This window comes from Pteronotus mesoamericanus, unplaced genomic scaffold (genome assembly GCF_021234165.1).
Source record: "Pteronotus mesoamericanus isolate MK-2021 breed Mesoamerican mustached bat unplaced genomic scaffold, CSHL_Meso_final contig_1201, whole genome shotgun sequence".
Taxonomy (NCBI): Eukaryota; Metazoa; Chordata; class Mammalia; order Chiroptera; family Mormoopidae; genus Pteronotus; species Pteronotus mesoamericanus.
Window position 1 is genome coordinate 56,865 of NW_026555042.1, and position 65,586 is coordinate 122,450.

The 65,586-nt window shown below is 63.5% G+C and overlaps 6 protein-coding genes across 8 annotated transcripts in view; 2 read left to right on the forward strand and 4 right to left on the reverse strand.

Annotated features, from left to right (window-relative positions):
• Nucleotides 1-79: 79 nt before the first annotated feature.
• Nucleotides 80-2,378, reverse strand: LOC129079804 (cytochrome P450 2E1). The gene is given in 6 exon segments (XM_054585055.1): nucleotides 80-184; nucleotides 388-482; nucleotides 485-572; nucleotides 1,321-1,488; nucleotides 1,931-2,118; nucleotides 2,192-2,378. Coding segments are annotated over 6 exon segments (831 nt in total).
• Nucleotides 2,379-13,513: 11,135 nt separating this feature from the next.
• On the reverse strand, nucleotides 13,514-20,999 carry SCART1 (scavenger receptor family member expressed on T cells 1). Its single transcript, XM_054585057.1, has 13 exons — nucleotides 20,933-20,999; nucleotides 19,950-20,267; nucleotides 18,885-19,178; nucleotides 18,280-18,588; nucleotides 17,625-17,930; nucleotides 17,185-17,502; nucleotides 16,791-17,108; nucleotides 15,806-16,120; nucleotides 15,565-15,633; nucleotides 15,164-15,492; nucleotides 14,879-14,914; nucleotides 14,192-14,408; nucleotides 13,514-13,788 (listed from the first exon to the last, which is right to left on the reverse strand). The coding sequence occupies exons 1-13, from the start codon at nucleotides 20,997-20,999 to the stop codon at nucleotides 13,514-13,516; spliced, it is 3,171 nt and encodes a 1,056-aa protein (XP_054441032.1).
• Nucleotides 21,000-29,929: 8,930 nt separating this feature from the next.
• Nucleotides 29,930-31,855, forward strand: SPRN (shadow of prion protein). Of its 2 annotated transcripts, none has more exons than XM_054584782.1 (2): nucleotides 29,930-30,318; nucleotides 31,411-31,855. In XM_054584782.1, exon 2 carries the CDS (start codon nucleotides 31,427-31,429, stop codon nucleotides 31,853-31,855), a length of 429 nt encoding a protein of 142 aa, XP_054440757.1. In that variant the 5' UTR covers nucleotides 29,930-30,318; nucleotides 31,411-31,426. The 2 variants fall into 2 exon arrangements, with proteins under 2 accessions (XP_054440757.1, XP_054440749.1); XM_054584774.1 differs by lacking the exon at nucleotides 29,930-30,318 and adding an exon at nucleotides 30,577-30,696.
• Nucleotides 31,856-34,208: 2,353 nt separating this feature from the next.
• On the reverse strand, nucleotides 34,209-45,405 carry MTG1 (mitochondrial ribosome associated GTPase 1). Of its 2 annotated transcripts, XM_054584964.1 has the most exons (11): nucleotides 45,234-45,405; nucleotides 44,142-44,208; nucleotides 41,845-41,947; nucleotides 39,838-39,918; nucleotides 39,328-39,384; nucleotides 38,977-39,067; nucleotides 38,492-38,553; nucleotides 38,010-38,106; nucleotides 37,773-37,854; nucleotides 34,940-35,052; nucleotides 34,209-34,635 (listed from the first exon to the last, which is right to left on the reverse strand). In XM_054584964.1, exons 1-11 carry the CDS (start codon nucleotides 45,343-45,345, stop codon nucleotides 34,511-34,513), a joined length of 990 nt encoding a protein of 329 aa, XP_054440939.1. In that variant the 5' UTR covers nucleotides 45,346-45,405; the 3' UTR covers nucleotides 34,209-34,510. The 2 variants fall into 2 exon arrangements, with proteins under 2 accessions (XP_054440939.1, XP_054440948.1); XM_054584973.1 differs by lacking the exon at nucleotides 44,142-44,208 and having other exon boundaries at nucleotides 41,845-41,936.
• Nucleotides 45,406-46,742: 1,337 nt separating this feature from the next.
• Nucleotides 46,743-55,401, reverse strand: PAOX (polyamine oxidase). The gene is made up of 7 exons (XM_054584792.1): nucleotides 55,163-55,401; nucleotides 54,182-54,668; nucleotides 53,461-53,660; nucleotides 51,484-51,736; nucleotides 50,289-50,401; nucleotides 49,619-49,776; nucleotides 46,743-47,116 (listed from the first exon to the last, which is right to left on the reverse strand). The coding sequence occupies exons 1-7, from the start codon at nucleotides 55,344-55,346 to the stop codon at nucleotides 46,973-46,975; spliced, it is 1,539 nt and encodes a 512-aa protein (XP_054440767.1). The 5' UTR covers nucleotides 55,347-55,401; the 3' UTR covers nucleotides 46,743-46,972.
• A 4,244-nt stretch (nucleotides 55,402-59,645) lies between these two features.
• ECHS1 (enoyl-CoA hydratase, short chain 1) overlaps nucleotides 59,646-65,586 on the forward strand; it is a 6,355-nt gene continuing 414 nt past the window's right edge. The window contains exons 1-7 of the mRNA XM_054584804.1: nucleotides 59,646-59,765; nucleotides 60,287-60,484; nucleotides 60,908-61,035; nucleotides 61,792-61,891; nucleotides 63,032-63,136; nucleotides 63,578-63,697; nucleotides 64,985-65,052. Coding sequence (XP_054440779.1) covers nucleotides 59,678-59,765; nucleotides 60,287-60,484; nucleotides 60,908-61,035; nucleotides 61,792-61,891; nucleotides 63,032-63,136; nucleotides 63,578-63,697; nucleotides 64,985-65,052 — 807 coding nt within the window. The 5' untranslated portion in view covers nucleotides 59,646-59,677. The remainder of the gene's footprint in view (nucleotides 59,766-60,286; nucleotides 60,485-60,907; nucleotides 61,036-61,791; nucleotides 61,892-63,031; nucleotides 63,137-63,577; nucleotides 63,698-64,984; nucleotides 65,053-65,586) is intronic.

Genomic DNA, 65,586 nt, shown 5'->3' on the forward strand with positions numbered 1-65,586 from the left:
GTTGCCAGTTTGCCACACTGGGGTTTGGGTCGCACCCCGTGGCGGATGAGGTGGCCGAACACTGGGCCCCGTGGCACCCTCATCCCAGGACTTGGGAATACGGCACCGGACTCGGCACATGGGCCTCGGAGCGTGTGACGAGGGCCCTGAGGAGGGGCCCGTCCCGGGTTGTCTGGGAGGATCCCTGCGAGAGGGGGCAGGACGGGCAGTCAGAGCAGCTGGGAGCCGCTGCGGCCGCTGGCCCTGAAGCAAGACGCGCCCCGTCAAGGACGGGGTGTGGGCGGCACGTGGGGGCTTTGCCTCGCTCCCCATCCCACCCCCCCGCACAGCTGACCGGCAGAGAGCGGCTGCTCCCGTGCCCGTCTGCCACCTCCGGAGGGCACGCACCTCACGCTGGCGGGCGGGGGAGGGCCAGAGTCGGCCACGGGGCGCGATGCCAGCAAACCCGCTCACGGTGGGGGTGAGGCCGATGTCCTCGGGCCAACGGGAGACTCCAGGCTGAGGGGCTGCAAGATGGCAGCGAGGAGGAGAAACAGCCCCGTGCGAGCCAGGCCTTCTCCCACACACGCCCGCTTGCCCCAGAATACACGAGACGTTAAGGCAAGAGCCAGGTCGGGGAGGCTGGGGTGAGCCGCTGCCCCCCAGCACGAAGGAGCCCTTTCCACCATGGAAAGGGAGCGCAGAATGGATTTCGGGGTAAGAGCATCGGTGACTCACATTCAGGGACCAGCCTCACACACCTCGGCCACCAGGGCTCAGCCGCGTGGATCCCCGGTGGGTTGGAGAGCGGTGTCCCCCACCCCGTGGTCCCCCTTGCGCCCTACGGGAAAGAAGCCAGCGCCACAGCATGCGGTGCCGAAGCACCGAGCTGGTTATGTGACCTTCCCTCACACCGACGTCTGAGGAGAGGCCCCGGGAAAGAGACCAGGCCCACGAGCTGAGAGCCCCGAAAGGCCGGAAGGTCCCGTGACGAACCCAGGGAACCGAGCGTTGTGTTTTGTTTAGTGACCCCATATACAGAATGAGGTGATGTCGTTGTCAAAGATTTTTTTTTTTTACTAAGTCCTAGTAAGTAAAGAGTTCTAGCTCTGAATGAGGTAAAATACCTACGTATGGAAAAGTAATTCATCCTCAACACCTCCTTTCCAGGAATTCTGGTGAAAAGACGTCACTACCTTCTCTGAACAGGGGAGAGCACATTTGGGTCACGTTACAAATACAAATAAGGGGCATGATGCAGGCCTGGGATGATGGCAGAGGTACACGGAGCGGAGGGCAGGGATTCGGGACAAATCCCTGGGAAGGGCACCTCCTCTGGACTCTTCCTGTCTGCGGAAACGCCCGGACATAGGCCCTGTACTGGAACTTCTCGTTTTCATTCCAAAAGTGCTCTGGCTTAACCTTCTCTGGGTCTGGGAATTCTTGGCCGTCCTACAAGAGAGAGTCCAGTGCAGGGGTTACGGGCGCACCCCGAAGAATAAAGGCCGTCTCAGTCACGTTAGGAAAACCCCCGCTCGGATCTGGAAGCCCCCGTGGAGAAGGGCGTTTTGCATTTCACCTCATACAGACGAGTATGCGCTCGGTGGGTCGAGGAAGCTGCTTCAGGACCAGATGGAGAGCGGTGGGAGCTCCAGGCGCCTCCGAGGAGTGGCGGGCTGCGTGCTCCCTCTGCTGCGTGTCTTCAGCTGTCGGAATGCACCGCCCCCCCCCCGGGGGGGCTGTCTGAGGGGTCCCTTTTCCGTATCTCCCTTGTCCCTGTGGGCACGCGGTCCTTGTGAGGACTGCTGGGAAGCAGCCTCAGGACGGCAGGGTGGGGATGTGGCCCAGCCACCTCTGCCGGAAGGAGGCGTCCCCCACCCTGTCCCCAGGCGGGAACAGCCACGGGACTGCTAGGATGGCCCTGGGGCGGGGACTGCAGCGCACGCCTGACCTTGGGGATGACGCACCCTCTGAGCACTGTGTCCTGGGTTGCTTCCTGCGCCCTGTGGGAGGGCAGGAGGTTGATGAAGCGCTGGATCTCATGCCCCACAGCGTCCACGTCGGGCACCTCTGGCCTGTCTCTGAAGGCAGGGGTTTGGCTTGGCCCGATCACCCTGTCAATTTCTTCATGAAGTTTCTCTGCAGCACATGGATGGGCAGGAGGAACGGACTGGCCCTAGGCCGGCTCGCTTCCGGCCGGCCGGCCGGCCACCCCGGAGGTGCCTGCGGAGCACTCCCAGCGGCGGGCGCTTCGGAGTGCCCAGCAGGCTCCTGTTGTCGAACACCGCAGCCTCCCGCCGTCGGGGAGAGCTGAGCTCGCCGGGGGCAGTCTGCAGCTCAGGGAGGCAACCGTCGCTTTTAAATTTTCTATTGCGGTAACAGTGGATTCTATGTTTCATGTGTGCGGCACCGTAATTCTGCATCTGTATGTACTATGGCATGCGCACCGTCCAGACTCTATCCCCACCTGTCGCTCCGCAATTGACCCCCTTTAACTGGGTCTCTCTCCCTCTCCCCTCTGACAACCACCCATCTGTTGTCTGTGTCTATGAGATTGGTTGGGTTTTGTTTTTTATATTCCACGTCTGGGTGAAGTCATACAGCATTTGTCCTTTTCTGTTTGACGTATTTCTCTTCGTGCAGTAACCGCAAGGTCCATCCGTGCTGCCGCACATGGCGGGATTGCACTTTTTATTGATATTGATATATTTGCTATTAAAAAAACACCTTTCTCTATTAACTCGTCGACGCACACTTAGGCTGCTCCAGGATCTCGGCTGTTGTAAATAACGCTGCAGCCAGCCCTGGCTGGCGTGGCTCAGGGGACTGGGTGCCGGCCTGCAAACCAAACGGTCGCCGGTTCAGTCCCCAGGCACGGCACAGGCCTGGGTAGTGTGCCAGGTCCCCAGCAGGGGGCGCGGGAGAGGCAACCACACAGGGATGTTTCTCTCCCTCTCTTTCTCCCTCCCTTCTCTTCTCTCTGAAAATAAATAAAGTCTTTTTAAAAATAATGCTGCAGTGAATGTAGAGGTGCATATATTTTTTAAATTAGCAGCTTTAGAGTCTTTGGATAACTACTCAAAAGTTAAGTAGCTAGATTATATGGTTATTCTACTTTTACCTTTTTAAGGAACCTCCATACAGCTTTCCGCAGTGGCTGCACCAGTCTGCATTCCCACCAACAGTGCATGAGAGCTCCCTTTTCTCCACATCCTCACCAATACTTACATATTTCTTGTCTTTTTTATGCTACCATCCTAACAGGCATGAGGTGGTGTCTCACTGTGGTGTGGATCTGCATTTCCCTGATGATTAGTGGTGCTGAGCATCTTTTCCTGTGCCTGTTCACCACTTGTAAGTTTCTTTGGAAAACTGTCTTTTCAGGTCCTCCGTCCATTTTTAAATCAGGTTGTTTGGTTTTTCAGGTGGTGGTTGTTGTTGAGTGGTATTAGTTCTTTATACATTTCGGATATTAACTCCTCATCACATACATGGTTTGCAAATGCCCTTTCCCATTTTGTAGGTTGCCCCTCACTTTGTTGGTAGTTCCCCGTATTGTGCAGAAGCTTCTTAGTTCGACGTAGTCCTATTTGTTTCTTTTCACTTTTCTTTCCCTTGCTCTTAGAGTCAAATCTATTAAAACGTCACTAAGTCTAATGTCAAGGAGCTTGGCACATGTTCCCTTCTGCATATTCTGTGGTTTCAGGTCTCCCCTTCCGGTCTTCCACCCGCTGGCGTTCATTCGTGTGTGCGCAGCGACGCCGCGGTCCGGCCTCCTCATCCCGCACGTGGCCGGGCCGCGCGCCGAACGCCGTCCAGGCAGACCGTGCCCTTTGCCTCCTCTCCCTTTATATTTCTGTTGTCACGAACTATCCCTTTTATGTTGTGAGCTTGTTACCAAATTAAAATAGTTATAGTTATTTTTAATGCTTCTTTTCCACTTCATTTTTATTCTGTAATTTAATGTTAAACACCCTGTTCTGCAACAGCTTTCAATTTTCTGATTCTACCTGTCTGTTTATCACCTTACTCGAAATTTTGTGTAGTTTCGCCTTTTTGTTTGGGGAGAAGAGCTCCTTTCAGCATTTTGTATCAAGCAGGTCTGGTGGCGGTGAACTGCCTCAGCTTCTGGCTGTCCGGGGAAGCCTTTGTTTCTCCTTCACGTCTGAAGAGTGGCTTTGCTGTATAGGATCTTCCTGGCCGGCAGTTTTTATTTTGCAAATTCTGAACATGTCTTCACTCTCTCCTGGCCCGCAGGGTTCTGCTGAGAGATCTGCCGACAGCCTCATAGAGGTCTCTTTGCGGGTTAGTGTCTTTTTTCCCCACCTGCCTTTAAATTCTTTCCGTATCATTGACTTCGGAGTTTTAAAACAACGCGCTGGAGAACGTGTTCCCACACGGCGGTAATTACTGCGTAGGAGCTCCCTGTGCCCGCACGCCCGGCGCCCCCGGCTTTGGGAAGTTCTCAGGCATCACTCCTCGGAGGAAGCCCTCTGCTGCCTTCCCCACTTCTCGTTCCGGGATGCCCATCGTCCTGTGTTGCCTTTTTTTTAAGGAATCAAATAGTCCTCTGAGAGCGCCTTCATTTTTAAAAACCTTAGGTCTCTCCTCGCCCTCTCGAATCGTCCCTAGGTTTCCGTCCCCTCCCCCGCTCTGTGTCCAGTGCGTTCTGACAGGCTTCGTCTCGCTCACGGAGTTCTTCGGCCCCAGCATTTCTGTCTGGTTCTTTCTTAGAGTTTCGGTCTCTTTTGTAAAATGCTGCTTCCGTTCACTAATTTCACTTCCGAGTGCACGGAATGCTCTTCCTGAGTGCTCTTGTAGCTTGTTGAGCTATTTTGCATTTGCTATCAGTTAGATCGCACCCTTCTGGGACTTGCAGTTTGTTTTCTGGAGAACTGTCTGCCATGTCAGCGTGATTTTTCATGGTGTGTGACGAGCTGTTCCTCTACCACCGCGTTGGAAACAGCAAACACTTTCCTCCGTTAGGTAAGGCGTTTACTTCAATTTGGAGAGTTCGAAAGGTTTGTAACTGGAGGTCTTTCTCTTGTCTTCCAGTAGATGGCGAGACAGTCCACATTTTTTGTTTCTCCTACCAAATTGCCTCCAGTTGTTGGGAGGGGCCGTCTTCCCCCTCCACTGCCTCCCCCCGAGGTGTGGCCCGGCCGTGCTGACCCCAACGCCTCTGAGGCTGCTGCTGCTGCTGGCGTCACTGTGCTGCGCGCACCGCTGCCAGGGTCACGGGCATCTGCTGCGTCAGGGGCTGTCGGGTCTGAAGACACCGCCACAGCCACAGGCTCGGGGCTGAGGTCTCAAGGCTGAGGTCACGGGGCGGCAGACCCTCCGCCCCTCCTGCCCAGTTCCCTGCGGCCTCCATGATCTCAGCTGATCGTGACGCATCAGCTCCTGTCCTTACGGCAGAGACAGAAAATAGCAACAGGGCCTTGGAAACTTTTATTAGGAGAGAAATCTCTGATTAATGGCTGCCTCGGCCTGCTTTACCGCTGCTTCCAAGAAGCGTGAAGGCGAGTGGCAGTGAAAACAAACGTGCGTGTCGGCTGCTGGGAGAACCCCAGGACAGGAGCCCGGAAGTCCCCATCTTCCGGCAGAGGAAAGGCAACCTTCAGCGAGGTGCTCGGCCTCTCTGGGTGTCTGGTTTCCTGTGGGCCTTCACCGTATGTGGAGTGAACCGCAGAGTTACGTGCAGTATGGCAGCCGGGAAAATCTCACACACATGCAACAGGGTCGATTGTATGCTGATACTTAGTAAAAGTAAACGCCCAGGCAGAATCTGGGACCAGCCGGGACAGGCCCCAGGAGCCAGCCGCAGGCACAGTGAGGGGCAACTTCTGGCCGGCAGATGGAGTCCGGCTTTGCCGGCGGCAGCGTGTGAGGGCTCGGGCCAGGCGACCATGTGCCAAGGGAGGGGCCGTGGGCACAGACTCGGGGGTCCGTGTGGTGGGGGGCGGGGAGCGCAGATGGAGGGAGAGCTGGGGCGTGTGATGCCACAGCCATGGGAGGGCGGGGTCCAGAGAGGCTTGGGGGCAGCTTGGGGGTCATTCAGGAGGGTCACCCAGGGGCATTGCAAGCAGAGCACCCCCTCAGCCGGGTCCAGGGCCCGGCTCTGCGGCTGTGGCGTTGGTGGGCGCACAGGGCGCAGGGCTCAGGCACACGCCAGCCCACCTGGCCGCACCCCCCGCCCCGGAGCGAGTGCGGGGGAGGGGGAGCCCCGGCTGGAGGAGGGGCTTGCACAGGCGAGTGCCCGCAGGGTGCGCTGGACCGCCTGCTCCTCAGAGCCGCTGAGGGGGTCAGCGCGCGGCTCGGCCCCTGCACCCCGCCCGGCCCCTGCACCCCGCCCGGCGCCTCACCTCTCCGGGCGCCGCGGGCGGCCAGGCTGACGCGGCAGCACAGCGAGCACCGCGGGGCCACAGGCACCCGGAGGCCAGGGAACAGGTGGAGGAGGGGCACCAGGCCAGCGGGACGCTGGCGGCCCCGGAACAAACGTCTGCACAGTGGAGCCGCGCGGCTCAGGTCGCGGGACCGGGGTCTGTGGGGCCCGTGTGCGGACGTGCTGACCACAGCGGCGCCCCGGCCCGCGGTGCGGGGCCTGCCCCCGGCCTGGGCAGCAGCAGCAGCTCGGCTGTGCGGAGACCCTGCAGCCCAGGGCCCTGCGAGGCCTCCCTGCAGCTGCCGACTGCTGTTCGGCAGGCGAGCCCCTCTGGTCCCTGGGACAGAGTCCCCTCTGGCAGGGGGGACACAGGCAACGGGACAGGAGCTGGAAATGCTGGCTGTTGGCAACTTTGCTGTGAAAAGCACACGATCGAGGCATCAGACAAGGCCCCTGCATCTGTAAAGACAGAATAACTCTCCGCGCTGGACCCCGGGGGCCTCCTGGCCCGGCAGACGCCCCTCCCATGACAGGCGGGCCTGAGGGACGCAGAAAGCACAGGGCAGAGCTTCCCTCCCCCTGACCGTGACCATTCCCTACACTAGCAGGGACAAGGAAGCTCGCTGCCCGGCCAGCCGGTAGGCCAGGCGCGGAACCCCAGATTCCCAGAAGGGAGACCCAGCAGCCGGGGCCGAGCCCGCTGACAGGGTGGGATTTTCATGGTGGGGGCCGCAAGGCGGGCCCTCAGCGGAGAACAGGGTCTGCGGGGCAGCCTGGGCACGGCTGGGCGCCGGGGGCTCCAGCGCCCTGGGGCGGGTGTGCCCGGCCACAGCTGCCCAGCCCTGCCTGGCCCACACAGGCCGCTCTCCCGGGAAGGGCCGGCCCCCGCGAGGCAGGAAGAGGGTGAGTCGCCCGGCTCCCGGTTCTAACCATGTGCTTTGCGCCGGCCGAGGTGGGGAGCCGGTCTGTCCCTTGCATGAGAGCCAGGCTGGGCCAGGGGCTCGGGTCCGGGAACAAAGGCGCAGGCTCCGCTCCGTGCAGCCCTGGGCCCTGGGCCGCCGCCGCCACCCGCCTCCCAGGTGTACGGCGCCCCTGCTGCCGTGCACACCCTCCTGGGGCCCCGCTCAGCCCACCCAGGCCTCGGGGCATGAGGGGGCCTGGCCCAGCCGCAGCCGCCCCCAACTGCAGGGCCAGGCTTCTTTTGAGGGTCTGACCTACTTCGGGGCCACGCCGCGCTGCCGGGTCGTCCCTCCTGCTGATCTGTGGCACAGATAGGGCGCAGATCAGCAACCGCCGGAGGTTCCTGGGGGCTCTACCTTTCAAACTGAAGTAAAACACACAGCACAGCAATTTAGGTGTCGTTTTTTCCACAGTAAAATAGGTCAGGGCAGAAATAAATCCGTCTTTTCAGAAACATCAAGAACAAATGAGGGTAGATTGTCCGAAAGGCACGGCTGGGAACGGCGCCCCCGTGCGCGTGGGCGGGCGCCATCCAGGCTCACATTTTCGTGAAAAGACAGGACACTCCTGCTCCAGTGGAAAACAAGATGCTGTGTGAGCGTCTTCTCAGGCTGGTGACCTGCCTTCGCTGCTGAGCTTGAAGCCCAGTCCGCCTCCTCGGGGCACATGGGGTGCTCGGAGCAGTGACGCCCTCCTAGAGGGGGGCGGGCCCCCCGCGGGGCAGCCGCAGGCGAAGGGCTGCCAGGTCCCTAGAGGCCCAGAGACGGTCCCGGCACCTGGGGCCCCGGGGACAGTGTGAGCTGACCGACCGCCGGCCTGCCAGCGTCTCTCCCTGGACAGACCTCACGCCAGAGCCGCACACACCCCACCCTGCAGGGAAGATAGGGTTCATTTAAACAGACCATCTTTTAGGATGTTTCTAAATTTACATAAAAGTTGAAGAGACCTTCCGCACTGAGAGGTCCTGTGAGGCCACACCCCGGTCCCCTTACCCAGGACACCGGACATCGGTGTGGGGCTTGGTGGTCCTTCATGAACAAATAGCGACATGTTTCCATCAGCTGAAGGCCACAGTTTGCTCAGATGGCCCCAGGGTTGGCCAGCGTCCTTTTACTGACTCAGGAGCCCACCTGGGACAGCACGCGACATTTGGGGTCCTGTGGGCCGACAGTTTCTCAGACTTTCCTGGGCTCTGACGGCCTTGTTGCCACACGCAGGCCCAGCTGCCTGCACTGCGAGCGCCGACGCTCCAGAGGCAGGTGCTGCCGGGAAGGGAAGCGGTTTGTTCGCAGGTGCCGGCCACCTGGGGGGGGGCCACATCGCAGAGCCCGTCTCCCTGCTCAGTGGGGGCAGCGGCTCTCGTGGAGGGAGAGGGGACGGAGCACAGAGATCCGGGGGCGCGGCAGGTTCTCCACGTGCAGGCAGCGCCGTCCGTTCTGACGCGGCCGGTGACGGTCCCAGCTTCACGTCGTCCTGGCTGCAGCGCTGGAGGTCATCAAGCCTCCCGGAGCCGGGAAGCCTGAAGGTCAGGGTCCAGGATCCTATACAAACAGGCCACGTTCTACAAGCCCCGTGTCGTTCAGAGTCGGCACTCACAGCGACAATGTCCAAACAGTGGTGGGGCAGGTCCCACGTTCCCACCGTCACCACCGGCGCTGGGACAGCCTTGGCGGCTCCGAGACAGGCCGGCCAGGCGCCTCACCGAGGGCTCCCCTGTGGACTCGCCGGTGTGTTTCTCCTGGTCAGACTGGGCGACAGGCCCCGGGAGGGGCCGCGGAGGAAGGTGCCGGCCTCGCCCGTCGCGTCAGGGGACGAGCGCCCGCCGGCTGGACTCCGACCCCGATGCCGGCCCCCCCCGCGGGCGTCCCCTCCCATTTCTAGGTGCCCCGTCTCACAAGGGGCGCTCGGTGTCAGGGGACAGGCCGTCCTGCCCTTGAGGATGGAGTCGGAGGGAGAGTCTGCGCGGGCAGGCCCCCCGCCCGCACCTCAGCGGGGTCCTGGCAGCGAGCGCCACAGCGGGCGCCCGCCCGAGCGGCCTGAGGCCCCGCGTCCGTTCCCAACATGCCGAGCGCACAGGGCTGAGGTGGCCAAATGCACAAGGAAACTCTGGCAAATTAACTCCGTGGCCAAGTTCAGGAAAAAAGACATATAGAAACTGGTCATTGCAAAGGCTCCACAGAAGAGGCTGTTGTTAATTTAAAGTGGTTCTTAACAAAACAAATTAACGACCGCTCCCAAGCTGCCTAATGTCCTTCAACTCAATCCATCAGCACTTTTTTAAAAGGTTTTATTTATTTATTTATTTATTTATTTAGAGGGGCAAAGGGGGGGAGGGAGAGAGGGAGAGAAACATCACTGTGTGGTTGCCCCTCGCGCGCCCCCTGCTGGGGACCTGGCCCACAGCCCAGGCCTGCGCCCTGACTGGGAATCGAACCGGCGACCCTTTGGGTCGCAGGCCGGCGCTCAGTCCCCTGAGCCACTCCAGCCTGGGCGTCGGCACATATTTTTAATACTTAACCAATAAGTATCTACTTCATGTGATAGTAAATGCAATAGTTTCAACAACCCAAGATTTAAACAATTCTTCTAATTTACATATATGCACTGTAACCCTCAGCTGTGTCTGATTTTTGTAACTGACACACAACACATTCCTTTTTCTTTTTCTTTACGATTTTATTTATTTTTAGAGAAGGGAAGGGGGGAAAGAGAAGAGAAACATCAATGGCTGAAAAAAGAAATATCTCCAATAAATAACTTAAATTACACCTTACGAAACTAAAAAAAGAATAAACTAGATTTGACTATGGAAGGAAGGAAATAATAAAGGTCAGGTTGGAAATAAATGAAACATAGAATAAAAACAACAGAGAGAATAATGAAAATAAAAGTTTGTTCTTTGAAAAGGTGAACAAAATTCCCATTTAGCAGGACTGGCCAAGAAAAGGCAGGAACGAAGGTGGAGGCTTCACTGCGGAATTTGCGGGGGTCCCTACCAATGTGCACCCCAACACATTACATGGCGCAGGTGAGATGGACACATTTCTAGAAACACACTTAGGACCAAAACTCACTGAGTAAGAAATAGAAAACATGAGCAGACAGATAAGAAGCAACGAGAACGAGCTGGCAAACAAAAGTTTCTAAACAAGGAAACGTGCAGCCGCGTGTCTTCCCTCCTCGGGCGAATGAAGGAGAAACTTAAACCAAACATGAGAATCCCAACTGACGCAAAAAAGCATTTGACAAAATCCAAGAAATTCTCATGAAAAAAACAGTCAACAAACTAGGAGAAGGAAGGAACACTCCTCTGTGTGACAACGAGTATTTGTGAAACGTCACCGTGGTGCTACTCCCATTGCCCTGCAGGTTCTAGAACAATCAGGCGAGAAAAGATCCGAAGGGCCTCCAACTGCACCTGAGGAAGTAAAACCCTCCGCATTCAGAGACAGACCTACGTAGAACACCCTCCTGATGCACACAGGGCTGTTTAAGTTAATACATTCAGGAAAGTAGAGGTCGGTGCACACAGATTACTTGTATTTCCTAAATAAACAACCCCAAAGGACAGGAAGCGACCAGGACTTCAGGTGATGATGGGGGTGGGGGGTGAGCAGGCCTGGCCTCCGTGCACAGCTCGACCAAAAACTACCACTAGACCACAAAACAAAGTTCACCCAGAACCGTCAGAAAACCGAGCTGTGCGGAAGTCCGACAACCAAGCATTTAAAGAAGCCACATCCATCCAGACGGGCAGGAGGGGTGGAGATGGGACCGGGGGGCCCACACCCCTGCGCGGCGGATAAAAGCTGGGAGGGACACCTGGGGAGCGAGGGGCCCCGGCCGCAGACCAGACCACCCAGCCAGGGTCCCTGCGCCGGGAAGATAAGTCCCCACAACCGCCGGCTGTAAAAACCAGTGGGGGTTGGGGCCGAGAAGGAACCTGCGTCCTCCGAAAGGGCCCGCAATGGACTGAGGACCCCCTCGGGGACTCGGCACCAGGGCAAGGGCCGGAAGGGCCCCAGAGACACCGGGGGAGACGGTGAAGTGCGCGCAGGGAGACAGCGTCCTCCAGGCAGAACCGCAGGGCCAGGCAGCGGCGTGTCCCCTCCGCGAGCCCTCCGCACCCGGCGCCCCCGGGCACGGCCCCCTCGGCGGCCACCCTGAGCCCCCGACCCTCAGCACAGCGGCCGTCGCCTGCAGAGAGGGCCCAGCAGGCCAGGGGGCAGGGCCACAGGCTCCGAGGGGGCAAGGGCATCCCAGGTCGCCTCCGCCGCTGTGCGCCCCGGGCCCCGGCGGACGGGCCGCCCACTGCGAGAGGCAGGTGCCCGCTCAGCGCTGAGCCTCCTGAGAGGAAGCGGCAGCCCGCCCCCCCCCGCCCCCTGGCGTATCAGAGTCCCCATCCGTCATGCGGAGCGGGGCTGCCCCCCAGGCCTGAGCCCACACAGCACCTGCAGCGGGTGCACAGCCCAGGCGGGCTTCCTGCAGATCCAGGCGGGAGACTCGTGGACACACGGCCACCACGGGGCCAGGGGTAGGCTCCGTGGGGGACGCAGCTTTCTCTACTTCGCACGGAAGGTGTGGTGATGACCAAAAATTGCTCCAATGTGTCGTAAAAGAGCACAGCAATTTGATCAAAAACATTAACAACAGACACGACCAGGTGGCGAACTGCTCTGTCCAGGAGGACGGAGTCTGGGGAAAGGGCCTGACGCCCGGAGGAGGTGGACAAACAGCAGGTGGAGGACGTTCGAAACGGCAGCCTGGACAGGGGCGTCCGGCCGCACGTCCTCGGTGGGAAGCTCGCCCAAAGTGGGGGGCGCCCGGGGTCGTGCCCTGGCGCGGCTGGCGCCTGCGCCTCCGTTCACAGGGACGCCCTCCGAGGGCACCAACCGAGTTGGCCAGGCGTTCGCTTCTGAGCGACAGAGCGTTCTTCGTTTTCTTTCTTGGTCCTGTGAGTTTCGAAATCTACAGGGATGTGTATTTTTTCTCATGAGAATAACGTCCAGGCGCTTACTTTCCCAGAGAGTTGCCAGAGGGCAGCTCGGGTCTCCCGGCCAGCGTGGGTTTCGCGGGAGGACCCCTCTGGCCAGGCCCCAGCCCCCCAAGCCGCAGCCGCGCACGCAGCCACGCTCCCGGCCGGGGCCTCAGGGACACCCGGCGTCATCCACAAGCCCCAGGGGGCCGCTCTCTGTGCTCAATCATCCAGGACACCCCTTCTCACCCCCAAAGCTCTGTCAGGAGCTGCCGTCCAGCATCCGCTGCGGCACAGCTGTCCTTGACACCGCCAGCTGGGCCTGCTCACGCCCAGGGGCGTGGGCACAGAGAGAGGGCCGGGGGAGGGGCAGGCACAGAGGGCTCGGCGGGGGCATCAGCGCAGGGCAGCGGGGGGAGCGGGGACCTGGGCACAACACCTGAGCCGGGGGCAGGGCTGCCTGCCCACAGACGGGGGTGGCGGGGACTGGTCCACGGGGAGCCCCCACACCCTGGGGAACCTGCGGGCGAGAAGCTGGGGACGAGGACAGGTGAGAGCTCTCAGCCGCCCGCATCAGGCCAGGGTGGGGCTGAGAGGGGCCCAAACGCAGAACGGGGGCCACGGCGGGCGTCTGGGGAACGTTCTGAGATGAACTGAGGGAGGGACGAGCGAGTTCACAGGGAGTTTAATGACATCTTGTTTAGAAACGAGGAACATGGAAGTCCCTGGGAGTCGCACCGGTGCCCAGTGCGGCCAGCTCACAGTCACCACGTCCGGCAACGGGGGCCACCGCGGTCTTCTGTCCCGGCCTGAGCCCTGGGGCCCGGGCCGCGAGGGGCCCACCTGTGTTTGAGGAAAGAGACGAGCGTTGGGCCCCAGCAGTTCCTCGGCGCCCGCGGGCCCCTGGGCCCTGGGCTGTCCACACACCCTAGGCCGGAGGGCAGAGACCAGGCCGGAGACCGGACAGGGAGCAGGCTGAAGGGGGACAGCATCACACCCTGCCCCCACCCCGGCCCCGGCCCCAGGAAGCGGACCCGACCCTGTGCTTGGCCATGAAAAGAAACCGTGAAAGTACAAGCCAGGGCCCCCCAAACTCTGCGCCTGCCCAGGAGGCCCCACTGCAGCAAGGACTCGGAGGGGACGGCGAGGGTCAGCGCCCAAGACGGGGACGGGAGTGAGGGTCCCGGACACACAGAGAGCAGCTCTCGGGGTCTTTAAATGTAGGCGCTGCCCAGGGCGGGGCCGCGGACGTAGGAGCAGTACAGCAGGGCGAGGGCGGAGGACAGCGCCGCGCTCAGGGGCGCACCCGCCGCCTCCGCCGCCTCCGCCGCGTCCTCCTGCCCCTCGGAGCCAAGCTCCGGCTCCCAGGCATCGTCATAGTCCTCCTCCAGCGCCAGGTCCCCGAGCACATCGGCCTTCTCCCCCGTGGGGACAGCTCCGATGTCCTCATACACGCCTTCCGAGGGCAGGTTCTCCAACATTCCAGAACCTGCAAGGGCCACACCAGCACCTCTAGGCCCGAAGCTCCCTCGGCCCACGCCCGCCCTGTGGGGTCTCTCCCGTGTGCCAGCAGCCTCTGTCCCCACCAGGGGCTACGTCGCCCCCATGCAGGGGGGCACCTCCCCGAGCGCCAGGACCGGAGGGCACAGGAACGGGGACCCTCGGGCCGCCCGCACCCCCGGCATCCCCAGAACTCCGCGTCTCCTCGCCCGGACCCCCTCCGAGGCAGAGCAGGGCCCAGGGTCCCCGTCCCCGACAAGTAGCGAGTGCGGGGGGCTGAGCACGCCGGCTGGTGACAGGGACAGACGGCCTGCGAAGGGCGGGGGCTCCGAGCGCGTCTCTCCCCGCCCCAGGAGCCCGCGCAGCCCGCGCCGGCCTCGCCGGCCACCTACCCCTGCAGGCTCCTCTGCGGCCCCACCGCACACCCAGCAGCAGGGAGGCGATGCCCAGGAGGGCGCCCAGGATGAGGCAGAAGGTCATGGGCAGGGTCCAGGCCCCGAGGGCAGGCAGCGGGGCCGGGGGAGGGCCTGGGGGACAGTGAGAGGCGGGTCCTCCCTGGTGCCGGAGCTGCCGCAGGGGAATTGTGACCTGGAGCCTGCACCCCTGAGCCTGGGGGGAGGGGCCCCCCGAGGGGAGAAGGCCTTGTGCCGCTCCCCAGAGCTGGCCCGAAGGCCGCCTGGCTGAGGGCTAAGGTGAGGGCACAGCGGGGGACGGGGGACGGCGGGAGGGCAGCCCGCGGCCTCACCTATGCTTCGGACACAGCCGCCGTGTCCGAGAGGCCGCGGCGTCCCGGAGCCGAGCCCCCGAGGGCAGGGCACAGGCCCCGGCGCAGTGGCCGGGCCACCCCAGGCCAGCTGTCCCTCCCTCGGCTCCGCTCCCAGCTGGCACAAGCACGGAGGCCAGTGTCCCCCCAAGAGCGAGGGTCCCCGACGCCACAGTCCTGCTCCTGCTGACCCCGCCCCCCGCACTGCGGCACAGGCGTCCAGTCAAGGGGGCTCCAGGGCGGCCCCCACTGCAGGGCCCCTCGGGGGCGGGGCAAGGCGGGTGGGTGTGAGCTGGGGCCTGAGGGGCACACTTACCCGATGCTGGAGGCAGGGCCACAGCCCCGCCGTCACCTGCAGGAGAAAGGGGCCGAGACGTGGGGCGAGGAGAAGAGGCGGCCACAGCCCCGAGCCGCGTACCAGCCCCCCTCGGCCTGCGCCTGTCGTGCCATTGGACCCCCACGGTGGCAGCCTGTGCCCCCCCACCCAGAAGGACCCAGCGCAGGGGCAACCTCGGGGCCGGGCAGGGCGCACCCACGTGGGTGATGCTCCAGAGGGACCCTCCTGACACCCCCCCCCGGCCCCCACCAGCCGCCCCCTTGCCTGCGGCCACTCACGGGAGCAGCGCACGCCGGCGTCTTCCTTGTGCCCGCAGTCCGTGCGTCCCCAGGGCTCAGCCGGGCAGTCCCGCAGGGACGCCTCGCTGCCCCGGCACCCCACCTCGTCCAGCCACACCGGCCCTGAGCCGGGGCCGAAGGCGGCCCCTGCCGGGGCGCTGATGGCCCCACCGCAGCCCAGCTGGCGGCACACGACCTCCGCGTCCGCCAGGTCCCAGGAGTCGTCGCAGACGGTGCCCCAGGACCCGGCGAGCCAGAGTTCCACGCGGCCGGAGCAGCGGTCCTCGCCCCCGCGCACGCGCACGGCGCCCTCCTCTGGGAAAGGGGGCCGCGGTCACCGCAGGGCAGGGCTGGGCGGGGCACGGGCAGGGCTGGGCGGGGCGGTACCTGGGCAGCTGTCCGCGGACGGGCAGCTGAGGGTCTCCCCAGGGCCCTGTGTCGTGTTCTCTGACGATCCTGGAGGGTTAAAGAGCAGCCGTGCGGCGTGAACGCCCCGAGAAGCTTCCGAAGGCAGCTCGTGGAGCCACGGGACCCCAGGCCGCCCGCCATGGGCCAAGGGCAGGCCCTGCGGGTGGCCTGTCGAGACATGCCAGCCCCTCCAGCCCCCCAGAGAGCACCGGGGCCCGACCTGAACAGGCGACCCAGGCCTCCTCTCCGCGGGCGCAGGAGCGCGGGTCCCACGGGGCGGAAGGGCACTGCCACAGCGTCGAGCTCTGCAGCCTGCGGCACTCGACGTTGTCCACCCAGGAGACGCCCAGGTCGGCGTGGACGGCCCTGCTCTCCAGCCAGCCCTGCTCTCCGCAGCCCAGCTGCTGGCAGATGACCGACAGCGTGGTGTCCTTCAGGCCGTTACTGCACACGGCGCCCCACGAGCCATTGTAGAGCACGTCCAGCCACCCAGCGCAGCGCCGGGGGCCGCCTCGCAGCCTCAGGGCCACGGCGTCTGGAAGACACACGCCGTCGGGCCAGGGGGCGCCTCCGACGCAGCGGGCGACCACAGTTCGCGCCGGCGCCCCGTCTGCGCGGCTGCGCCAGCCGGTCGTCCCGAAGCCCATCCCCGGGAATTACTTGAAATACAGAAGAATCTATTTGCCTGAGAGGATCAATTTGGTAGTGACTATAAGAATTCAAACATTTTTTATAAAAGGAATTAGCCCAGAGCGCCGTGTTCAGACACAGCATCAGTCCAGGCTGGCTGGCATCCGGGGACGGTCCCCACGCCCGTGACAGCGGGTTCCAATGGGGACGGAGCGAGGAGACGAAAATACTGCCACCGGTCAGAGCAAGAGACAGCCCTTCCTACTCACGTTGTGAGGGCCTGCAACGCATCGAAACAGCTGCCCCAGGGCCCAGGTGGAAAGCAGGTGCAAGTCGGTTACGACAGGGTCACGAGTAGTTAATGAAGCTCAGAAAAAACCCGGGAAGGAGGGCCGGCCCCGCAGCACCACGGGGCCGCGGGCGCTGACCGGCTCCACCGCGGGGCTCCCGGCTCCTGGGAGGGGCCCTGGGGATGCGCGTGGCCCACGAAGGGCCGGTGCACCCGGCTACGCACGGACCCCACGCGGCCGCGGACGCCCGACCCCCTGCACCGGGACTCGGCGCCCGGGACCGACCTGAGCAGAAGACGCCGGCGTCCTCCTTGTGTCCGCAGTCGTGGCGGCCCCAGCTCTGCAGCGACGGGCACTGCCACAGCGCGGCCTCCAGGCCCCCGCAGCCCAGCTCGTCCGCCCAGATGGGCCCCGCCCCGGCTCCGAAGTGGGCGGCGCCCGGGGCGCTGAGGGCGTGGCCACAGCCCAGCTGCCGGCAGACCACGTGCGCGTCCCGCAGGTCCCAGCCGTCGTCACACACGGTGCCCCACGCGCCCCCGTGCAGCACCTCCACGCGCCCCGCACAGCGGCCCGGCCCCGCGGCCAGCCTCACCCGGCGGCTCCCTGCGGAGAGACTGAGTCAGGCGGGGCCGGGCAGGGGGCGGGGGGGAGGGGGGGGTTGGCCGGGGTCCTCACTCACCGGAGCACACGACGCCCACGTCCCGCGAGGCCCCCGCAGACACCAGCGGGGACACGGACACGTTGCACTGGGTCAGGCGGGTCTCGGTGCCCAGGCAGCGCACGCGGCTCAGCCCCACCCTGCTGTCCCCGCGGCCGGGCGCAGGCGCGTCGTAGGCTCGCTCGGCCTCCCCGCACCCCAGCTGCCGGCACACGACGCCCGCGCCGGGCAGGTCCCACGCGTCATCCAGGACACGGCCCCACACGCCGTCCAGGGACACCTCCACGCGGCCGTCGCAGCGGCTCTGGCCGTCCCTCAGCCGCAGGGCATGGAGGAGACCTGGGGGCAGGCGGGCGTCAGTGGGAGGGACCCCCGGCCAGTAAAGAGAAGAGAGAGGCCCAGCCCCTCCCTCAGAGCCCCGTCCACCCCGGCCGCTCTGTCCGTCCCTCGTGCTGACCCACCTGAGCAGACCACGGCGGCCGAATTTCCCGGGGCGCAGGCGGGGGCCCCCAGGGTGCTCGCCGGGCAATTCCACAAATAGGGCTCTGTCCCCACACAGTGGAACCTGTCGGGCCAGGGGGGCGCGTCCCCGGGCCCAAAATGTCCTCCTCCAGGTGTGGCCACCGCACTGCCGCAGCTGAGCTGGTGGCAGAGGACGGCGGCGTCGGCCAAGTCCCAGTGGGTAGCACAGAGGGGCGCCCAGGCCGCCTGGACCTGCAGCTCCACGCGCCCCTCGCAGCCGTTGCTGCCGTTGACCAGCCGGAACTCTGCGGGGGAGGGGCGTCAGGCTCCCTTGGACTGGAGACCGGCAAGGGGCAGAGCCCTCCTTGGCCCGGTGCGGCGGCCACAGAGCCGCAGCCTGGCCCTCACCAGCTTGCCGCCCCCCACTCGCGCCAGTTCGCCGGTCGGGGCGGGTGCAGGGGGGCCGCACTCCGGGGCGTGGCCTTGGGGTGGGGGGAGTGGGCGCCCCCCTAAGACCAGGCTCTGGCCGCCCTCTCCGTCCCTTCTCCCCTCAACGCCCCCTCAGGAACACGACCCCATCTGCGCAGGCGCGAGCTGCGCGGAGCCCTGGGGAGGGTGGCAGGAGGCGCGGCGGCGGGGCCCGAGCCCCCTCACCCGAGCACCGGAGCCCCGCGTCCTGGCCGTGCCCGCACTGGCGCCCGGGCCCGCGAGGGCAGTGGAAGAGCAGGGACTCGTTGCCCACGCAGCGGAAGGCCTCCGTCCACACGGGCCCAGAGCCCCGGCCAAAGCGTGCGCCCCGGGGCGTGGACACCGCGGAGCCGCACTGCAGCTCCCGACACGCCACCTGGGCCGCGGCCCGGTCCACGTTGTCGTCGCAGACGGTGCCCCAGGTCAGCCCGCGCCGCACCTCCAGACGCCCCGCACAGCGGTGCTCGCCGCCCACCAGCCGGGCCTCGGTGTGTCCTGGCGGAGGGGCACGTCCTCAGCGGGGGCGGCTGTTCTCAGGTACACAGCGTGCCCGGAGCCAGGGCAGCAGCCCTGCACCCCGGGAGGCTCTGGCCACAGGGGTCCCCTGCATCCAGGCAGCGGGTCTGCCGGGCACCAGACAGAACTGGCAGCCAGAGGCCCTTCGCCCTGCACGCAGAACAGCAGAGCAGAGCAGGCGTCCCTGGCTGCTTCCCCGGGGTCAGGGGTCAGAGGTCAGAGCCACTGGCTGCATTTCCTCTGAAGCAGCGAGCGAGGCGGCGGCAGCGGCTCACCTGAGCACACCACCTCCTTGTCGAGCTGGAAGTCACAGCCGCTGCGGAGCCTGTTGTTGAGTATGCAGTTTCGGATGGTCTGCTCGGTGCCCTTGCACGTCATGTACTTCCTGCCGCCGGAGTCTTGGCGCGCGGCCTGGAGCACAGGGCCACACCCCAGCTCCCGGCAGAACACTGTGGCCTCCTGCTCCTGGAGCCCGCAGAGCCGGTCCACACCGTTCACGTTCCGGATCTCGGGGAGGCCGGCGCAGGGGCTCCGGCCCTTCACCAGCCGGATCTCCCGGAAAGTGCCGTCTGCAACGCACCGGCCACACTCAGAGGGCCCTCGCCGGCCCCTGGGTCGCCTGGAGGCTGAGGCCTGCCCCCGATCAGATGCCCCTCGCAGGCCTCCGCCCGGCTGAGCGCAGCCCAGAGGCAGGCCCTGCTCCTCCCACCATGCATCTGTGCCGGTCTGAGCGTGCCCCTCTGGAGGACGGGCGACTTTCTGATGAGCAACCGCCAAGGGACCCCCGCTCAGAGGCCCGTGCCTGGCGGGAGCCCTGCTATCACGCCCTTGACAACTCTGATCGTTTCTGAAAAGGGCGCCGGCCCCCACGACCCAAGCAGAGGGTCCGTGTCAGAGGCAGGGCTCTATGAGGGGTGTCAGGAGCTCTCGGCCGCCTCAGGGCCCACGGGAAGCTGGAGACCCTCAAGACAGACCTCCCTGTCATCTGGGCAGGAAAATACCCACAGAGGCTCCTCAAGCCCCCTCAAGTGTCCAGAAGGCCAGGCGGCCCCCGCCCCAGGCCCCTGCCCCCTCTCCACCCCTCCTCCCTCCGGCGGTTGTCCTGCTGGGGCGCTTGACACGCCCTGTGTCGCTCCGGGGACCCCGCGCAGCAGGCATCTGCCTCCCCAGCCCCTAGTGCGGCGCCTCGCGAGGGCGCCCGCTCGGAGACAAGGGAGGGGCCGCTGGCGCAGGAGGAGGAATGGCCCGAGAGGCTGGACCGTTCGTCCCGGGGCCCAGGCCGGCTCCTGAGCCCGAGAGGAGCCCACACGGAGGCCCCCCGCCCCGCCGCGCTGACTTACTGGAGCACAGTGCGATCACGGCCCACTCGTAGGGACACGGGCTCTGAGTCCACGCCCCGAGGTGGCACTCCCAGAGCGAGGACTCGCTGCCCCTGCAGGACACGTTGTGCAGCACGGCCGACACCTCCTCTCCGGGCAGCGGCACGTACTTGGGGGCGCCCACCGCATGGCCGCAGCCCAGCTGCCTGCAGACCACGGACGCCTCCGCCAGCGTCCACTCCCGGTTGCACACGCGTCCCCACCGGTCCCCGTGCCACACCAGCACCACCCCGTCGCACGGGCTGTGTCTGTTCGCCAGCCTCAGGGCGCCCGGCCCGCCTGCGGAGGGACCGCGGCCTCAGAGGGGCCTCACTGCCCGGTGCCGGGTGGGGGCGGGCGGGGCCCCCTCCGCGGCCACGGGAGCCTCCCCCCAGCCACACCCTGTCAAGACCTCCGCGTCCCCAGGGTCCCCTTAGCCCCTGGCACCCCCACCTCATCGCCGTCCCCTGACCCTCCGGCCTCGAGCCCCAGTCCCGAGCCGATGCAGGAAAATGAAACAGCCATCCAGGACATCCGCATGGAGGGGCTGAGTTGTCCCAGCCTGGGCACATCAGAGCTCCCCCAGGGACGTCCCCTACCACCCCCCCCCCGGCGTCTGCACACCTAACGTAGCCCAGGACCCTCTGTGGCCAGCCCACCGCCCGCTCGGCCCGTTCCGCAATCCCGCCCCAGCTCCCGGGCCTGGGTCGCTGGGACCGGATGCAGCCACATTCGCTCACTGCACCGAGGCGCCAAGCACTGGGGTGGGGGCCCTGGGTCCCCCTGGGGCTGGACCTGCTCAGAGCTGGGACGGGAGTCTCCAGGGGTCTGCACTTTGGACGCCTCAGGGCGTCCCGCCCACCTCTGGGCCGAGCGAGGCCCAGGCAGTGGGCCACCCTTCAGGGTCTTGGCATCTATAGAGCCCCTGCTTCCAGAAGGTTCAAGGGACGGAGGGAGGGACTTACCGATGGGGACTCCCCAGAGTGTGAGGAGAAGGGGCCCGACTCCCAAGGCCCAGAGAGCCGCCCTCATGGCCCCCGAGCCCTGGGCCAGCGACGGCCAGAGTCAGACAGACAGACAGACAGACAGGAGCAGGGGCTGCCCAGCCTCTGGGGCCAGAGGAGGCGCAACAGCGTTTCCAGGACGCATCAGAGGCCCCTCCCCTCGGCCTGTGGGCAGAGCCGCCAATGGGCTCAGCCAGACGTGCGCAGGGGGCCCAGGCTGGCGTTTCCGGGAACTGCTGGCGCGGCTGCTGCCCCCGGACCCACGGTCAGGCAGGTGGCCCCACCTGCCCTGGCCACAGCAGCCCAGCACCGCGGCCGAGCCCTTGCCGGGCAGCACGGCCGGTGGGCGCCCGTCCCCACAGCCCACGGGCGCGGGTCGACCCAGGTCAGGCACACACAGGAGTCGCCCCTGAGAGCGTGAGGGCACAGAAGAAGTCGGCGTTCCTCTCTGCCCCCTGCCTCTCTGCCCCCTTCCTCTCTGCCCCCTTCCTCTCTCCCCCCTTCCTCTCTCCCCCCTTCCTCTCTCCCCCCTTCCTCTCTCTCTCTCTCTCTCTCTCTCAAAAGTAAAAGTAAAAAATACGAAAACCAGGCCTCGTGGCTTTAGCTGCCCCCCACGGTGACAGAGTGACACCCAGGGGGCCCGCGGGGGCTGAGCGGACCCTGCGCCTGGAGGAGCGAGACAGGCCAGGGCCGCGCTGCGAGGGCTCGGAGACTGGGCTGCCCTTGGACCCGAGGTCCACACAAGGCCGCCACCTGTGTCCCAAGCAGCCGAGACAGGCGGCCACCTGCTGAAACAGGACATTTTAAAAGAATGAAGAGTCTCCCAACATCACGGCCAAAACATCCAGGATGCGAGTGACCATCTCTCCGCGCACGACAGAGGCCGTTCGGTGGTAAAAGGCCGACAAGGTCGACCCCGGGGAGGGTGAAACACCGGGACTTTCTGACGAGGGTTTCAGGCCACCGTTGCCAAACGTTCCCGACATAAATGGCAGCGTCTTCTGAAGCAAATGGGAAAGCAGGATTTTCAGCAAATAAACAGAAGTTACACAATGAGCCTCTGGCAAGGATGGGAGGGGCCCGGCCGCTCCTACGTCCCCGACAGGGGTGGCGACCAGCCCGGCCGCTCCTCAAAGGTCGCCGCAGAGGCGCCCTGCCCCGGGCACCCCCACTCTGGGCCTGCATCAGGGAGGAACGAGGTCACGCCACAAAAGCCTGCACGTACATGTTCATAGCAGCATATTCATAACAACCAAAAACTAAAAACAGCCTAAACGGTCCCCCGTTGATCAATGGACAAGTAAGCGCAGCGTCGCCGCACCACCGGCCGCCGTCCGCCCTCCGCGTGGGACGGAGCTGGACCGGGGCTGCTGAGGACACGGTGCTGGGCGAGGGGCGGCAGACACGCGAGACCACGCACGGGGCCCCCTGACGCGACTCGTCCTCGATGGCAGACCCGGGGATGCGGACAACGGGCCGGCGGCCGCAGGGGCTGGCGGGGCAGGCACGGAAAGCGACCGCTGGCCGCCCAGCGCCAGGGTCTGCCTGGGGGGGCGGGGGCGGGGGCGAGGTGTTCTGACCGGCGCCAGCAGCGACGGCGGCGCAGCTCCAAGGGCGCAGAAGACCCCTGGGCCAAGCGTTGCGCAGGCTGCGCTGTGTGCACGTCGTCGCATCTCACTAAAGCTGTTGGTATTTTTTAAAGAACCAAATGGGTATCATAGCCCTGAACGTGCGATAACCGAACATGTTTTTAATTCACTGAATAGACTCAGTAGGTCCGTGGCAACGACAAAAACGGCATCGGGGAACCTGAAGACGAGGGAGTCGAATTGACTCCATGGCAACGCCACAGAGGACGCTGTAAAACTCGGCAGAGGAGCAGAGACCGCGGGACGGTCGCAAACGGCCTCACGGTCGTCGCTGCAGAGCTGGGGAGGGGAAGACGCCGTGGGACTACGAAGAATTTGAAAAAACTATGGCTCCGACTTCCCCAATGTGGTGGAAGACATAAGCTTGCAGATTCCGGAAGCTGAGCAAACCCCACACAGGATAAACCGGAGAGATGCCCCTGGAAACCACCATAATTAAATTTTGGAAGACTAAAAACAAAGGAAAAAATCCTAAAAACAGCCAGAGCAAAATGACACATTGTCTACAAAGGAAAACCGACGTGCACATCTCCCATCCGTGTGGGGCCGGCAGGTCCCGGAAAACGGGGCCCAGCGACAGAGGAGAGCGTGTCCAGCCCGCGCCTGGGTCTGGAAGCCGCCCTCCGGGGAGGAGGGGAAACGACGGCGAACCTAGAGACGGGCTGCGAGCAGACAGGCCCTCGAAATAACGGTTAGAGAAAGCGCCCCCGGCGGGCGGACGGAAATGCCGGCAGGGAGGCGGGGCTTCCGGAAAGGAAGGGGAGGGCGCTGGTGGGACGTGGAGAAAGGGACCCCCGTGCACGTGGGTAGGAGTGCAGACGGCAGCAGCCGCTCTGGGGAGCGGTATGGAGACGCCTCCGGAAATTACAAATGGAACGACCCAGCAGCTCCACTCCTGGGGATTCACCCTAAGCGTCCTGGAGGACTGATTCGAAAGCACACACGCGCTACGTGCCCCCTGCAGCGCTACTTACTGCAGCCACGCGCCCGCCAGCGCGCGAGGGGGTGAAGCAGGCGCGCTGTGTGCGCCCCGGGAGGCTGCTGGGCTGCAACAAGGGGTGAGGTCTTGGCCTCGGCGACGGCACAGGTGGAACCGGAGGGCCTGGTGCTCAGTGAAATGAGCCAGGCAGAGCGAGACCAGCACTGTTTGTAGGTCAAGGCGACCTCGGACCCAGGGGAACCCCAGGCCCAGGGCTGGCAGAGCGGAGGCGAGCAGACAGCTCGCTGATCCCGCCCCCGCTGGCTTTTCTCCAGGAGTGCAAATTGGTTCCACGCTAGAGAATCAATCACTGTAATTTGTGGCATTAAAATACTAAGGGAGAAAAGTCCCATTATCATCTTAAGAGATTCAAAGAATTCATAAAAATTCCAATGTCCATTTATGAGAATAAAGTTTTGCAAACTAGAATTGGCAGAGAACTTCCTTAATCTGATAACGGATATCATCAAAACCTCACCCACAGCAAACATCCTGCTTTCTGAAATCACAGCAGCCCGGGGCCCCTCTCCCGCGTCGAGGCCTTGAGATCCTCCTGGGCCGTGAGCAGGAGCAGGAGGCCAGCCGGTGCCCCGGGAATGAGAAAACCCGGAAGAATCCACAGATCAGTCAGTAAAAATTCGTAAGAAAGTTTTGCAGGCTTAAGGGACACAGTTAATAAGTGAGTCACTTGTTTTTTTACACACGGCAATAAACAAAGAAATGAATCCTTTTAAATAGCCAACTGTTTAAAAAGCAGCAAAGATATTAAGTATCTAGGAATAATGTAACAGAAGTTGTGGAAGACCTTCAGCAGAAAACCGAGAGGCAGTCAGAAACACGCCGAGTTTATGGCCTGGGAGGTTCAGCCAGCAAAGCCGTGGTTATGGCCTGGGAGGTTCAGCCAGCAAAGCCGTGAACAGTGCAAGGAGGGGCTGGGCCTGCAAAATGGTCCTGAAGTTCACAAGGAGATGCCAACGGCAGAACAGCCACCGGGGCCAGCACCACAGGACCAAAGGCCCCTTGCCGGTTAACGTGACGCGTGGCTGAAGCGTGTTCGCCGGGAGTGTGGGATGGAAAGACCACAGGGACCCTGTCACAGGTCACAGGAGTTTGGGGGTGTCCTGCCCAGTGGGCGGGAGTGGGGGTGAAGGAGTGGGGATGGTGGCTACCCCGGGGTGGAGGGCGTGGGGGGCTTCCTTCCCTTTTGTTTATGGGGGGGGAGCGGGGGCAGCTGGAGCCCGATGCCAGGCTGATGTTAGCAGCCAGGAGAGAAAGAGGGGGAAGGGGGAAGGGTCCTCGGGGGTGGGGTGGCGTCTGCTGGTGCAGGCGGGGTGTGGGATCGGGTTGCTGCAGAAAAGGCAGGGAGCAGTGCCCCCGCCCCCGCCTTGCTCTCTGAGGGGAGGCCCCAAGGGGGGCGCTGCCGGCGCTGGGGACGCTGACGCTGGACGGGCGTGGGCTTGCGTCCGGATCTCGGGAGCTCACGGAGAGACGAGGGGTTCTGTGGCAGCGACTTGGGAGATGGCAGGACCTTCGTCTCCATGCGGGGACCTGGAGGGGAAGCTCAGGTGATGGGGCCGAGGTGGCTGGGGGAGCGGGGCCCCCGGAAGCAGGCCTGCCCACCGTGCCAGGTTCCCAGGAAGAACATCCACCACGTGACAAAGTCGTTGGCAAAACGGGGGATGTCCCAGCAGCCCTGGGCGCAAAGTGCCCAAGCACAGCCTGGGGAAGGCCACCAACTGCCCGCAAGAAGTTGTAAAAATTGGAAGAGGAGGGATGGAGGGGCAGGCGGCTCGACAGACGGGCGGGCCGGTGATCGGGCTGGTTGAGGGAGCGATGACCGCGCCATTGGTGGGGACACGGATAGAAGCCACCGGCCTCTGGCCTCAGGGGGCCCAGGGTCGGGGGGCTCCGGCAGTGACGGGCGACCACTGGGGCGTCCTCTGGCCCGGACGGTGCACAGGGAGCTGCTGCTTTCCCCGCAGGCGGCTCAGGAGGGCGCTCAGGGACGGGGCGCTTTATCGTGGGCGCAGGTGGCCGCCTCGGCCCGAGGGTCCGAGCGTAAACCAAGTCCAGGTGCAACCAAGTCCACAGGGCAGAGTCCAGCTCAAACCTGAGCCACCACATTGCACTTGGGGGGACGTGGGGGTCATGCCTGAAAGGACGGGGTAGTTGGGGGGGGACAGTGAGCAGGGTGGGCAGGAAGGACCCTGCCTGAGGTGGGGGCGGGGAGCCTTGGGGGCGCCTCAGGTTCCCCGGGCAGTGGGCTTGGGGCTCCTAGGAGCAAAGGGTGGCAGAGCCACCCTGGAGCTGAGGCTTAAAGGAGGGGTGGAGTCTGCGGAGAGGCCAGGGTGTCTGGGGGAGCAGCTCGCCGCAGACACAGAGAGGGCGCAGGACTTGAGGCCGTGGCAGAGGTGGCACAAGAGGGGGTTTGCGCCAACCCTCGGGGCCCGCTCCAGTCCGCGACCCCCAGCCTCAGAGGAATGTCGCGGTCATTAACACCCCCAGCCGAGGCTGGGGCCCCCATAGCGCCTGCCCCAGTCTGTCCAAACGGCCTGCGCTCCCCCTTCCAGGGGCAGGTGCCCTGCCTGCCTGAAGCTTCCCTGGTGCCTCCGCGGCCAGGCCAGCTCCCAGGGTCCACAGGAGACGCTGCTGCACGCTTGCCTCCCGGGCTGGACACGCGGGGCACAAGCTGGCCTGAGGAGCCCATGAGCGAATCCAGAGTCCGGCAGGACACCCCCAGGCAGCTGGGCAGGTGAGCCTGAGTCCAGAAGGAGGCCGGCCATGAGGTGTGAGGGGCCGTCAGTGAACAGGAACCTGCTGGAAGCCGCCGGGGGCAGGGGCAGCGGCCACCCACCGCAGGCCGGCCCTGCCAGGGAACCAGGCCTCAGAGGCCTGAGGACAGACCGGCCGTGCGGGGCGGGGGGTGGGGGCCGGGCACCAGCCGGGACCTGGACGGCCTGGGGGCACCCTCTCGGGGAGGGCAGGTGGCATCAGCTCCAGCAGGAGGAGGTGCAGCGAGCCATCCCCCTGCCCCAGAGCCGCGGGGCCGCGGGCGGGACCTGGTCCCTGACACTTTCCCCGCCTTTGGTTGCTTTAACTTTGGGGGTAGCCGCCAGCACTGACGGCCCACGTTTTATTTTCATCTTCACGGCTCTTTGTGGGTTTTTGCGTATAATCCTCACTAGGCTTTTTTCTTTTAATTCAAAGCACAGATGTGGATTGGGGTCTGTGCTGAACACGCTACGGGGCTACCCTGCCGTAGAGGAAGCCCCGGTCCTTTCCTGCCCCCAGACGGTCCCCTCACAGGGAGGGACTCACATCCAGGTCGGAACGTCTCTTCAGGCACCGACATCCACCCCGAACCGGGAAGGTCTTGTCACCTCAGGGGAAAGGCGCGGCTGCGACGAGCCGGCGGCCGCACGCGGTGGTCGCTGCCCTCTCGCCGTGGTGCAGAGCAAGGGGATACAACCTGCCCAGCCCGCTTTCCAGGGAAGCTGTGCGCACAAACGGGGGAGCGACCGACAAACCGTGAGGACTCGCTGTCGCCCACAGGCAGGCGCAGCACAGCCTGGGGACAGGCCCTCCCACGCCACGCGGGGCGACCGGCCCGAACTTTCGATGCAGCTTGGCAGCCATTTGCCAAAGAGCCAAGCAGGGTCCAAGGATGATGTCCCGGCACATTCTTTGCAGTGTTCTCTGAGGGACATTGAGAGCCACTAAGTGGGTCATAGTTGGACATTGGTAAAACAGATTAAACTCTGTTAGCCCCGGCTGGTGGGGCTCAGTGAATTGAGTGCTGGCCTGCGAACCAAAGGGTCACCGGTTCGATTCCCAGTCAGGGCCCAGGCTTGGGCTGCGGGCCAGGTCCCCAGCAGGGGGCGCGCGAGAGGCAACCACACAGATGTTTCTCCCTCTCTTTCTGTCTCCCGTCTCTTCTCTAAAAATAAGTAAATACTTTTTTAAAAAGAAGGAAAATTTTTAAAAATAGATGTCAACATATAGGTCATACTTTATACAAAAATTAACTCATAGTAGACTACAGGCCTAAATGTAAAACTTTAAGCAATGAAACCTCTAGAAGAAAACATAAGGAGAAAGCCTTTGTGACCTTAAGTTAGCAAAGATTTTTTAGATACAACACCAAGTGCACAATCTTTAAAGGAAAAAAATGATGAAGGGGACTTCATCAAATGAAGAACATCTGATCTTCAAAAGATACTGTTAATAAAATCAAAATACAAGTCATGGTTTAGAAAAAACAGTTACAAAATACCTGATACAAGATTTGTATTCAGAATTAAAAAATTCTCAAAATTCAACAATAAGAAAAACAGGTGAAAGACTTGAACAGACATTTCACCAAAGAGTGGGTAATATTCACATGACAAGACATTCAACATCATTACTTAGTAAGAAAATGCAAATTCTTTTATCCTAAGGACGTGCTTACTGATTTTAGAGGGAGTGGGGAGGAAGGGAGCGAAGCTCCAATGCTGCCTCTAACGTGTCCCCAGGTGGGACTGAACCCTCACCCCAGGCACTGGCCCTGACCAAGGATCAAACCCATGACCTTTCGGTTTACGGGACGATGCCCAAACCAGAGAGCCACACCGGCCAGGGTGGAAAATGCAAATTTAAACCACAGAAAGATATCACCATGAACATTTTGAATAACACTTTTTAACAACTGTCAATACCCAGGGCAAACAGGTACAGCAGATTCTGAAAATGTTTACCAGCTTCTTACGAAGTTACAACATACACTTACCATATAACCCAGGACTTACACTCCACAATAAAACTACATGGAAATGTGTACAGTGACTCGATTCATAATCAGCAGCCACTGGCAACGACCCAAATGCCCTCCGTGGAGGGGGAGGCGTAAACTGCGGTCTCTGCAGGCAGCAGGGTGTTCCCGCCCCAGCCCTGGGGAGAGGCAGCTGCCAAGCCGCAGACCAACCGCGACTGCCGAGGGGGAGGGCCAGGCTCAGGCAGCTGCGTATTCTTCTCATACTATTCGCAGGAAGTTCTGGAAAAGTCAAAATTATAAGGACTTTTTTAAAAAATTTTATTTACTTATTTTCAGAGAGAAGAGAAACATCAGTACATGGTTGCTCTCCGGCGCCCCCTGCTGGGGACCTGCCTCCCGGCCCAGGCCTGCACCCCGACTGGGAATCCAACTGCATCCCTTTGGTTGGGAGGCCAGCGCCCCAATCACTGAGCCGCACCCGCCAGGGAAACATGATAAGGACTTTTGACTCTTGATGGGGAAAAGGTTCACCTACAAAGGGACGGGGTGGAGGACTCGGGGGGCCGACGAAACAGTTCCACGCTTCTACCATGGTGCCCTATCCCCGGGGGGAGGGGGGGCCGTGAGCACCTCCACAGAGACCCTGGTGACAGAGTTCATCCCGCTGGGCTTCGCCTTCAAGGGCTGCCGCTGGAGTCACTCCTCGCTAGCCACGTGGTGACTGTCCTGGAGAACCTGGTCATCACGGAGACGGTCTGAGCCGGCTTCTTCCTGGCCCACAGGTCGGCTCCAGGGAGTCCGCACCTCGGTCGCCATCCACAAGCCGCCAGCTGACCTCCTGGCACCGGTGAGGACCGGCTCCTCCTCCAGACGCCTCACCCCGCTGTTCCTCTTGGTCCGGCTCAGCGCCTCCGGGTGCTTCCCCGGGGCACCGTGGCCAGTGACCAGCGCCCGTGCCTGGCCCTCGGTGCCTGGACAGCGGCTTCCTGGCCTCTTTTGCGTCCGCGGCGCCGTCTCCTGCCTCATGTTCCTGCTGCACCCCTCCCACCCCCCTACCACCTTCCAGCCCCGAAACGGGTGGGAGTCTCCCAAGGGCCCCCCCTCACTCCCTCTCTTCTGTGTGAGTCCCAGGAGAGACAGGCGCTACCAGCAGCCCTGACCGGCCAGGGTTGTCCCACCTCCGCAGGGAAGGCTGAGTGAGAGGAACATCCTAGTAGTCCTTAGCAGCTGTTACAATGTAACAGAATAAGCTTGCTTTCTATTCCCATAAAGTTTCCTTCTAAATTATCCAGACAGAAGACATTTATTGCTGGTGCCTACTGATTCCCCTACTCATCCCGCATGTACTGGGCACTCTCGCTGGCAGGCTGAGTTCTGGGAAAGGTCTCGCAGGCCGGCAGACACCACTGACCCTTACGCTTATGGCCTGGGCCAGCTTACAGCCTGGCACTGGCCAGGCTTGGCCAGAGCAGAGGCGTCTGGCCAGGAGATGCTGCCGGCCCCGGTGGCATTGGAAGCCGAGAGGAAGTGAGGTTGCCCAGGAAGCCGGGTGGAGCCGCAACTCCAGGCCTCAGGGCTGGGGATCTGATGGAGCCAAGAGAGACGCAGCTGGGAGGTCCCCGAGCCCCCTCCTCAGGCCCCAGGTGCAGTGGCCGGGCTGAAAGCCTGCTGCCCAAGGTGAGACTGGACAGGGCCCAGAGCCAAGGCAGCACCGTCCCAGGGAGCATCCTGGGTCCCACCAGGCAGCAGCTGTGGAGGCCTGTTGGTGAGGCAGTGCATTACAGGTGCCCTCGCCATGGAGTGGCCGCCTGCGAGATGGAAACTGCACAGCAGGCGGAGGAGGGGCCACATCCCCTGCCAAGACTTGGGCCCCTGTTGGGGCCAGGACAGCCGGACCCAGAACTCGGGGAGGGGGCCCCACCCGCAGTCCCGGCGCCTGGGACGTCCACGCGGGGCAGCGATGATGGTGAGAAATGTGGGGAAGGGGGACAGGAGGGGGTTGCGAGCAGACAGGTGCGGGCACAGTGTGCGGCGAGGACGCAGATGGAGCCGCGTGGGGGCTGCGGAGGGAAGCGCGGAGGGTGGGAGGGAGGACGGCGTCGCTGGAAAGGGAGCGGGGCGCGAGTTCCTGGCACAGCCTCTGCCTCCTCCCTTCCCGGCTCCCGAGGGACGAGCCTTCGCGTCTGCCCGCCCCCGATGCTAGAGCCGAGGCCTCGCGCAGGATCCCCGCTCCGCCGCTCCGCGCTCGGGCGGAGGGTCTCTGCCACAGCCCGCGTCTTTCCGCTCGGCTGCAGCCCTTGGAGCGGCCGCTCCGGCCCGCGGTTCCGACCGAGGCCGGTGGAGGGTAAGGCCAGGCGGCAGGATCCGGCCCGAGGCTGGTGCTGGAGGCACCGCTGAGGGCTCGGAGCTCCGGGCGGAGGGTGGGGGTCGAGCCGCTGCCCAGATCACTCGCGGCTCCGGAAGCCGGGCCTGCGTCCCGCCCTGGTCCCTGTCCCCCATGCCAGCTGCGGGGCCAGGCGGCCGGGAGAGGGTGGAGCGCAGGCCGGGGTCGGTCAAAACCGTCCCCTGGGCCCCTGCCTGCAGGGGCGGAGTCCACCGTGTCCCCGGCCGCGCGTCCTCCCCGATCTGACCTCGCGCCCGAGGCGCGAGGCCGGTCCGGGAGAGCAGGGCGAAGGCGCCCGCGGTCCTTTCTCTGGATCCGGATCTGGGCCCGCGGAGACCCTCGGTCCCAGCGACTGCGGCCTCCGAACGCAACCGCCACCCTGGCGTGGCTGGCGGGCCCTCCCAGAGCCGGGGAGCCCACTCCTGGCCTCCCGGCCCCTGTCGCCGGCGCTCACCACCCTCGCTCTGCCCCCTCCTCTGCCCCCTCCGTGCCGGGCGCTGCCCCTCGGCCCCGCCCCGCCCAGGCCTGAGTCCCCACCCCGGAGACCTTCAAAGCCCTCGTGCCGCCCCACCCCCCACCCCGGCCCGGGCGGGGGTCCTCTCGCGGACCGAGCCCCGCCCCTGCGCAGCGCGCTGCTGCTCGCGCGCTCATGCCGGGCCCTCTGTCTGCCCGCAGGTACTGCCCCGGGAGCATGAACTGGATGCCCGCGACCTGCTGGGCTCTGCTGCTGGCCGCCGCCTTCCTGTGCGACGGCGGCGAGGCCAAGGGCGGTCGCGGCGGGGCCCGCGGCAGCGCCCGCGGAGGGCTGCGCGGGGGCGCGCGCGGGGCCCCCCGGGCGCGCACGAGGCCGGCGCCGCGCTACTCGGGCTCGTCCCTGCGCATGGCGGCGGCGGGGGCGGCAGCCGGGGCCGCAGCGGGCCTGGCGGCGGGCTCGGGCGGGCGGAGGGTCCTAGGCCCCTGGGAGAGCGGCTCGGAGGACGAGGACGCGGCCCCCGAAGGCAACAGGACCGGCGTCTACAGCTACCGGGCCTGGACGTCGGACGCGGGGCCCGCGTGCGGCCTGCGCCTCTGCCTGCTGCTCGGCGGTGCCCTCAGCGCCCTGGGGCTGCTGCAGCCCTAGGTCCGGCTGGGCTCGCGTGGATCGGCCACCCGCCCGTGCGGCCCCCGAGCCCAGAGGCTGCCTGGGTGGATCCGCCAGTCCCAGCAGGCCCTTCAGCCTCTTGAGGCGACCCGGGGGCCGCCGGCTGCTCACCGTCCTGCCCCAGCCCCTCCCCCAGCCTCCCCACTCCCATCTGACCAGGGACCAGGGGGCGGGGCCCATGGGCTCCAGGGTGCCCACCCAACACTCGCGGGTCGCCCCCCCCCACCCCCCGCCACCAGGTGCCAAGACCAGGCTGCTCAGGCCACTGTCTCCTCTGAACGCACCCTGGACACTCAGGTGTGGACAGTGCTGACCACCAGGCAGAGGCAAAGGCACAGGCGAGGGTGGCACTGGCCTCCCCCACGTGGCTGCCAGGGGACTCAGGCCACACACTGCCTGACAGAGCGTCTGGTGCTGACCCGTCTGTGGACCTGAGCCCAGAGACACGGCCCAACTGTGGTTCCGTGGACAGCTTCCCAGGAACACCCCCCACCCCCGGCCCCGGGCCCTGCAGATGCTCTGGGGACCCACAGCCTTGCAGCCGCTGTGCTCTGACTTGAACAAGTCACCTGTTTTGGGGATCTACTTGGGAAAAACCAACATTCCGTCTAAACTTCGAGCTCTCCATTCCCAGAGCCCTGGCCTGCACTCGGCAATGGTAACAGCCACCCCCACTGAGGAGCCCTCCCTGGCCAGCCAGCCAGCTGCAGTCCCAGCAGACGGGGGGCAGCACCCCAGGGGGCAGCACCCTCGGACGGGGAGGCTGTGGTGCGGATGGAGGAGGGTGGGACCCTAGCCAGACCCGGGACCCCCCGGCACGGGCAGGCACTGGCAGAAGTCGCAGGCGGCACCAGCACCCAGCAAACACAGGGCGAGAGCGTCGCCCAGCAGGAGGTGGCAGAGAGGTGGCGTGGAGCCCTGCACCACCACCTGGGGTGCCTGGGCCCCCGAGTTCCGAGGAAACACAGGGTTTGCCTATGGCCCCCAACACTCCTACGGACAGGGCCAGCCCTCTGCCTCCTGGGCAGCCAGCGGCCCGCTCCCCTCAGGCCTCCAGCCTGTTGGTGAGCTCAGCCCGAGTCTCAGCTCTCTGCCCGCCCTCCGGCTCTGAGCCCACCGCATCCTGAGGCCGGACAGCTTCGCAGGCCCGGCTCCCGGGGACTCCACCTCCTTGGTGCTTGGCTGGAACCTCCAAAACGCACCCTCGCTCCCCAGACCGCGAGGCCTTTGGACTTGGCTGACTCCCCACCGGGAGCCTGCCCTCTGGTCGCCTGCAGAGGCTCTGGTCAGGGGAGGTCTCTCCTGGCTATCGGCAGGACTCCGGCCTGAGTGCTTTCCTTGAGACGGGAGCTCCTGGCGGCCTCGTGTCCACACTGCCAGCGTCCCTGCGGCGCAGTGAGCCCGGCTGCCTCTCCTCCCATTCCAGATGAAGCTCGAAGCTACCGAAGACCGGCAGGCCGGGGCCGCAGAGGCAGCGCGACCCTCTGGCCACTCGACATGCAGGCGGCAGGGGGTCGCATCTCGCACAGGGAGGCCCAGGCAGGCAGCTCCCTCAGCTCCCGGGGCGGCTGTTCCTCCCGAGGGCCCGGGCACGCAGGCCCGGCCTGGCTGCATTCGGCCACCCAGATGCCCCCAGCATGACCTGCTCCGGGGCGATGGGATGTCACCCCCACTTCTGCCTGTGTCTCTGGTGTTTGGAATAGCCCTGAATCTGTGAGTCCCTGCCCCCGTGGGCTCAGGGTTCCGGCAGGAGCTCAGGAGGGCGGGGCATCTTGGGGGGGTTAGCTTGTGGGGTGCGGGAAGCCACACGACAGAAGGACCTAGAGGGGCACCTGCAGGAAGGACGTCCCTGGCCACTCCACAGAGGTCAGGCCACCTCCAGGCACAGAGCAGCCTGGCTACGAGCCGGAAAGCCGCCTGCCCTTCTCTGCCATTTCCCTGCCCCGGGGCCCCTTCAGGAGCAACAAGTGCCGGAGGGGCCTCAGGGCGGTGCCACCATCCTGTCAGCTAGAAGGTGCTCAGAAGCAGTGGGAGCCCCGGGTCCCAGCCGACCACACCAGAGACACCTTCGGCCAGTACCCGGTACCGAGGGTACCGAGGGGACAGCCAGGCCCCGGGCCTCCTGTTTGCGTGTGTGTGTGCATTTCAGTCATGTTGTGAAATAAACACTGTGCTGGCAACGGCTCCTCCTCATTCCAGGACCCAGGGTGACCCCGCAGCCCTCAGCTGCCAACCGGGACACGCGCCCCTTCTCCTCGGTGCCGGGCCCCGGCACGGGGGCCCGCGGGGCTGCGGGCGCACAGTGAATGCAGCAGCAACAGACGGGCTTCCAGTTTCACGCCTTTAAATGACAGGCCGCAGCTCCTCCTTCCTGGACAACGCTGGCCCCTCCGTACGAGACCTGAGCGCAAGTGTCCCCGCCAGGCCAGGCACGCCGCGGACGTCCACACCCCGGGCTCCGTCCCCGGGAAGCGGGGACCGGCCTGGCTGTGCCGCGGCAGGGACGCAGCCCGCTCCCGGGGAGAGACCTGGTGCACAGTGACCGCAGGGAGCTTCTGGAGAAGGCGGCCCAGGCGTCAAGCCGGACGCGACGGTCGCAACGCGGCACGCCCGGGGGCCGCGGGCGGGCAGGGCCTAGCGGGGGGCGCCCTGCAGGACGTCCCGGTCCAGCATCACGGGGCCCAGCAGCCCGCGGCGGAAGGTCCGGAGGAGGTCGTGGGCCGCTGCGCTGTAGTCGGGCTGCAGGACGTTCACGCTCCCTGGGGAGGACGGGTCTGGTGAGGGGAGCCCCCGCCCCCGCCCCTCAGGACGGGCCCTAAGCGGGGCTCTGTGGGCTCGGGCGCAGGGTCTCCGCAGGAGGGAGTGGACGGAGCAAGCCTCCCGGGGCTGCGGGGAAGGGGCGGGCACCCCATGTGCCCGGCACCACACGGGTCCACGGCCGGGGGGCTGGGCAAGAGCCCCCCTCCCAAAACCTTCACTCCCAGGGTGGGCGGGTGTCCCCACGACGTCGTCCCCCGACAGCCGGGCCCGCTCAAGGGGCGGCCCCCGAGCCTGGCGCCTCACCTGTGCCGGTCAGCACCTTCACCCTCCGCGTCTTCCCCAGCCGCACGGCCACGCGCTTCAGCACACTTGCCACGTCGTCACAGGCCTCGCCCAAGCCGTAGTGCTGCACGTACCTGCACGGCAGCCGCCAGCCGGCGGCACCCTCGTGGGTCTGAGTGGCCCTGGTGCCGGCGGGGGGCGGGGGCTAGACCCCACGAGGGCCCGTGGCCGACGCAGTCGCCCGGCGTGGCTGTGACCCGCTGCCCCACTGCAGCCCGTGGCTGCGGCGCACCCGCCGCTCACGGCCGTCGTCCGCCCCACCTGGCACAGCCTGCGGTCCGTGCAGAGCCACCGCCCCCCCCCAGGGTGCACGGCAGCCCCCGCCCCTGCCCTGCCTGCCGCGACGGCCCAACCGGCGCTTCCCGAGGCCACAGTGCGCGTTGCCTGGGTCCCAAGGAGTGGGGTCCCCTTAGAGCGGCTGCCGACGCCCCTGTCCCACAATTCCAAGAACCCAGCCCTGGGAGACCACAGGCCCCAGGACACCGTCACCACCACACACCCGAGACCCGCCCACTGCGGGACGCGGCGGCCGCCACGCGGTCCAGGGCCCACAGAGCCTCTAAGGTCCACACTGACTTCCAAAATTAAAGCCCGAAAATGACACCTGAAGTCCCACTTCCATGCAAAACAGAGTAAAAGGGACTGGAACAGCCTCCTCTGCAACAGCCACACATGCACAAAACAGTGGTTTTCAAGGCACCAGACCTTAGGATGCCCTCAGCAGCCCAGCGCGGTGCCTGGAGGCCCTGCAGAGCCCAAGGAGAGGGCGGCGCCAGAGAGCAGGCAGCTCGAGGCCACACGAGAGTCCGAGAGAGTCCAGAGGCCGCAGGTGCCGCCCCAGATGCCCCGCAGAGGAGGGTCAGCAAGGAGAGGAACCGGCGGGGAGGGCGGAGGCCCCGGCGGCCTCAGGCCCACGGCTGCTGCGCGGGCGCTGCTCCAGGCGCACAGGCCCGGAAGGGCCCACTGTCTCCAAGCAGCTGTCCCAGCACAAAGCCCAGAGATTCTACACAATATAAAGACACCTGTCACCAAAAAGCTAAGCCTCGAAATGCCCGCCATCCAGGCCAGGAACACGCTCAGTTCCCCAGCGCCGTGGGGGACGCCGCCAGAAGTCGGGGTCAGTTGGCAGAGCCGCCAGACCGGCTACTCTGACCGCCGCTCACAGACGTGCGAAGTGGAGACATCCAAGATGTGAAACAGGACGCCCACCGAACCTGCAGGGTGAGCTCTACGGAGACGCCGGGCGGGAACAGGGCCGCGCCGACACGCGGTGACTGCCGTCCTGAGCGGACAGAACTGGGGAAAATCGACAGCTGCACGTCACCCACATCCGACGAAGGCCAAAGGCCGCCGACAGAGCCGAGGACTCGGCGGGCTGAGGAAGGGCGCGCCCGGACCGGCCACCCCAGCTGCCCAGGCGAGCGGCCAGGGGCGCGCCTAAGGGCGGGCGGGCACGAGCACAGCCCTGTCGCCGGAGACCGGGTGGGGGCCGCCGCCTCCCTAGGGGAGGCCTGTCCCTCCAGAGCTCCACACACAGGGCGAACTCTTCCAGAAACGGCAGTGAGGTCAAGTCCCCCTCAGACAACTCCGCTCTGGAGGAATCTGTCAGCGCCACGCCACTCAACGCTGGAGGAAACCCTCCTGGACGCAGCACCCGGGACGCCGCGCCCACCGAGGGACGGGGCAGCGCCCAGCAGAGCAACGGCCGGCGGGCGGCTCTGTCCCTTCTCGCCCTGTGCATCTCGGCAGAAGCAAAAGCGGTCGCCGTGCGCCGGGGTTTATAAGCCATGCAGAAGGGGGACCGGAAGGTCAGGACGAAGACGGAAACAGACTCAGGACACGGCCTCACTGCACGTCACGTGTTAGGGCATCACTCAGAGGGTCTGCGAACCGCAAGGCACCTGCTCCAAATACAATGACATCATAAACTGTGGCCAATTAATCTAAAAAACAGCCAGAGAGACAGACAGGGACACAGAGAAGGGGCAAGAAAGAAGGACCTGGAGGGTTTGCCATAAAGACATGAATGTGCCCAAAGGGGAAGGCCCCAGCGCGGGCCCGGCTGGAGAGGCGAAGTTGGCACCCGACAAGCAGATGCCAGGACAGAGAACGTTCTGAAGGGTGAACAAGGTCGCGTCAATGACACAGGCATCCAATCGGCGAGAGGACATCGCCACGGCAAGGTCTCCGCACAGCACAGCAGAGCAAAAGCTGACACACTGCACGGAAAACAGACACCCAGTCAGAGACTTCAGGACCCTCTCTCGGAAACGGAATAAACACGGAGCAAGCGCACAGCAGAAATGAGGAGACGACGATGGAACAGTCGTCACGACAGGGTTCTGAAAAACAGAAGACAAGACGCAAAATCCCGGAAACCCAAAGCTGGTTCTTCGGGGAGAATCAGTAAAACCGACTGCTGTCCTCAAGGTGATGAAGAACACAGCGCGTGGCCCACTCACAGGTGACCACACACAACGGTGTCTGCACAGCGAACGGCTGCTTGGCAGGGACCCGGGATGCCCCCCACGGACACGCCCCGTCACGGACACGTCGGAGACAATCGACGCACCGCACGGTCCCTTCACGGGAAGCCCCAGCAGAGGACAGAGGCAGAGGGTCCCGGGAACAGGGGGGACGGGGGTGCAAAGCAGCTTCACAGGTGCACCCGTGTGCAAAAACGAATCGAACGATACACTTCAAATGACAGGCAGGCTGCTGCCCGCAATGCCCCAACTGCGCGCCTCCTTCAGCTGCGTCGCGAGAGGAGAGAGGGCCCCCGCCCCGCACTCACCCGAACAGCTGGTGCCTGTTGAGGGTGTAGAGAAGGTAGTCGGCCAGGGTCTCCTCCCCTACCAGGTGGTCCAGCACGGTCCCTAAACAGGCAGCCAGGGTGAGCGCGCCCTCATCCTCGCCCTCGGCCCGAGGCTGCAAGGGGAAGGCCGTGCCCCAAGCCTGACCGCTCTGCCCATCTGCACGAGGCACAGCGCTGAGGGCCGGCGTGGCCGGCGGGGCCCTGGGGGAGGCTCACCACACAGGGCCAGCTTCAGGCCCGTCTCCACGCTCTCGATCCGAGGAGCCAGCACCCCAGGAGTGTCCAGCAGGAACATCAGCGGCCGCTCACACACCTGCGGGCACAGGGCAGTCAGGTCGCCGCTCGGGACACCTGAGCAGCCCCTCCCACCAGGCCTCCTGCGGGGTGGCCCCCCCACCCCGGCAGGAGATGCCGGGAACAGCCACCCCACGGCCCCACCTCCTCCTCCCAGGAGGAAGGGAGAGCGGGAGCCACTGAGCTGTGGCTGAGGCTCGGGCCTGACCGCTGGGTGGCCTGGGGCAGGTGGCGCTCCTCTGTGCTCGGCCCGCCCCCTGCAAACGCAACAAGCATGCCCCCCCCCCACGGGTCTGCAGGGCCCAGCACGCGGCAGCCGCTCAGTGGGAGTGGAGACTGAGGGGAGGGCCAAGGGGGGCGCCCGTTGGTGTGTGCGGAGCCCAGGGCCAAGGGCCTGGCCCTACCTGGATTCTGGACATCACAGCCCTCGTGATCCCAGGCTCGCCGCCCACCCGGGTGGCTTTTCCTGCAGGACAGACAGGGGCTGTCACATGCACACGAAACACACCGGGCGTACTGGCTACAGAACAAGCAGCGCAGCATGTGGGAACCTGCTAGGACCCCACGCAGACGTGGCCTTAAACGTCAAAATGTTTCATGAAGAAAGGGAAAGGCACAGGCAGAGGACTGCGAACACCTGCGTGTGGCTCGGAATCAGAGCCTGCGCAAGCCGGGGAGCACGGGCCTGCAAGGCGTTGGGGGCGGCTTCCACACCCGAGGCTTAGAAAGGCCATCAGCACATCAAACAGAGAGAGAAGAGAGTCCGTTCAAGGCGTCCCTGGGGGGATGTGCCTCAGGCTGCCGGCGGGGCCCTGGGCGGAGGGACCGGCCCCAGGACGCGGCCCGAGGACGGACGAGGCGGCAACCAAGGGCCTCGGCCCGGCCCTACCTTTCCTGAGGTGCTGCCTCCTGAGCGAGTTGATGAGCGAGGACTTGCCCACGTTGGGGACGCCGATCACCATGATGCAGAGCTCCACACTCTGCGGAGGCAGAAGTGCCGCCGTCAGGGGCACCAGAGCCCCGCCGGGACCCGCCGGCCTGCGCACGGGACCCCGCAGCCCAGGCCCCCCGAGGGCAAGGCAGGCCCCCGCCGGGACCCGCCAGCCTTCCCGCAGCCGGGCACACGGGCGCGGGGCTCCCGCTCGCGCCAAGGCCCAGGCGGCCCGGGGGTTAAGCGGCTGAGCCTCGGGCTCCTGAGCGGCAGGGGCTGTCCCAGGGCCCGCACGGGCTCCCAACTGACCTCCCCTCGGTGGTAGCGGTAGCTGCTCCGAACCAGTTCCGTGACCGCGGGGATGACCTGCAACAGACCCCACAAGATGTTCTCCCGGGGAAACCGCCCCCGCCCCTGCCGCCGTTTCTGGACACGGCGCCCGCGGCTGCGCTCCGGGGGCCGGGGGCCGCCTGGCCCTGTGCTGTGCCGCCCCCCACCAGGGACGAGCAGACAGCGCCCCCGGGGGGGTGACGGCAGCCCCTTCTAACAAAGAGGCACACCACCCAGTGCAATTCTCCAAATCCAAGCAGCAAAAATAAGTTCTAGACTCTTGAAAGGCCGCCCTGCATCTCAGCTCGGGTGCCGTGCCAGCCGGGCCCTGCTCCCTCCGACGCCCGTGCAGGCCCGTCTGCTCAGGGCGCCGGCAAACCCGGACTGTCTCCAAAGCTCAGCCTCTTGGGAAACCGGGGGACGTTGTGCAATGTTTCCCCAATGTCCTTCAACAGAAGCATTCAAGTGTAAAACAGGAAACCTTCCTACCTGCTTGATGTTTTCATCCTTGACACAGTTGGTAAAAATGACATTTTTTAGGCCTTGCCCTTCCAAGTGTTGTATAATTTTCTGAAAGAGACATTTATATTGTATTTTATTTATTTTTAGATTGCATTTATTTAATTTTAGAGAGAACGGAAGGGAGGGAAAAAGGAACAGAAATATCGACTGGCTGCTTCTCGCGCGCCCCCTGCTGGGGACCTGGCCCGCAGCCCAGGCCTGTGCCCCGACTGGGAAGGAACGGACCCCCTTCTGGTTCACAGGCCAGCGCTCAGTCCACCGAGCCTCCACAGCCAGGGCTCCACTTTAAATACCAGATAAAAAGGGGGGCGCAGCACACTGAAGTCCCAGGACCTGAGCCTGCCCAGCGTGCACTGGGGCGCGGAGCCCCGGGGCGGGGGGGCTGGAGGGACGACGGGGCAGAGGGGGCTGCGCAGGCCCAGGGCGGCTGCTCCGTGAGGACGGGGAGGCCCGGCCTCCGCGGGGACGAGCACTCAGCAGACTCGGCCCACCCTCTGGGGACCCCAGGCCGTCTCCTGAGATGAGGCCCAACCATGTCACTCTGAGGCTCCATCCAGCACTGAGATTCACGGCTCCGCCCTCCTTTGGTCTTCCCGTCCCCGGTGCATCCTGATGGTCCTGCACAAAATGAGCTCCCTTTGAGGCTGGAAGCCAATCTCATCACAAAGTACAGGGAGCGCTTTAAAAACCCGGACGTTAAGGCTCATATGAGCTTACTGGTCTTAGCGTTCAGTGAAACCAGCACACGCATCATTTTTGTTAGAACTGGCACTGGACTGTTTGAACACGGCTGCTGCTTAAAGGAACCAAAAGGTCACTCTAAGTCAGTTGTGTGTTTCAGTTACTCATTTTAATGAGGCAGATGAAGGGAGAGGCCAAAACAGACGTATCTGAAGCCACACTCGGAAGTGCGTAAGCTCACACAGGTGCCCCGACTGCACACAGGGAGCCACGCAGGGGGCTCGGCCCCCCCCTCTCCTCCAGGACCTGGTGAGGCAGCACCTGAGAGCAGCCCCGCGGTGCCCGACTGGGCAACCTCAGTGTGCCCAGCACGTTCCAAAAGTGAGCGTCTAAGGGCAGAAGCAACCGCGGGTAACACTCGAGGCTCAGCTGAGGACGCCACGGAGAGCCTTCGCCCAGCAGGAGGGACGAAACCGACCGGCAGGGCTGTGCCGGGAGGCGCCAGTGTGGGATTCTCCACGAACACACACCTCTTGTGGTTCAGCACGTGACATTTCCCTGGAAACCTGTGGTAGAGGCTGTGCTTGGGGCTTAAGCAACTCCAATGTACCAAGAAACCTGAAAAGCATTCTTGTTGCTGCAGTAAAAGGAAAATCTCTGCATCACAACTAGAAATAAAAAGGAACTCAAAAGACACTAACAGGGACTCTTCACAAAGGATGTGACCACAGTGACCACAGAGCAGACGCGGCGACACACACTCACAGCCGCTCTCCGGAACCCGGCCCCGCCGGGACCCGAGGGAGAAGGCCTGCAGCCCCGCCGGCTCGGGAGAAGCCCGTTCTCTCCTCGGGGGCTCCCCCACCTTCCAGATCACACGGTGGGCAGAAGGCCACCTGCAGGCCGGGCCATGGGCCTGGGAGGCGTGAAACAGGGGTGTGGACGCGGGGCAGCAGCCATCACACGGGACCTGCAGCCTCTTGCAGCCAATGAAACACGAACTAATTAAAATGAAAGAAAACACTGACGTCGGTTCCGCAGCCGCAAGAGCCACGTCCCTAGCGCCCGGCATCACACGGAGCGAGGCCACCGCGGGCCCGGGGCTCCGGCAGCACAGCCCGGCGCCGCCCTGGGAGACACACTCCGAATGACTGGTCCGTCGCTCACACACCGCACGCAGACCAAGGGCGCCGTGCTGGGCAGCGCCCCGGGCGAGCGGACGCGGGGCTGTCTCAGCAGCGACCGTCTGCAGAGCCGAGAGCCCAGTGCCGACGCGGCTGGGAAGAGCCTCACCTGCTGCTCCTTCAGGTCAGCCAGGTCCATTTTGTTGAGGACGAGCAAGTGAGGCTTAATCCCAAGGGTTTCCTGGAACAGAGGGTTTCGGCCTGAAAGTGGGATGTGGCAAAATTAAGGCAAAAATTCCTTCGGAGCTGTTACCAGCCCACTGGTGTATGCGGCCTTCTTGCCCGACGGCACCCTCAGAAGGAGTCCCACACCAGGCAGCCCTGCGTGTCTGGAGCCAAGACTCCAGCCCCCGCGCGCCCCGCCCTGGCAGCCCCGGAGCCCCGTCACGCTTCCGGCAGACGAGAGGGCTCCCACTCGGCTGCTCAAACGGGGACGACGGGGGCAAAACCAGAAGACAAAGCTCAGTGGGAGGTTTGTAAGGAGACGGCTGTTTGGTTGCCCAAACACAAAAGTTCAAAACGAATGATCTGGTAACTCGAATAGGTACCACCCATGAAGTCAAGTCCTCATGGGTCCCTACTCGAACCGCCCCGCCGCTGAGGAGACAGCGTCCCCCCGCCCCTCATGGAGACCATTGCTGAAGGCCCACCGGTCTACTCCCGGCGCCGGGCGGTCCATCCTCTCGGCCAGGAGCCTCGGGCGACACTGACCCAGGCAGCGCCCGAGGCCTTGACCTTTGACTTCCGAGCACTCGGTCCCCTCCTGGTGTCCACCTCGGACTGAGTCTGGCAGGCCTGCCTCCAGGCACCAGTTACCTGCTGCGTCCTCACCCACACAACCAGGGGACCTTCCGGAAACCGCACCCTTCCCCCAGGGGTGAGGCAATCCTGTGCTCACTGGAGACACCAAAGCCTCCAGGCCACCTCGTAGGGCCTCGGAAGTCAGGGCTTCTTGCCACGTCCTAGATGAGAGACAGAATGCCTGGGGACCGAAGGTGCCCTCTCATCACGGTGCGCTCAACAACAGCGACAGGTTTTATCATGATCAGACATACAACTGCCAGTAAACACCTCTGACCAACGTGGTATATGAACTGATGCATTTATCTACAACATAGAAATTCAATCCTTTATTACAGAAGTACCCACGAGCCTTTGAAAGGCCAAAAATTGTCCCTCATCCTCCAGTCTAGAGCTGGCATCGCAACAACTCTCAAACCAAAACTGCCATCACAAAAGGAGAATCTAAACTTAACTCAAATAGAACAAGGTCTGAGAAGTAAACTCTTAATGAACAAGAACACCACTTCTTGCTGACCCGTGCCTTGGGCACAGGGGGAAATCAGGTTTCACATCCCACCTGGTGACCCCAGGCTTGGGCCCGATGGGCAGAGGCCCAAGACAAATCACACCACCGGCGCGTCGATGGGGAGCTTCCAAAGCGAGGACCTGGCCCTTCGCCAGAGAATCTGATGAACTGGTCTGGGAAGGGGCCCAGGCTGGTCTTCTTACAAAGCCTCCTCGGGCAGTTTCAATGGGTGCGAAGGCGTGAGAACCGCGGCTTTAAAGCCTGTAGCCACGGCAGGCAAGGCTGCTGGCCGCGTGGCGGCTGATGGACCGGCCGGGGGCGGGGGCAGTGACCAAGGGAGCAGGCCAGGGATGCTTCTGCGCGATTGAGGCACAGGGCGTCTCGGTGCCACCACAACTCTGCACCCAATTCCCACAGGGGTCCCCAAGCCACAACACCAACTGGCTGTCCCACCATTCAACCCAACCCTACCTAGACGCAGTATCAGGCCCCCGAGGTTCAGGGCTCAGCTGCCCCCCCCCGCCCCCACCTCGGACTCCAGTCCCAAGTCCAGGCTGTGACCCAATCCCATGACCCCCTCCCCAGGCTCGGCAAGTTGCCAGAGTGGCTCAGAGAACTCAGAGGGACGTTCCACGCAGCGGATCATGCACTCACTGTAAGGACGCACAGGCAAACCTGTGGGAGAGACGCAGAGGAGGCCTGGGGAAGGGGTGGGGCTTCCACGCCACCTCGGGGGCGCCAGCCCCCCAAACCTCCACATGCTCGCCCTCCCAGCTCCACCCCCTCGGGGTTCCAAGGAGGCTCATCCCACGGGCAAGAGGGATAAAATCCTCGGCCACAACGACCAATTCCACCTCCAGCCCCTCCTCTCCTGGGGGCCACGGCATCGGGCCTGCACGTACCACCGACCCGCCCCCCGCCCCCCCTGTGACAGGTGGGATCCCCGACACCAGCCCCATCTGGAGGGTCTTTCCAACGTTGCCTCGTCAACGTAAAAGACACTCCTATCTCTCTCTTCACTCAGGAAGTGCCAAGGATTTTAGGAGCCCCGCGCCAGGAGTGGGGACGAAGGCCACACATCACAACCAGCAAAGGATATCCGGGCGTCGTGGACCTCGATGACGCAGTCCACCAGCCTCAGGCTGCTTTGCATCTTCTTCAGCCCTGGAAAACAGAACGTCGTAGGCCAGGGGCCCATGGCCTTTCCAGGGCGCTAGAACATTCCAGCTGACCAGTCCAAAATGACACGCCACCACAAACTCCCTAAAAACAGTGCACCTGAGTGACGTGCTCTACGGAAAGACAACTGGAAACCACCCACGGGGCCCCTCCATCAGGCTCACACGGGCGCCCTGCCTGAGGGGCAGCCAGGGCTCTGGTGCCTCCCGGGGGGAGACTTAACCCCTGTGGGCCTTCGCCTGGGCTAAGAAGTAGAAAACGCCAATTAACCAACTCCTTGGGCCTCGGTACTACGTGGAGATGATGCTGTGAGAGCCAACCTGAGCTGCACTCAACTCACCCATAACCGGGAACAGCACACACCGCAAAAGTAACAAAGCTCTTCCGCCCGCCCCCTACACCAGCCCCGCGGCCCCGCAGCCTTCGACCCAGGGACGGTGACACCACTGCTCGGCCTCCCCTCCCACGGCAGCACTGCCACTCACGCACACCCTCAAACGTCTCGCCCCTTCTTCCCACCCGACCCCGGCGCACGCCTGCGCGGCACTGGGCGGCAGCCTGGCGTGGAAGGCACTGGGTCACTATTTAGGATGAATCTGAGCGACCCCGGGGGCTGGGGCTACCACGACTCGGAGAGGAGCTGGATCGGTCCTAGACGTGCTCGAAGGATCAATTTTTGACAAACACTAAGAAACTCCCAGAGAGGTTCAGACAGAAGACAAGCAGTGACAACACATTTTAAGGTGCTGCAGGGACAATAACTGAATACAACTTGCAAAGTGCTTTACTACCATGAGTTCCTTTAGTCTTCAAAGTATTATTCAGGAATCTTATTTCTTTTTAAAAACAGATGTGGAAACTGAATCTTCAGGGAATAAAGTGGCAGAAGGGGCTTGCTGGGAATCGGGAAGCAGGGATCAGGTCATCCCGGGTCACCCCCGAGCCGCGCTCGCGGGCGACCTGAGTGGAGCCGACGGCCGGGACACCGCCCCCTCCCGCCAGGACCTCACCTTTGGCCATGTGGCCCGGGAACCAGCGCGCCACGTCGCGACCGCCCAAGGGGAAGCTCTCCCGCCAGGCGGCCCGGACGGCGCTGCACAGCACGCGCGGAGTCAGCCTCATCGCGCCGCGCAGCGCGGGGAGCCGCTCCCGCTACGGACTCGCTCTGGTTGCGGACCCGCTCTCCCTACGGAGCTCTCCGCCGAGGCCGCAACCCCGCCCAAAGGTTCCGGCCCTCCAAGGTTCCGCGTACGGCCTGCGCGTGCGCACAACGCTGCCTCGGGCGTCGGACCACGCTCAGGGGGGCGGGGCCGGGCCGGGCCGGGCCGGGGCCCCGGGACTCCCGCGGGCCTGTTGGATCCCTTTTTACAAACTTGGTAAAGTTCTCAAATACTTTAAACTTACCGTGTAAGTGTATTATCCTGCTTTTCTTTCTTAAGTACTCCAGGTTTCAATGTAACAAGCCCTCTGCCAGTACTGGCTGCTGTTATTACACAGAGAGCCGGAAGGTGACACCGTGTGACCTAGTAGGCAACTACTCAGCCGCGCACTGGGTTATAGGGCCATTACTCTAGTGGAATTTTTGAAACAAGCTCTTAGAAATCCAACGTGCTCGGTTTCTCGGGACGAAGACGTCATTGCCGTGGTCTTGCTGGTTTAAACCTCCTAACACTCAGCGCCACACCTTCTTGGGGTTGAGATGAGCACCCACCACCATAGACAAGTCCTGCCAGTTGGCTTCTGGCCTCCTAGTGCATCGGACACCGCTGAGGGCCCAGTCCCAGCCCCTGGGGCCTGCTTTGGCCTCTCGGGATGCAGAAATGTCTCCCCAAGGCGCGTGGCTGGATGAAACTATGGGCATCAACAATGCAGACCTGGGCACCCGATGGGAGCTGCATTGGTTCATAGCCCTAGGACCATAAAGCTAATTCTGGATTCCTCACAGCTGACTTGCAGCTGTCTGAGCAAAACCAGGCCAGTGACACAAGGCAGTGGACACACAACTCCGGGCAGGGGAGACCCCTCGGAAGGGCCACACAACCCCAGACAGGAGGAAAGGCTCTATGCTAACACTCACCCTGACACTGCCCCATGGGCCCCCCACACACACCCTGAAACACACAGCTACCCTGTCCCTCAGCGCGATGTCTCATGGTTCACTCTCTTCTTCCAGAAACCCGAGGCCAGAGCACCTCTGGGGCCCTGGGGTCTCTCCACTCACATGGGACACATGGAGAGAGAGCTCCCTGCCCAGCCCACCGAGCAGCTGTAGGTGAACAGCAGCAGGTCTGTTGGCTACGCCGTGGCCCTGGCCACCAGCGAGGAGGACTCAGGAACCCCTGAGGACGCCCCAGACAAGAGGCCGCAACCGCACCCCGAGTCCAGGGATGCGTAGGCAGGCGGGCCCCCTACCCGGGGCACAGAGCTCTGGGCCTGGCCCTGGGCCTGGGGCACGTCGGAGACGGGAGCCACAGACGCTGCAGCCCTGGCTGTAAGGATGACTCTGACCCGGAGGCTTTCACTCGCTTTATGTGGGGCCCGCAGCATCCGCAGCCGGGGCACCCGTGTCCCACTCCTCCGGGAGGAGCTCCCACTCGGCTCCCGTGCGGCCCTGGCCAGACCCAGCGACAGCCGTGAAAAACGCGAGGGCGCTGGCCTCGGCTACAGTACGTCCTAGGGTGCGGTCAGGCCGAACCGAGGACAGGATGGCGAGAGCCTCCGCCAGCACTGAGCGAGCGAGCGGGCGGGCTCAGAGCCTGGGCCGCAGCAGCTGCGCCTGGCGGTCCCGCAGAGCGATGAGCCGGTCGGCCTCCCTCCAGCCAGACAGTAGAGCCCCGTGTGTCGTGGAGTAAAATGTTCGATGCGTGGCTTCTCCCGCGAACAGGACCTGGAGCTGCAGAGAAGCGAGGGGTCAGAATAGGGTACCAGGGGTCAGGCTGTTCCACGTGCAGCAGCAGAGCTGATAGTGAGGGTGTGGCTTTGTGCTTCACCTGATTCCACACCCTGATGTGGCCACAAAACAAGAGCAGGGGCTGCTCCTGGAAACGGGCCTCAGACAGCAAGCCCTTGGGATTAAACATGACGTCATGACAGAAGACACAGCAGAAGGTCTGTCTGGGAGGCAACGCTGAGAACATCCCCCTACACGCAGACGGGGAAAATGGAGATGGAAATCAGGAGAAAAAAAGATCAGAACATTCAAAGACCAGTCCAGAGGTCCAGCACCGAAACAGCAGAAATCTGAGAAAAAGATAAAAGAAGAAAAGCAGAGAGAAGATGACTTAACTCACAAGGACTTCGCCGCTGACTGAGGGGCCCCAGGGGAGCCGTGGGAGAGGGGCGGACACCGGCCGCGGGGGCGGCGGGTGGGGTGTGGGAGCCTCGTGCTCTTTCAAGCCTCCTAGGACCTTGGAACATGGGACACAAGGAAGAGAGGACGCCAAGTGGCTCTGGACTTCCTGACAGCAACGCTGGAGAAGGTTCCAAACCTGAGGGTGGGACTCAGACTAGGATTTTATGCGAGAGGTGGGCTTTCCGAGGCTGTAAGCTCCTGGAGAAAGGTGGGGTCTGCCCTGCCCCTGGAATCCGGGCAGCGTGGCACCTTCTGACTCCCAAGCTTGGTCACAGGAGGCTGTGCACAGGCCCTGGGGCCAGCGTGCTGCAAGGAAGCCCAGGCCACACAGGGAAGCCACGGCGAAGAGCTCTAGGCAGCGTCCGGGCCAGCTGAGCCTTCGGTCATCCCCGCCCGGGGCGTCCTGTGAGAGGAGGCTCGGGTGACCCAAGCCAGGGCCTTGAGTCACCCCTTGCGGGGCGTGTCTTCCCGCTGAGGCCCCAGACACCAAGGGGCAGAAACAAACCATCCCACGGGGCCCGCCTATGAGATCTGTCCTTCCCCCCACTGGGTCTTGGGCTGGTTTGTTGCTTAGTGATCAGGACTGGACACCTGAACTGGAAGAGTAGAAAAAAGGCGTTTTCACACAGGCAAACTTTCTCTAAAAACAGACCTTCCATGCACCCCTTTCTCAGGAGGTTACTGGGATCAATGGCCCAACAAAGTAAAGGAGCGAACCAAGACATGACGTAGAACACAGGACGCACAGTCCAGGACAGGAGAGAGGCGCAGGGAGCACCGGGTGCTGGCGGAAGAAGACAGGGCCCGGGTGGGCCCGGGGGGCCCAGAGGACACGGGGTAGACAGAGCATGAGCGAGCCAGGGTCCAGGGCAGGCGGGGACAGGCTCGGCGCGGCTCGGGAGCTGAAGCTGACAGGCTCCCGCGCCCGGGGTGACGCAGCTGCCAGAGCCCGGACAAAGCAGCATCCAGGAAAAAGCCCCGCGCAGGCTTGCTCACACATGTGCCTGTACACACTTGCTCACACTCCCAGATTATCACGCAAACACACGTGTGTGTTCACACACACTCGACTCACTTCCGCACGCTTGCTCACCGAGGCACACGCACCCACACCTACCCATGGGCAGGGGAGAAACCACGCGGTGCCGCTCAGGCGTCGGTGCGGCTCAGAGCAAGCAAGGGCACGCGAGGACCCCCCATCAGAGCGCCGGGCGGGCACAGGGTGGGAGAGAGCTAAGCCCTTCGGTGCCAGCGTGAGAAGTCGGTCGGTAAGGCTGCACCGGGAGATTCAGAGGTGACAGCATCCGTCAGACAAGCGGGAGAGAGGAGCCGGGGCACTGAGTGCGGGGCCACGTGTGTGTTTGATTATTAAATTGTTAATTTTAAGTGTGATAACAGTGTTTTAGTTACGTATTTTAAGAGGTTGTCCCACACCTCTCAGAGATGTGCAGTAAAATGTCCCCACAGGACAAGCGGACAGCAGCATGGGTGGAGCGGGGGGTCCGCATGCCCGGAACCCAAAGGTTCTGCCTGCTTTTTTATACCTTTGACGTTTTCCACAATTAAATGTTTTACAGAAGGTGGTGGCAGAGCCCTGTCTGGGTGGCTCAGGTCCTTGGAGTGTCTGTCCCGAACACCAAAAGGTTACGGGTTCTATCCCCCGTCAGGAGGCAACCAATTGCCCGCTCGCGCTCTCTCTCTCTCTTCCTGCCCCTTCCTCTCTCTCTAAAATCAATAAATATATTCTCAGGTGAGGACTTAAAATAAGTGGCGGCAGAAACTGTTCTTTGGGTGTGTAAGTGTAGAGAGCAGTCAGCTAGAACAGCCCGCCTCCTCCACTTTGATACTACGTTAGATGGCTCTACAATTCTTTGATGCCTTCTGCTATGTGTGTGTGTAGGTCTGGCGAAAGCAATACATTTTAAAATTATTCTTAATTTCAAAAAGAAAAGGGACCTGAGGCTCGGGGGTCCCAGCCCCACCCACACGCCCTTGTGTCCCAGCGGCTCCCGGGGGCACGGCCCACCCAGGGCTCCGCCGTACCTGGGCCTTCTCTCTGTCCGCAGGCAAGGGCTCAGCCAGCAGGTCCACGTCGTCCCCGGTGCTGCCCACGGCCACGTAGCTGTAGGAGCCCCGGGAGTACGGGGCGCTGTGCCAGCGAGTCCTCAGCACACTCTTGGGCGCAGGAAGCTGCGGGTTCCCTGAACCACAGAGATGCCACTGTGAACCCGGGACTCCCACCGCACGTCTGCGGGGGGGCCTGCGTTTTCAAGACTGAACAGTTTAAAACGAAAGAGCGTGCCCGGGAAGAAAGCCAAGCCTGGGAGGGCACGAACGAGAGGCTCCCCCCGTCTCACCTGCTCTGCCCCACTCAGGACGCCACCGCCCACGGGGCTGCGTCCTCCCGCCGCGTGACTGCGGAGGTCTCTGTGCTCTGCCAAGCCTCCGCAGCCTCGCCGTGCAGCCCTGACTAAGGACGGCGGTACTTGTTTTGGTGGCACATTTTAGAAGAAAGAAGTGGAACGCACTTGCCGAGCCATTTCAGTTCCTCAGAAATAAGAACCCAGAAAAGTGACCCCAGGGATGTGAGGAAGGGCGGTCCCAGAGATTCACAGAGGCGAGCCCAGCTCTTCCCGGCCAGGAAGCTTGGGTCCTGCTCAGAAGCCAGCCACCAAGGAGCACGGGCAGAGCCGCGGCTGCGCGTGGCGAGTACCTGTCACCCTGCGAAGCATGCGGGTCAGGGTCTGCAGCACTTCCTCCTCCGGCAGCGTCTCCATGAACTCGGACTCGAGGCCGGCGATGAACCCGCAGAGGACGTGGGCAGACCTGCACGGAGAACGCCCTCTGAGACAACCCGCATGGGGCCCAGCCCTGCGCTGTCACGGGGCCTCTTAGCGAGGACCCAGCCCCCTTGTGGGGAGCCAATGGCACCCACACACAGGGTTCCCCGGGGGCCTTCCCCGGGCCAGGGCACTGCAAGCGTGGGCCACACGCTCCGGGGGGTCCTGGCATCACACTGGACAGTGAAGACCCCCAGGGTCACCGGGACCGTCGTTCCCAACAGAGCGCAGCCGCAGAGCCGGGCCTGGAGCAGGTGGCCGAGCCGCCGCCCGCCCACAGCCCCAGGCACGTGTCCAAACCCCAGGCGTCAGCGTGGTCTTCAGCATCAAGGAGACACACAGGGTCCCCTTACAGGATGGAGGAGCACCCCGCTCTCGTGGCTGCTGGGGACGAGCCTACACTTCCTTTCTTACCCTGTGTCCGCCAGACAGGGGTCCCCAGGCTCCCCATGTCTCTGCACAGAAACCTGGGATCCTATCTGCCGACTGACCACACACGCTACCTGTGTCTTTTAATCTTGCCAGAAAAATCAGCCCCTCGCCGCCCCCTCATGGTTTGCATTCTCATTTCTGGGTTGGCACCAAGCCCACGTACGCGGCTTCACTTACGCGGTGCGTCTGGCCGCACAGCTCAGTCTTCACCTGAGAGTCTATGGGCCCAGATTACGAGGCTGTGCTTTTCCGTTATTGCATCGGGTTTAAGTGCTGCCTCCCAGTTACGGTCACGTCCAGGTTTCAGACTTCTGTAACCAACGGGGCCCAGCTGCCCGGGAATTTCAGCAAATGCTTCCTCACTCACTGAACGTGCCTTCCACCCACCACACTCTGGCCCCAGCGACGCTGACAGGCTGCACACAGCGGGCCTGTCAGTCCCACAGGGGTGAGGCCCAGGGTGTCTGTCTACCATCGGCAACCTGGGGCACCCTCGGGACCCCCACCATTCCATCCTCCAGACCCCTCGCAGTGAATCGACACACTGCTGGGGCCTCAAGAAAACCACGGCCGACGAGCCCGCCCCCTCAGTGCTCACGCCTGAGGCTTCCTCAGCAGAGCGGGGAGCGGACGTACCCGAAGGGAGGCAGGACCCAGAAGCCAATCAGCTTCTTGACCCAGGTGTCCTGCAGCGCGGGGGCAGCGTCCTCCAGAGGCGACGTGTCCTCCCACACCACCTGGATGCGCTGGCAGCCTGGCTCCCAGAAGGGCTCCTCAAACTCCAGGAAGATCTTATTGTTGGTGCCAAAGCCCATTCTCCTGACCGCCTCTGCCTTCTCTGTGGGCAGTGGCGGCTCGAAGAAGGTGTCCAGATGTTCTTTAAGAAAACCTGGAATTCATAATTGGACTCGACTTACACCCCATGAGTCTCCTCAGCTGGGATCAACAACCTCAGGAACCCACCCTGACCCCGTACACAGAGTCAGAGGCCTCCCAACATGCCCCGCCCGCTCGGGACCCACGAGAGGCGGCCGCCGGGGCGCAGCCTCGGGCAGCAGCACTGTAGTGCCGGGGCGCCAAAGGCCCCGAGGCCGCCTGCACGGCCCCACCCCAAGTGCTCCGCAGGGAGTCTCACGCCTGATCCCTCTGCCACTCCACAAAGTCAGCAAACCACAGCCCGGGATCTGCTGGGAGAAGCCGTGAGAGGCACAAGCCTTAAGAGCCTACAAAAACCTAATCTGCCTGGAGGGAAAGTAAATTTGCCCGACCTCAAACAAAAACAGGATGAAACCTTCACAGCAGAAGCCAATGTCTTAAGACAAGCAAAACGTGCGAGTCAGGGAGGTAAGGATGGCCAGCCCACAGGACGCGGCGGGGCAGCGGAGGGGCCGGGGGCGCCGCGCCAGCCACAGCCACCCCCGCGGTCTGCATCCTCAGCGCGGGTCCTGCTCCTGGACTTGCCCCACAGGCACGTCTGCACGAGGGTGCTTAAGCGCACACGTAAAACGTCGTGTGACACAGAAAAGTAAGAACAACCTACGTGCCCGTCCATACTGAGCAATGACACTCGCACACAAGAGCACTCGGGGCGGCTGTGCAGGGCAAGCACGACGGGACAGGCACAACAGCACACTCCCCCGATCGCAGCAGGGGCTCAGGAGGCTCCGCCGGCCCGGCACAGGCAACGCCGTCGGGGCCGGGGGTGCAGGCTGTGACGGGTCTGTGCGCGCCGGGGCGGCAAGAGTGGCAGAAACGTCGCCGGCTGTGGCCAGCGGGCTCGGCTGCCTGGGCGCTGTCCCACAAAGGGGAAGTCGCCGGCTCACTTCCTGGTTGGGAGTCACGCCTGGGTGCTGGGCCAGGCCCCCCGGTTGGAGCACATGCGAGCGATAACCGGTGGATGTTTTTATCTCATGTCGATTTTTCTCTCCCTCTTTCTCCTTCCCTTCCCCCTCTCTAAAAATAAGTAAATAAAATCCTTAAAAAGAAAAAGATTGAGAAGGAAAGAGGAAAGGGAAGAAAGAAAAGGCCAACAGGACAGCAGGACAGGTTAACGCGTCTGGATGGTTCCACTTTGCGACGTAGGGGAGGCTCTGCATCTCGCATCAGCTCCGGCACCTGGTAGCTTTGTGAATTTGGGCAATGAGATGACTTATCTCTGTTGACATTTGTCAAGTGGGTTGGGGCCAGGTAAGTCCTCAGGCTGCCTGGGGAGCAAGTGAGGTAACACAGGCAAACCCTGCTCAAAGCCTCTGTCTAGAACATCGGCTCCAGAATTAAACGGATCAGGCGCTTGACCCCTTCCTGATGACGGCTGGGACCTAACCCCGCGGCGTGGCTTTCATGCTGTCTCCCAGGTGGACCTCCGTCCTTTCTTCCTTCTGGAAGGCTCCCCACCTTCCATAAGCTACCCCCAAAGGAGAGAACAGCTGACTTGCCTTTTCTCAGTGAAACTCCTATTTGCAAAGCATGTGACTGCTCCAAAACACAATAGAGTAATTCTGTCCACAACTTAGAAGTTCAGGAGCCAAGGAAGCCCCAGGGCCAGCTGGGGTGGAGGAAAGTCAGAGACGAGGCAGGGAAGGAAGGAAACTCGGGCTCAGAGAGGGGCCTTACCCAAGGGCACGGTGAGGACCACGTGATGTGCCGGGAAGCGGCTGCCGTCCCCACACTCCACCAGCACTGGGAACGTCTCCCCGGGGGACCCGGCTTCCTGGAAGGACCCGTTCCAGTGGACCGTCTTCACAGGCTTGTTAAACACCATCGTGCCCTGGGGCAGGGAGGCCGCCAAGCAGTTCGTGAGGCCTTGGTAGCCCCTGGGGGAGACAGCGTGTTGTTGGTTAGAGGACCTGCCTGCAGGTGAGACCTGGAACGGCCCCCAGGAGCTGCAGCCTCTTGGCTAATGGGACGGTTAAACAGGCAATAGACTCAAGGATCCCCCGTCTGTCCAGAGCCCTGGTTCCAAGCAGCCTGACTCACCAAGGCCCTCCCCCATGCAGGGCCCTGGGGGGCCCCAGGGAGAGCCCAGCGGGACCATCCTGGGACTGCCGTCCAGGTGCCTGGCATGAGGACGGCCACCCAACTACAGGGAAGGGCCCTCACACAGTGCTCAGCACCTAAGGGGCCTTGGAAACACAGGGAAAGAAAGCATCAGAAGGTGGGTTTCCTTCTTTTAATCACTGTTCCTTGAAAATAATTGTTTCCTTTTCCTTAAGTGAGCAAAACCAGGAGACAAATGGCCAGCTCTCTGAAAAGGGGACACAAAGGGCTGCCCTGTCCCCCCCATCGCTCCCCTGCCTCCCGAAGCCCCCCTGCAGCGGCGGGGGGGGCAGCGCACCCAGGGATGGGGCAGTCCAGCCCCGGCAGCACCCTGTACTCCCCGAAGGGCCCGAGGGCCACCAGGTCCAAGCTGTGGGTGCCGTTCACACAGCACTCGGTGTTGAAGAAGTTGTTCAGAATGGCCAGCTTGAGCTTCGTGGCCTCCTCATCCCCGGCCCAGCGGGCCGCGAGCCGACGGATCTCCTTCCTGAGGTACTCCCCGACACTGGGCGTGGGGGCCTCCGCCGCGTGCAGGAACTCCCGGGACTGGTCTATGAGGCTGTAGAACAGACTGCCCATCTTGGCCACCAGCTCAGGGCCCACCCTCACCCCGGAGCTGGCGTAGGACACGGAGGGCAGGCCCACGTGGCCTCCGGTCTCGACCTGCTGGTTCTCCTCCGACAGCTCCTTGTCCCCCAGCAGCCCGTACTTGGCAGCCAGTTGGAAGACGGGGTTGCCCAGGGAGGGCCCGTGGATCCAATGGGCGCCCACCTCCACCACACCGCCTGAGAGGGGACAGAGAGGCCACTGTGAGCCCACAGAGATGACCCCTCAGCCCTTCTCGTGGGCCACAGCCAGCTCTGCCCTTCCCAGATAGGCTCTGAAAACCAGCCCAAGGGCCACAGGTCCCTGAAGACCACAGTCCCTCACCCCACGGCGTAGTTTAAGGGGAACACCTAGGCCGGGGCGCTGGCCTACACCTGCCTGCGGAGGACTCTAGAGGAGGTGGCCTGAGTGCAGAAGCCGGGCCCGGGACTCACACAGGCGGCAGTGGGTACGGGCCTAGGCTGCCTTCCCACAGGGCCAGCCCTGCCAGCGACGGGCAGCTGGGTTTCCGGGAACCGGTGGACTTGGGTAATTAGCTGGGGCGCGGCCGGGGTTCACTCGGGCAGGCCAGGCTTCTGGGTTGGTTAACCCCGGGCGCAGGCCAGGCCAGGAGGCGGGAGAGGTCGGGCGGCCCAGGTAGGGATCCGGGAAGGAGTTCGCGGGAGACCGTTACCAAAGCTGCGCTCCGAGCGGATGCGGCCTCCGGCGCGGGCCGTGGCCTCCAGGACCCTCACATGCGGGAAGGCCGGGTGGCGGCAGAGCCTCTGCGCGGCGCCCAGCCCCGCGATGCCGGCGCCCACCACCAGCACCCGCAGGCCGCGACCCGGGGCCTCCGCGCTGCCGTCACTCGACTTCATCACGCCGTCCCGGACAGTCCCCGCGCGTCCCCGGCGCTCCGTGGTGCAGGTTGCGCAGAGTGGAGCAGAAGTAGGCGGGGGACGTGGGGCGGGGCCGGGAAGTGGGCGGGGCGGGGCGTCGCGAGGCGGGGCGAGGCCGTGGGCGGGGCGGGGCCGGGCGGGAGCCCGCAAGATGTGGCTTTGGGAATCTGAGTACTGCCTAAGCCTGTGACCAAGATGCCCATTCCGGTCATCCAAGGCGCTGAGGCCTGGATGAGCACTGGACAAAGCCCCAGCCTTCACGGAGGTCGGGGGGGAGGCAGAAAACATGTTGCTCCAGCGAAACGTGCGTGCCGGGGACGCGTGCACTTCCAGAGACGGACGTGGGGAGCGCGCTGCCTGCGCCCGAGGCTGTCTGAACGTTCCTGCGGAACGCCCGCCGCGGGCTGGCCGCGCTCCTGACTCTCGGCAGTTTCTGTAGCTGGTCACAGAAGTCACCAAACAGGTCGGGGTGCCCCGGCAGCGGCGGATGGGGGCTTGTGTGCTGCTCGCTGGACCGGTGGCCCTGGGCTCCTCGCTCCCCGCCCCGCACTGCGCCCTCCTCTGCGGGAGCTCGCCGACGCACCGGGGTGCACCGGGGTTCACGGGGCTCGCGCTCGAGGCGGCCAGAGCTTCCAGGGCGCCCTGTGCTGGTCCTGCGAAACGCACCTCGCATCCGGAGGCGCCCACTGGACCGCTGCAGGTCACCGGGCTGATGCAAAAGTAGCACGACGTCTCGGGAAGGTCCCCACTGGTGGGTCCCGGTTCAGCAGCGCCACCTCCCAGCCGCAGCTCTGGACCTGAGAGACCCGACCCCTGGCTTTCTCACTCGGCCTGACATCCCACAGCAGAGGAGGAAGGGCCCGCTGGCGACCCCGTGAAACAGCGTACCTGGACGGCAGCCGCCCTGCCCTACTGTCGCCAGTATGCAAAGGGGGCAGCCCTCCTTGTAGGGGGAACCTCATTCCTGTCTGAAGCAGTCTGGCTGGGGGGGGTCCCTCCTCAGAGATTCCCTATAGGCCTGGGCCGTGCTCCCCCCAAGTTTAGCTAAGCCCAGGGGGTCACTGGGCTGCTGCCAACGTCCCAGGTGTCTGGTCTACCACAGGGGACTTTCCTGAGCGTAGGAAACTGGCCGCTGGTCTCTGGGTCTCTCGCAGGGACTCCCAGGGCAAGGGAGTCCCCTGAAATCAGCGCACACCTCTGCGCTTTTTTGCACAATGAAGGGGGCCTCCTTGCGGGGGCCTCAGCTGCTCCAAACAGCCCGTCTGCATCGGACCGCAGCCCTCCCTCCACGCGGCTGGCGGCTGCCACACCTTTTGATGGCAGTGCTGCTGTCCGGGGGCTGGCTCCGTCACCTTTGAAACTGCCCTGTGTCGTGGTTTTGGCTTTCCTGTCTGTTTAGAGTCAGCCAGCGGCCACCCAGCGACGAGCCCTAGACACGGTATTGGGTGATGCCCACCTCAGGCACTTGATCACCGTGAGTTGGCAACCCAGGCACATCCGTGACCGGAGCTGAACCGCCATCCACTGAGCCGCGCCCGCCGGGGCTCTTGTTGGTGGACACCACCCTACTCTAGGGGAGCAGAGACTGCTCGGCTGCGTGCCTGCCCCACCCATCCCCCCATGTGGCCCACACAAGCTAAAGGGTGAAAATGCCCTGGTCCCACCCACACCTGGCCACACCTGGGTTGGAGCCTTGGGTGCCAGCAGGGGCTGGTTGGAGATAAAGCAGTTACACAACTGAAGTTGCCATGCTAACTGTGTGGCCTGAGAGACGGCAGCAGCTCTGGCAGCTGGGGAGGGAGCACCAGAGGCCCGAGCAGGTGCAAGGGGCCCACAGGCCCCTGTGTCCCGCCGATGCTGCACCGCTGCCTGGACCAGACCAGAGCTGCGACCGGCACTCCGACCGGCGGCTGGGTCCGTTGTCCCGGCGCCACGTGCTCCGAAACGCAAGACTCCCGTGGCCATGGCCAGCGTGGGACCCCTTTCCTGTGTCTGAGGGCACCAGCAGCAGTGGCAACACACCGAGGACACACCTTGTTTCAGCCCGACCCGCACAAAGTCACAGGCTTTTCCCGATGCCCAGGACTCACGTTTTGTTCGCCCACTCGTCAGCCCATGGACAGATCTGTCCCACTTTTGGCTGTTAGGAATAATGCTGCTCTGAACGTTCACATACAGTTCTGTGCAGACATACGTGTTCAATGCTCTTAGGCACCGAGGTGCGGGGTAATTCTGTTTACCTTCCGAGGAACTGCCATGCTGTTTCATGCTGTTTGCCGAAGTGCTTGCGTCCTGTTACGTGCCGCGTGGCAGGGCCTGCGGGCTCCAGTTTCTCCACGCCCGCACCCTCGTAGCGCTGCCTGGCTCCTGGCCTGTGGCCGCCCTGGCAGGCGTGCAGTGGCGTCTCACTGTGGTCTCGATTCACACTTCCCTGATGGCTACGGATGCTGAGCCCCTTTCCTGTGCTTATTAGGCATTTGTATGTCTTTATCAGGGAAATGTTTGTTCAATCCTTTGCCCTTTTTTAATTGGTTTGTCTCTTATTATGGAGTTGAGTGTTATTTATGTATTCGAAACACAATATGATTTGCAGAAATTTTCTCAGTCTGTGGGCCTTCACTTTCTTTCTCCTAATAGTTCATTTTTATTGTATTTTCTCCGTTACCATTGATCGCCCTCACAGCCTCTTCCGCCTCCATTCACCCACCTCCCTCCTCTCCACTCGTGACCACACTGCACTCTCTTCATTTTGTCCTTTGAAACACAAAGGTTTTTAATTTTGGTCAAGTCCAATTTGTGTACTGTTGCTTTGTCACGCACGTGTTTTTGTCCCTAAACGACTTCAGGGAGGACCGCAGCCCTCCGACCTCAGGGCCAGCCCCAGGGTGTCAGAAAAACCTTCCTTTCTGTCGGCACCACTTCACTCTGGGCGCCGGTCACGCGAACACAGAGGCTCCTTTCTGAGGGCTGTTGGTAATGCTTTTCTCTGCATGAAAATGTCTTCACTCTAGCCTCGGCTTAGTACTGAGTTTTGCTGAATGTTAACTTCTGGCTTGAATTTCTTTACTGCTTACCTAAGAATATCAGTTTTGCTTTCTGTCCACAGGTGGCATCTTTCATCCCTGTCCCAGCATTTGCAGAACCTGGGCAAGAACTCAAACGGGGGCCTGATGATACATGTCCAAACATTTTAAAGTTATATATGAAAATAATTTAAAGTGTTTCATTGTTAAAATTCAGTAAAATCTTGTTTTTGTAAAAAACGAAGCCATTCATAATCTAGTAGTGACAGCTGTCTAGCTGCCAGTGTAAAGAATCAGGGCGGTGCTTCACGCCTGTTCGGTTTAGACCGATAAATACGTTTCAGGGTGATGTGAATGGTTTAACGTTCCTCAGTCACCCTGGGCCTCCGCAACACGAGACAGACAGGCAAGGGAACAAGAAAATGGGGCGTTTCTCTTTTCCTTGTCGCAGCACCCAACTCTCCGAAGCGCAGTTAGGCTCGTACCGGCAGGGTAGGACTGTGGAATGCTGGGGCGGAGCTTCCACCCTGAGAGCGGATCCCAGAGCCGCAGGCCGAGTCCCGCCGGCACTGAGCGCTCCGTGTTTGCACGTAGGGGCCCGAGGTCCTGCGTGCAGCCCCCAAACCCGGCCTCCGGGAACCCCAGGTGTGGCCAGAGGCCGTCACCTGGGAAGCCGGGGTCAAGTTCCTGCTCCGCAGACACCTGGGAAAAAGGTGGGGCCAGGGCCGAGGGCCGAGCGAGCGCCCACCACTGGTCTGGAGAGGAAAGGCGGCGGCGCCGCGGGGTGGGGTCGCGGCGCTGGCTAGGGGCCCCCTCCGGCAACATCGGGCGTCCCGGACCCGGGCCCGCCCGAGTGGCCGAGGATCCCCCGTGGGCGCTGAGGCCCGGGCTCGGGCGGGCGGTCTCAGGTGGGAAGCGGCGCGGCCCTAGGCAGGTGGCGCGCAGTCCACGCGCGGACCGACCCCTACGATACGGCGGGGCCCGACGGGCTCGCGCTCAGAAGTCTCAGGGCTATTGCCTAGCACTCGGCGTCAGCCGGCAGCCGCTCCCTGGGGCGGGGGTCTGACACTCCCAACCCACCTTCCGCCCCCGTGCCCTGGCCCTCCGGCTCGGGGCCCGGCCCGGTCTCGCCACGCCCCTTCCGCCTTCCGCCTGATCTCGCGATGCGTGCGTACGCGCGCGCGGTCTCGTGAAGCCTGCCTGCGAGCGGGGAGGGCCGTGCCGCGCGCAGCGAGTAAGGCTTCGCGGGCGGCGGGCGACGGGCGGGGCCAATCGTCCCCGAGCACCATGGCCGCCCGGTTCGTCCTGCTGTCTCGGGCCTGCGGCCCGCTGCTCCCCACAGTCGGCTGCGCGGCGCGGCGCCCCTTCGCCTCGGGTGAGTGCGGGTGAGGCCGCCGCAGCACCGCGCTTGCCGAGCCCGGGGGACTCGGTGGGGGCTGCGCCTCGCAGATGTTGCCCCTGGAAGTAGTGGTGGTCGTCGTCGGGTCCTGCCAGCCCGCGCCCTTCCCCGCCCACCTGCAGCGTCGTCGAGCCCTGCCCAGCCCTCCTCCCTAACCCCTGTCCCGGGTTCACGATCCAAGTACCAAGTCGTGTCGGTTTGACCCCAAGCTCTCTTTGACCCCCCGCATCTGCACTCTGCTGTGCGACCAGCAGTCGCGCGCGGGCCTCGTGACCGGCAAGCAGCCCCCAAGCACTTGACATGTTAGTCCAGGTGCTCCGCAGCACGCCCTCGCCGGCCCGGAGCCCCAGAGAGGGAGGCAAAGGCCCCCCATATGAACAGGCGCGTGCTGCCGCCGCTGGGGACTGGTCAGGGTCACTCTGTCCACTGACGGAGATACGTCCCCCTATAGTTTGGTGCCGAAACGAATAAGAAAATCTTTTCTTGTCTTGCCCCAGCGGCTCACTTTGAGTACATCATCGCAGAAAAGAAGGGGAAGAACTGCAACGTGGGGCTGATCCAACTGAACCGGCCCAAAGCACTCAACGCACTCTGCAACGGGCTTATCACGGAGCTGAACCGGGCGCTGGAGGCCTTCGAGGAGGACACGGCCGTGGGGGCCATCGTCCTCACGGGCGGGGACAAGGCGTTCGCAGGTGTGGTGGGCAGCGTGGCCGCAGGTCTCCCAGGTCTGGCCGGGGCCACATCCGTCGTGTGTGGCGCTGCAGGCAGACTTACCCCTGTGAGGTGGTGGCAGAAAAGCTCGTACAACTTGGGGTTCATGTACTTGGGGCGTGGGAAGGGCTGGGGAACTGCCCGGATGGGCTGCCCTGCCAGCAGAGGGAGCACCCTCCCAGCGGCCCAGGCCCTGCACCCACCGGTGCTGTGCGCAGAGGGCTCGAGTCACTAATGGAGAAGTCCCGCCTTCTCTGAGTCCCCCTCGGGGCCTCCTCTTGCCCCGTGGTCCCTCCATGGCACCTCTGTGAACACGGGTCACAGCATATTGCCACATCCAGCTGTGCGCAGGAGCTGCCCATGGGGGTCTCTGCGCCATGGTAATGGGGCCTTGTTCCCACCAGCTGGAGCCGACATCAAGGAGATGCAGAACCAAACCTTCCAGGGCTGTTACTCCAGCAGGTTCCTGAGCCACTGGGACCGAGTCTCCCAGGTCAAGAAGCCAATCATAGCCGCTGTCAATGGCTACGCGGTGAGTCGGCCCGTGCCTCCCTCTCCGACCCCTTCGGGACCGCACCTATCGGCGCGACGCACAACTGGTGTCGCTTTGGGAAGGCCTCCGTGGAGTTCCCAGGCCGGCTCTCGGCCCCTTCCCACTCGACGCTGAAGAGCCAAGGACTGTGAGGAGAGGAGGTGTTTGGCCCCCGTGTTGTCACTGGACCACCCCCCACCCTGTGACCACGAGGAGCCCCGTGACCCCCGGAGCGATCCGCGCTCGCCTATGTGAAGGGCACACTTGTTTGCTTTTGTGCAGCTTAATCGACTCTGCGACGTGAGCCGCACCTTGAGCCTCTTGAGCTGCCGCTGAAGCTCCATGTCCTCTGTGGTGCTTCGGGGTCTCTTGCAGGTGTGCAGGCTGCTCAGAGGTGCGGGGCCGGCAGGGCCTGCGGAGAAGTCACGTTTCAGCTTGTGACTCCTTAACAAAGCCCCCGTGGGGTGAGCCAGGGCCAGCAAGGAACGCTGACGGGAGCAGCCCTGCCAGCTGGTCTGCTCAGGTTCTGCAGTAGAGACCTAAGGACCGGTGAAGCGAGAAGGGTTGCTCTCTGGCCCTTTGCAGGAAGGTCAGGCAGCGTTAGCCACTTGTGGGTCGCTCATGGGAACGCGTAACGGACTGCACCACCGTGGCGGCCTTTGCTGTGCCCCCCGCCGTGTTTCATTTTACTAGACTACTCAAGCAAATAGAGCGATGTCAGCGTGGGTTCCCCTGATGACGCCTCATGTTTTGCAGCTTGGTGGCGGCTGTGAACTTGCTATGATGTGTGACATCATTTACGCCGGAGAGAAAGCCCAGTTTGGCCAGCCGGAAATCCTACTGGGAACCATCCCAGGTGAAGAGAGGTGGCGTCTCTGGCACACGCTGCTCAGGTCCTTCCCCGGAGTCTGCCCGCCTCTCAGGGGCGGAGGGCCTTTCCATGTGACGAGAGGCGGCGGGGTTTTCAGGGCAGCGCTGGGCAGGCAGTGCTGCTTCTGCCTCCAGCACACTCGGCATGAGTGGTCACAACACACTCAGAGATGGCCAGGGAGGTCGCGGAGCTCTGGGTGACGGCCAGATCCCAGGTCAGGTGTTGGTAGGAAGGGCTGACCACACACTTGCTTAGAGTCCATGTAGGTTACAAGCTTGGAACAGGGTGACCAAGGGCCAGCCCTGAGACCTTGTGCCCAGAGGTGACACGTGTCACATCTGCTCGTGTTCCAGTGACCAGAGCAGGCCGATGGCCTCCCCCAAGCCTAGCAGGGCAGGAAATCCGACTCCCACGCGGGGAGGCCAACAGCAGCAGTGGGCGAGCAGTGTGACCTCGGCCCTGGGGTCGGCTGGGCAGGGTTCCGGGTTCACGCCCCCACAAGGCCTCTGAGCCCAGGGCGCCTCCTGTGCCGGGAGGGGCGGCAGGGGAACGGTTCCGAGGGCTGCAGGCCAGGGCAGCCCCACCCAGGTGCTGCCAACCCCTGGGCTCGTCCTACCCCGGCGCCCAAGGTCAGACTGCGCTTCAGCGAGGCAGCGCCTGCGTCCGCTGCATTGTGGGTGTCACCCTCGGTGGTCCCCTTGTGCCCGGGGTCCCGTAGGGCAGGTGGCTGGGCAGACCGCCCCCGTTCCAGCTGCGGGGAGCGCCGTGGGCCGGCAGAGTGCAGGGGCAGAAGGGCACACTCAGAGGGTCCCAGGAGGCCGGGCCCTGCCCTCAGAGAGAAGCAGGTTGGATCAGAGGGGCACCACCCCCTGCCCGCGCCGAGTCTGAGGCTGGAAGCAGCAAGCTCCATGCATCTGCCTAGATTCTGATTCCCGTAGGAGAGGCGCTGATGTGGGGGACGGAGGTGCCAGGTGGGGGGGCGGAGCACGGCGGGGGGGATGGAGGCCGCTTCGCCCCACCCAAGAGGCCCACCATCGGCCCTTCAGAGCTTGCCAGTGGGGCGTCGGCTTCGTGGCCCCCACTGGCCACAGAGCCGGCTGTGACCGCAGCCTCCTGCCCCCGCAGGTGCAGGGGGCACCCAGAGGCTGACCCGCGCTGTTGGGAAGTCTCTGGCCATGGAGATGGTCCTCACTGGTGACCGGATCTCAGCCCAGGAAGCCAAGGCAGCAGGTACGGCCAGGGCTGCCCTGAGGAGCCCCTTGCAGGGAGTGGGGAGGGGGAAGGGTCGCCTCCTGCCTCCAGTGCTGCTGCAGGCAGTCAGCACAGTTCTTTTGGGGGTCCTGACACCCCAGGGGACTGCCACCTTTGCTGACATCCCACATGTAAAAGGAGCAGCCGAAACACACAGGTCACAGAACGATGGTAAACCGTGTCATTTCCCACGCACTGGGGGTTGGGGTCTCAGGCCCGGCAGGCGCAGGCTGTCCCCACCGCTCGGTGACCTGCCTCTGTCCGAGGCGAGTGGCCGTGGCACGCACCACCCCGCCTTGGGGACACGTTGCCTCAGCCCCTCGTTAACACCCGGGAAGTCCTCTGCTCTCCACCGGTCAGCGTCACGCAGAGGGAAGCGTAACCAGTGCCGTGTCCTTGTGTTCGCGGTTTCGTGTCCAGGTCTCGTAAGCAAAGTTTTTCCTGTTGAGAAGCTGGTCGAAGAAGCCATCCGGTGCGCAGAAAAAATAGCCAGCAACTCTAAAATTGTGGCAATGATGGCCAAAGAGTCCGTGAACGCAGGTACGGCTGTGCCGGGGGCGGGGGGAGCTGCCGGGCCCGGTGGGCCGGGCCTTGGGCTCTGCATTAGGCACCATCCTGGGCAGAGCTGGTTGGGGTTCTCAGTATTTCTAACCTGGCTCTTTGTAGAGCTCCAGATTCTAGTTGCTCGCTCACGAATTCTGTTGAAATGATCGGCCTTCCCGTTGGTGCCAGGACCGAGGGTATGTCATCCTGGGGGACCGTCAGGCCCTGGCGCGCAGACACAAGGCCCAGCCGGTCCCTGACTTGAAACAAGTCGGCTCCTGAGAAACCGAGTTCCCCTCCGGGGCCTGGGTGAAGAGACTCCCCTCGGCTGGGTGGGGCCTGCGCACGGAACCGGCGGCGTGGCGCAAGGGGCGCAGGCGCGCCGGACCGTGGGAGCCGGGCAGAGGCCACGTGCTGGCTGCCGCCCTGCTCTCCGTCCTCGCCGCCGGCGCGGCGGCTCCGTCCCAGGATGCCCAGGATTCCCAGTCGCCACGTGGCCGTTTACTCAGCCCTGGGGGAGGGTCGTCCATTGGCTCCGCGTTGCCCGTTGAGAAGACGGGAGCCCTGGGCAGGCGTGTGCCCTTTAGGGTATCCATCCGCGGCAAAGTGGCCTCCTCGGGGCTCCTGCCGGCCTGGGGCGGGTGAAATGGCACTTGGGAGGCGTCCGGACGGGGCCGCGCAGAGCATGCGCGGCTGCTGGGCGTCGGTGAGGCCTGGCCCTGGCCCCTGCTCTCCCTCCCCGAGGACATGCGGCTCCCGGTGCGGCTGCCAGAGAAAGACGGCCCAGCGCCACCGCAGCGCTGCTTTTTATCCGTCGTCATTGCTTTTACTTTTACTGTTTTTTAAACATTTTTAGAGAGGACGAGAAGGACAAAGACAGAGACATCAGTGTGTGGTTGCCTCTCGCGCACCCCCTACGGGGGGCCTGGCCTGCAGCCCAGGCCTGTGTCCTGCCTGGGAATCCAACGGCGACCCTTTGGTTCGCAGGCCGGTGCTCGATCCACGGAGCCCCATCCGCCAGGGCTGTTACGGTTTTTTAATACTTTTACAGTGCACTTTACGGGCAGCCTCCGATCCTCTGCGACTGCGCAGAGTTCGCATTCCGCCTTTCACACGGTTTCCCCCCACCCCCACCTCCCCCCACCCCCGGACTGAGCTGGGGGTGGGGCCTTCCCAGGCGACCTTTGTGCAGGTGCTTGGGGCTCTGAGGCCGTTTCCTGTCCCCACAGGAAAGGGCTCCCTGGTCCAGCGTCTCAGTTCATAACATCAGGGTTTCCTTTTCAGCTTTTGAAATGACGTTGACAGAGGGAAATAAGTTGGAGAAGAAACTCTTTTATTCAACTTTTGCTACCGTGAGTAAACACATTCACGTAGAGAATCCCACAGGGAGCAGCCGCGGGAGCTGCCGGGAGCTTCCCAGCCGGTGTTCTTACCACCAAACCCACTCCCCTTCGGGCAGCGCCCCTGGCCGGCCGGGGGCCCCGGGGGGGGGGGGGCAGCTCCAGAGGACAGACGGGGCCGGGCCTTCCCTGTCGGGACAGGTCGTCTGAGTTGGCCCTAAAGCGCAGTCTGTTTGCCTGTCGTTCCCTGTCACTCGGTCGCTGGGAACAGGGCGTGCAGCCATGTTGCCTAGGGTTTCCGCCAGCGCCTTTACATAAACCGTTCGTACAGTGGTCATTCAAAGGAGGTGAGGTCTAGGCGTTCTATAAAATAAAGACAAAAAGTGACTTTGGCTCTTGAGGAATTGAAGATGAGTGTGCACACACGTGTACACTCAGGAAAGGAGACAGAGACAGCCTGGGCCCCTGCCTCGCGACGCCCTGGGCGCTGCTGAATCCAGGCGCCGCTCCCCTGCGGGACCGCTCCCCTGCGGGACGCAGGCGCCT

Bases quoted from the DNA above. Each gene is read 5' to 3' on its own strand.
- SCART1 (XM_054585057.1), bottom strand. From the start codon at position 20,999: ATGAGGGCGGCTCTCTGGGCCTTGGGAGTCGGGCCCCTTCTCCTCACA. The intron at 17,109-17,184 runs GTGAGTGAGGAC...GTCTCTCCGCAG, and splicing joins CGTGGGCGTCGTGTGCTCCG to GGAGCCGCCGGGTGAGGCTG. The intron at 14,409-14,878 runs GTAAGTGTGCCC...CCCTCCCCCCAG, and splicing joins GGCCCTGCCTCCAGCATCGG to GCTCAGGGGTGCAGGCTCCA.
- SPRN (XM_054584782.1), top strand. From the start codon at position 31,427: ATGAACTGGATGCCCGCGACCTGCTGGGCTCTGCTGCTGGCCGCCGCC.
- MTG1 (XM_054584964.1), bottom strand. From the start codon at position 45,345: ATGAGGCTGACTCCGCGCGTGCTGTGCAGCGCCGTCCGGGCCGCCTGG. The intron at 39,385-39,837 runs GTAGGAAGGTTT...GGTCTGTTGCAG, and splicing joins AGGATGAAAACATCAAGCAG to GTCATCCCCGCGGTCACGGA. The intron at 38,107-38,491 runs GTAGGGCCAGGC...CTGTGCCCGCAG, and splicing joins CTGTGATGTCCAGAATCCAG to GTGTGTGAGCGGCCGCTGAT.
- PAOX (XM_054584792.1), bottom strand. From the start codon at position 55,346: ATGAAGTCGAGTGACGGCAGCGCGGAGGCCCCGGGTCGCGGCCTGCGG. The intron at 53,661-54,181 runs GTGCGCTGCCCC...TGTCTCCCCCAG, and splicing joins CTGGACTGCCCCATCCCTGG to GGGCTACCAAGGCCTCACGA. The intron at 51,737-53,460 runs GTAAGGCCCCTC...TATGAATTCCAG, and splicing joins GGTCCTCACCGTGCCCTTGG to GTTTTCTTAAAGAACATCTG.